Genomic DNA, 72,089 nt, shown 5'->3' on the forward strand with positions numbered 1-72,089 from the left:
GCCAAAAAATAGACTAAACATAGCTGGCAAAAGACAGAAATGGATGTTGTGATTCAGTTCTGTATTTCTTAGAAGAATCATAGAATGACTTGGATTGGTGTCCTAGTTAGAGCAGCCGGGACCAGTTCATCACTGTGTGGGTGTAACCCAAACTGTGTATTCTACACCCTCTATGTCATTTCCCAGGAACTGTTAACAACAGACCATTTGCAGCAGCTGCCCAGAGCACCCCTCAGCCTATAAGCTGGATGTTCAGAAGCCTGTGAGATAGGAGGATGTTCCTATCCTCACATCAGTGACTCAGGTGTGATAACTCCCCTCCGGGGAGTCCTTAGCACCTCCACACCCAGCCTGAGGGATCATGTCTGCTAATGGGCCACCAAGGATTCCAAAAACATCTCACGGCTCACAATCACCCATTGTGGAACTCCCTGCCCTGGGGGAGGTACTGGGCATTCCCACTTGAACCTGAGTGTATATAATCTTGGGGTCTTGGGACTTCTGGGCTCACTCGTGGGATCCAGAGGAGGACCAGAACCTCGACTGGACTGCGACCACCAGTCTCGACCAGACTGCGACAGCACTCTCACCAACAGGTTTTCCCTTTCCTTTTCCTTTGGACTCAGGGGAACCACAGGTTTTCCCTCTCCTTTTACTTTGGACTCAGGGGGACCATGTGGGGCTCAGCACGGGGGCCAACGAACACCATTCTGTTCACGCCCCAGGGTGCTGGGTTATACATCTGGGTTTTGTGGGTTAAAACCAATTGTTTGTCCATATAGTTGTATTTATTATATTATTGTTAGTAAATTGTAACTCTGATTTATAATCTCTTTTGAGCTGGGTTCATTTCTTCTGCTGGTTTACCTTTAAACCAGCACAATTGGAAAGGATCTAAAAGTTCATCTAATTCCAACTCCTCTGTCCCCACCTTCCACTGACCAGGTTGCTTAAAGCAGTATCAGCTAATGTGAAGTAGCAACCCTCTTCTGGTTTTATTCTGAGGGAACAGCAGAATATTGTTTCAGAGATTTCCTGTGTATTTTTAATGAAGAAGATCCCATTTTTGCACTTTGTGGCTCTGGGATGTGAGACAAACATAAACAGATTAACCAGAGAAGAACAAAAAAAAAGTATTTCTGTTGCCCTGGGAGGATCCAAATTAAAATAGAATTTCAGAAATCTCAGGCAAAAAAAACTGTACCTGATCCACCTGGGAATTACAGTCTGTATCAGGATTCATAGGGTTTTACATAATTCCTCCTTTTATAGTTTGGTTACCTGGGTTTTTGTGGGAAGAATAGTTTGGATTTACAACTCATAAAAAAGTTATGTGATATTTCAATTTCTTTTTTTAAGGAATGATGTAGAACAGATTGATCTTTGCTGTTTTTCCACTGGAGTGGTGGAGTTATGCCATGAGGCAAAAGGCAAAAACTTTCTTTTAACTCATTGGGACGTTAAGCTATCAAACCTTTAAGCTATCAAGTTTAAAGGAGCCTTTAAACTATCAAAAAAACCCCCTAAAATATCAAATGCCTAACATTGACAGTGAAATGTCCCAAGGGGGAGGAGTGAGGTGAAATAGAAGATCAATAAGCTCTCCTGGCCTACCTTCTCTTGAAAAAATATTAAAGAAATAATAAGGTAAATTGGCAGGAGAAATGAACCCAAGTATCTAGAAATTAAAGGGTATGTTATGAAAACTCTTCTTACTAATAGCTGTTTATTCAGTTAACTGGATTAGAATCTGAATATCAGTTTAAAGACCTAATTGCAAACCTCATAAACTTTATTGCCAATGCCTGGACCTAGGACCAGGTTCAATTTTGGAAGCCTCTTCTGTATCCAGGGACAAACAAGTGGAAGAGGGTGAAGAGCAATAGACTAGGATTTTTGGCATGACCTGAGTGCATGAAAAGTAGCAGAGGCACGTGATTCCAACTCAGAAAAACAGGCAATTGAAGTCAGCAAAAGCAGTTTCCACCAGTGCTGGCTACAGAAAGATTCAGGTCTGATCTTCATGGTCTGTATGACTGTGACTTCTTAACGTGGGTGGCGTACACGGGAGATGAAGTTAAATGCACACAAAAGGCATTGTTCAACATATAATTTATGAGGTGAAAAGCCATCCAGATGTAGCATTTTAAGGCACTCATCATTCCTGAGGGCTCTAATAATGTAATGGTAAAATGCTGTATGGAGGCAGCTGGTTGTTTCAACAAATACTTATTAATTAAGGGTAATGCTTGTTGGTGTGAGGGAGTTCCTGCTGTAGAAACATAGAGATAATGAAAAGTTTTTCAGCTGTTGCACAAAATAATGAGTCTAGGAAAGACAGGTAGCATTAATAATAGGCACAAAAATAATAACAACCCCTTGGGATAGAAAGAGGAATAAGACTAACCCTTCTTGTATTTGCATGGAATGTTAGTGGCATTCATGTCTTCCAGCCACTCTTTGTTGACAGGGTTTCCAAAGGCATATTAGCAGTATTTTGACAGTAGATAAGAAGCAGTGTTTAAGTGAAAACTTGGGGGGCGCCTCATTTTTTCCCGTTTTTTCTTTTTTGTAGACACTAGAACCAGTCACGGTATAGAAGGAAGGCTTGGCACTTTTGTTGTTCTATTTCTGTGTAAAATAAAGCCGTCACTGCATGGAGTGTGTACACAACATAACAAAACAAAGGACCTCTAGAAAAATAAAATCAAGTGATTTGTGAGTAACAGCTCAGTTTTTAAAAACTTTTCAAAATGTCTGAGTCAGCCTTGATTTTGGCTGTCAAATCACTGGCACCAGGAGATATTAACGATTATATTTATTATGCACTTGCTCTATTTTCTCCAGCCGTTTGTTTTGTCACTTCTTTGGCTTTTGTTACATTTTATTTCTTTTGTTGTTTCTTTCCAACTTTATGGCCAACTAAAGCATGAGATTATTTCTGTGGGGATCTAGCACAGATGGTTCAAATCCTGGGCTGAGCACATGGCTGGAAGGCATGTAGAGAGGGCTGACATGAGGAAGTCTCGCTCTCGGGCAACAGAGCATTTGCTGAGCCCCTCCATGGAAGCTTCTTCCTCCATCTGGCCATATGTAGTCCCAGCCCTTTTCCTCAGTCCTGGGGAGAGACTGAGGACAGGAAGCTGAGCCTCCTCCATGTGTTTTGTCCTTGGATATCCTGCCTCTGTGCTTATGCCAGTACAGCGTGCGAATCTTTCCCACCCTCCTACAAGAGGACTAGCTTGGTTCTGATGAGAAACCACCACTTAATGAAAGGAGAAGGAATGAGGACTCTATTTCTGCATGTTTGACTATCAAATGCTTGTGAATAAAGCTGGTAGGACCAACTCTCTTGCAGAGGAAGGTACCTCTGCATTTAGATACCACCTTTTCTAGCACATACAAGACAAAGTCTGTTCAAGGCTGTAGGGAGAACTGAGAACTTTGCACTGGCCACTTGTGTTTCATAAAAACATATTTTATGATGTGAATCTTAAAAGCAAAACCCTCACATACCTCAATTTAAAAATCACAAGATTCACACTGCTTTTTCTATTGGGAAGGTTGTTTATTTTGCAATGCAAGCTGCTGAAATGAAGTCCTGTTGAGGAGGGGAGGAGAAATGTTTGCTTTTTTTTGCTGCAATTTTGCCTGCTATTCTCAGTTATTATCTGCAAAGTTGTGAAATTCGGTTATATCATTTCAGTCATCTCTTGGCTGAGGGAAATATGTAACTTGGAGATAGAAAGAATTATGAATTTGTTGAAAAGTTAAGTATCAGCCGTGTGAATGTTATGTTTTTACATGATTTCTGCTGGCTTTATTGCAGCTAGAGATGCACTCAATTTTATAGGGCTCTCAGAGAGATTGATTATTATTTCTTTAAATATTAAAAATGAAAACAATGTGAGAGGGTACTGAAGAGTTTCTAAAAAAGAAAAAAAAAGGTCCAAGAAATAGTCTATGTATTTTTTTCCTCTTAGAGATGCTGAAATCTTGTTGAAGTCACTGGACAGTTTGACTTCCACAGACTCATGCAGGAAACCTACTGAACTAGGTTATGAGCAGTGACCCAAGTTTGAACTGAGGAAACACCAAAATTACACCCATTATTTTTCTTGATAAGATCTTTGAGGAAATATCTTTCCAGTTCTGAACAGTCAAGTTCTTTATTGTAGAAGGGTTTTTTGGAGGACAGGGTAGTTGTAGACTCTTCTGCTGGCTGCGTGGCTGAGCTACCTATAGTTGCAAAATGCCAATACATGGCACCATCTTTTGCCAGTAAGCTGTTTGGAAAAAAAAAATATCAGGAAATATTATCTGTCAGGAAAATAAAACAAAGCAAATTGCAGCTATGCATAACACTATAATGCTTCTGAATTTAAATAAGAGATAAAACTCCTCCCTGTTCCTGTCCTTGCATTGTTCCCATGCTATTGTTATTACAAGTGCTGGAGCACATGAAGTAAACAGCTATGAGTGTTTTTTAATATGTAAGTTATATTTGGCAGTTTTATAACTCTTTTCCTGCATGATGGGTGCTCTTTACTTCGTGTCGTTGAAGCCGTAGCAAAGTGTCCCGGGACAATCTCAATTTTAGTCTCTGTACCACCCCAGTATGTCTCTGTTCCAGTGCAGTAGTGTGCAGCCCCTCAGTTTTTGCTTCTGTTTTAAGCCAGTGGTACCCTGAGCCCCACAAATAGCTGTACCAGCACGGCTGGTGGTGTGGACTGGTAGTTAGTCAAAAACAAGCAGATGTTTTAGGCTGTTAAGCCTTTTTAGCTACCCAGCCTTTCATGGTTTGAAACAACAAGCTTAGGGAATTATCTTATAATTATGGTAATAATTAATATTATCTACAGTTGCATTTAATCCAAAATGAAGTCAATGTCATGTATAAAGTCCATTTAAAGGGCATACATAGGTGTTGAGCAACTAAAAGCCTGCTGCTGGCCTCCTATGTCTAGAGGAACTGCAGCATTGCCAGCAGTCAAAAGAGATGGTTCCCATATGGCAGTAAATCAAAAATGATTCAGCCAACAACCTTTTGAGAAAATATTATGGAGCAAAAATATACCCTTTAAGTAAATAGCATCACACAAACATCCACTATCCATAGATTACATGGATTTACCAGCTGGTACTTGGATGATTGTAGCCTAATTTAATCTGACCTGTAGACAATAGATTCTGTTCTTTGGGTTAATTGAATAATAGTATAATGGTAAAAATCTCCTGTAATGGTAAGCATACATTCAGAGTCGTACATGTAAAAAGCATTGAATATATCTGGAAAACATTAAATTGGAAGCACTCTGAAAGTATATGGTTGACAAAGAGTGAGTCTGAAATGTGAACTTCCAGAAACTTTTCCTTTAAACACTGAGAATGTTTTTCCTCTTTTGTTCTTCTTTTGGTGATTTTTTAGTGCTTCCATGAATTTCAGATGAAGTCTCCTTAAGTGGTGGACAGGTGTAACTTATCACGGCTCGAATGGGGAATAGCACAGTCATTAATCACAAAGCAGAATCCCTGGGCCTGGAGTCAAAGTGCATTGTCTGCCAAGCAGTTTTCTACAGATTACCTGATAACAATATTAAGATTGATCACAGAGTACTGATCTTTTAGGTGATATGAGTTGACCTAATTTTAAAGGGGGTTAATTTGCAATTTCACTGTAGCAAACAGAGATGTTGGCTTGCTTAATGTAATTTACTAATAGGATTCAAAACGTGCACAACCTTAACCCTATTTTGGAAAGAAAGTAAGACCAATTCACTTTGTCAATCCTCTTTTCTGCAGGGAAGAATCATTTTTGCAGTGATCAGGTTTTCAGATATTACTATTATTACACTGAAATGTAAAACATAGTGAACAAGAAAGGTGTAAAGATCTATTACATAACTAACACACTATAGAACAATGCCTGATACAACCCACTCCCCAATCTAAATAAGCAAAAAGGTGGGAAAAGGAATTGTCATCAATCCTTCTTTACAAATGAATTCTCCTGCCAAATCCTGAGTCCCTGCTATAATGCATGGTGGGTTGTAAAAATTAACTGTGGGCAAAGAAGTACTTGATGATCTCAAAGATCTTTTCCTACCTAAACAGTTCTATGATTCTATGTTCTCTTAAATGAATTATCGAAATACCTGAACAAACTTACATATGTTTTATGTTAGGAACACGACAGAAAAATTTTAGATTAATACTCAAAAAAATGTGTTACATGATCATAAGCTAGATTTTTCAGAGGGAAAGTGTTAAGGAGAAGATGCTGATGTTAATTTATAGTAGTCATAGCAACCTAGTTCTTGCTTTTGTACCAGTCTGTTCTTACTGGATTTGAGGGGAGGGAAGAGGGAATGGGTTTTGTTGTATCCCAAGCAAAGTTTGCTCAGTCGAGACTGTGTTTTGTGCAGGCTTTTCTGTAGTTATGTCACCCAGTTTCCAACTGCTCTAACATAATCACTTCATGCCAGCAGGAGTAGCTGAGGGAAGACAATAGACCTAAAAGAGCAGTCTGAAAACCGAGGGCTGAGCAATCAGTTCCCTGCTGTTATTTATGGGATCAGTTGGGGGGGGGGCGGGGGGGGGGGGGGGGGGGGGGGGAGAGCTGGCTCCTCTAAAACATTCAGCAACAGGTTTCAGATGCCTGAATTGTTGCAGGGATGTTCCGTGGGCCACGTACCTAAAGCTTAAGCACGACAATACTGATGATTTTTACAGTTAGAGTTCTTTTTTGGATCTACGCCAAAGTGACTTTGCTCCAGAGAACTGTCTTAATTAAAAGAGAAATCTCACTCTCAAGAGATGGTGGTACTTCAGAGTGTGTAAGGAATCTGTTGTTCCAAGTTGGAGCTGTGTTCAGTAGATGTCTGGAGGGCTGACCTGGCTGCCTCGAGCCCCACTGGGTCACAGCAGCCCGTCGGCTTTTACAGGCACCATCCAACCTACTCTCCATTGTCTGGTCCTCAGAGGGTCTGGATTTGTGCGAATGAACCTGAAAGCATTAAAGTCAAAAAGGCTCTGCTGTTTTATGGGGAGCTCTGCTTGTCCCTATTCATCACACAGCTCTGTGCCTGAGCCTCTGGCTGGAGCCTGGGTGGCTCGGGAAGAACGAAGCATCCTGTGCTGGAAAACCGCTCTCATGCTGCCACCTGCAGACGCGGTGGAGGCGGCACAGAGGGGACTCCAGCCTGGGCTGGACACAGGTTAAGGGTTTTCTCTCTACACATCTCTTTCTTCTGGAAATAGTTTTGAGAAGTCAGTAGAAGGAATTAAAGAAATCAATTGTAATTAATTGTCCTGGAATTAATGAAACACACAAACGCCCTCTGTCTCATTCTGTGATTCTGTGCAATCAGCTCTATTTCCCTTTTCTGTAATTTTTCTTTGTAATTATGGATAGAAAATAAAATAAAAAAATCACTCAGTTCACCTTGACAGAAATAACTGAGTTGTCCCCAGCCAGAGAAACCAGTCTGGTTTTGGTCACCACAGAAAGGCAAAACTCTAAAAAAGGCCTCTGAGAGCAAACTACTTCTGGTAGACAAGTTATTAACTGCGAATGTATTTAAAAATATAGAAGACAGACATGCCAAACTCCAGACTTGGGTTTGTGAGTTTTTTTAATACTTCTTTAAAATAAATGTAGCACTTCAGCTTCTAGGAGTACAAAAAAGTGATAAACGTATTCCCTATTCCCTGTTAGCCTTATGGTCAGAAAAGACTGGATGGAAGCACAATTTTGCTTACAAATTACTGCTTCAACAACTTTTCCCTTCTTGAAATGTTGCAGGCAGAATGCTCTGTAAGCCAATGCATACCATAGCTTTTTACCTAGTTGTCCAAATATAAACTGGAAAAAAACCCCTTGGTAAGAAATCTAATATTTTAAAAGAATATTAAGTTCTTTGGCAGTTATATTTTATATTTTAAACTCTAAAATGGGTAAATAATTTTTTTCATAATTCATAAAATAACAATATCTTGGGACTACTGTTTGTGTATTGTAATTGCCAGCGTAAAATTCATACCTTAATTAACAGAGCAATGCCTTTTATACTTTGGAATTAGTTTGGTAACTGTTACTTGGAACAATACACATAACTGTTGCTCTTGTTGTTATATGAAATGTTGGGTTTTTTTCTCCTAATTGGCACAGGGAAGTGGTGCTGTCTGGCAGCATGAAGTTGGACGTGGCTTTGGGCATGACTTAAAACTTGTAGGATGTAAGAATTTCTTATTTTTGCATTATTTATTATAAATGGCAAAGAGTACTTTTCAGGTTTATTGCCCCTTTTCTGATTCAGAGCTAAAAAGCTTTCTGTATTATGCCCAGCTGGTGGCATAAGCAAATGTTTTAGTTTGTTTTTCCAAGAAAGCCATAAAACATTTTGGACCTGGTACTCCTTGAAACTTGAAAGATCACTTTGCTATTTGCTAATGATCATTGCACATGACACAGTAATTCTTCTTGGATGGCTTTCCAGAAAGACAATGCTTTTCAAAAAGAAAAAAAGCTTTCCATTGCTGTAAACTGTGTTTTATCTGAGCACAGAAGAGATTTTGTGTAGGTAAGTGTACTGTGTGGTGGAGTTGCCCATTGCAATCAAATAAAACAGGAGAAGGCTGGGGCTGCATTTCTGCACACAGGCTGTAGTAAGTAATTCAGATTTCTTAGCAGTTCTAAGCCATTTTCGCCTGAAAAATGCTTATCTTTACACAATAGTGGTGAACAAAGTAATGTCACCACAACTATAACAGATGCTTTACTATCTTCACTACAGGAAACCTTGCCCAAGAAGAAACTAGGCACCAGTGACTTTTGTGTCACACCAGCCTCAAAATCCTGTGTGTGACTCTAACCCTGGATTCAGCCAATGTGTTCTCCTCTGTGCCAGCCTATGGGTGCCTCGTGAAGTCTGGCTTCAGCTCCTAACTCAGCTGGGTCACCAGCCCCTGTGCCCCAACACGAGCGCTCAGGGAGGCTGACTTCAAACCTCCTGTCCTTGACCTTGCCTTGCAGGAGTGTTTGAAGGCCTAGGCCTCCTCCTTCTCCTAGCCAAGTGGCTATTACCCAGGCCAAAATATTTCTGCAATGTGTCTGCTTCTGAAGATTGATAAAAACACTTGTCCGGGGGAAGGTACGGTTGTCTCTCTAAAAGAGCAGTTGGCAGGTGTGGCTTTGTGGGCTCATTGCATTACCCTTCCCTACCCTCTTTCCACCTTGTTTGCACCCACTAGCATTTCTGTGGCTAATGAAAGAAGGCTGGGACAAGATTTGAGCCTCCCTGCGAGGTGCCTGGCATGGCTGCAGCAGAGAGGCTCTCGCTGTCAGCAGAGAGTGGGCAGACACAGAGAGAAAAATGCTGACTTACAGCCCGTGAGACCCTTGCCACAGTGATGCTCTGCACACAGGCTCTATTGCTTAGTTGGGCTTTTGTGGGGTTTTTGGTTTTTCGGGTTTTTATTTATTGTTTTGTTTTGTTCTGTTTTTTACCCACACACAGCTGTCTTTGTTGGCTTCCAGTGCCATCTAGTGGGATGTCATTTTATTTCTCCAAGAGGTGATGTTCCAGTACAGACATTTCAAACCTGTGTATGTGCAGATGCTGATTCCTTTCTGTACACTGGTGTGTCCTTCAGGAGTGATACATTTACAGATATCTATCCTCATTTCTGACATTTAAGGTGCATATAAACTAGAATTTGAAACACGTTGTAGAAAGTATAGATAACTGACAAATATTTCACTCTTTATTCACAGAATCCCAGAATATGCTGAGTTGGAAGGGACCCACAAGGATCATCCAGTCCAACTCCTGGCCCTGCACAGGACCATCCACAGGAGTCACACCATGTGCCCAAGAGTATCATCCAAACACTCCTTGAACTCAGACAGGCTTGGTGCTGTGGCCGCTTCCCTGGGAAGCTTGTTCCAGTGCCCAACCACCCTCTGGGTGAAGAACCTTTTTCTAATATCCAGCCTAAACCTCTCCTGACACAACTTCACACCCTTGGGTCCTGTCACTGTTCACCACAGAGAAAAGATCAGTGCCTGCCCCTCCTCTTCCCCTCACGGCTTCTGAGAGAACGTGTAAATGTTTTAACCATTCCAAATAGTTCAGCTGCTTGTTTGCACTTGGAAGTGCTATTTCTATACTTGTGTATCTTGTTCTCTGTGTATCATTTTACGTAAGTGGTATGAAAATTGTATTCTGCCATTCATAAAACTTTATGCACTTTGAATTCATGATGTAATTATAAACTAATCCCTTCTTTTCTTTCCTTATAACTTACAATCTAACCTCCTTCTTTTCTTTTCCAGGCATTGCTTTGTTTCCTTCACTGCTGAAATGGCCTTAAAGGTACTGTAAGTAAAAAACTTCTTTTTTTGCTCTTTTAAATTCTGATTTATATTGATAAAGTACTGTGTGATACCTTGAGGTTTATGGGTAAAGTGTGGGATCTGTTATTTATGTTTTTTCAGCTGTTGGCCCAACTCCCTTGGCTTAATGCTTATAAGTATAAATCCTAACCATAGCCTCATTAGTCCTGTCTGAGAAGGTTACTTAAGGAGACTTAACCACTGGCTACTCCTACATATTGTGCTCACTTTACCTGCTCAGGAGCTGGATGATGCTTTTCAGACCCCTTGTTCTGCTGACTTGAGCTGTTCAGAGGCAGGGATAAGCCACTGGCTTTCTGCAAGTGATGCTCAGTGCCACCCCAAAAGTTTGATAGTGCCGCTAGAATGTCAGCTCTGGGACCTTTTATTCTTCTAAGCCTAAGCCTGGCACAAGTCTCATCCAGTTTAGTTTTACAGTCACTGGTAGTGGAACAACTGTGGTGCTTTCTGTATAGACTCAATCACATCACCTTCTACAGGCACAGGGAGGGGATGAGTTTTTGGCAGCACCATCCAGGCCTTTCAGTGGGAAGGAGAGCATTGCTTGGAAGGGTTCTGTGATATGGCCATGTGTCCTGATTGCTCTTTTTCTTTATATGCATACGTGCTCTCTCTTTTTGTGATGATAAAAAGGCAGTTTAGGTCAAGCTGGTTTGGTACATGCTGTGCTGCTTTGGGGTACTTTCTGCATTTGGGCCTCGGGTGGATGAGTGTTTAAGGATCTTGGTGACTTCCAGTCTGAATGGTGAGAGCCAAGAGTGTGACTGTTCATCATGTCCAGGGATTCACAGTCCTGCCTGTTGTGCCTAAACCCAGAATTTCTGATTTGCCCTGAAAGGCAGATGTTATACTCTGCCTGTGGCCCTTCCCTCTAGGGCACTGTCTCCAGGAGCATCCAAGGCTCACAGAGAGGCTCACAGAGAGGCTCTTGAATTGGCACTGTCGTGGCTGTGGTGATTGGAATGGCCTTGGAGCTGAGCCCATGAAATGCATTAAGGTTGTATCTGGTGCAATGGAGGGGGCATGCAGAGTTTTTTGGCCTTTCAAAAGCACCAGGCACTTCTTAAATGTTGCCACATGCTCCTGAGGGAACCCCTAAGAGACTTCAGTCTGAGCTGCCCTTAGGCTGGTGCTGGCAGTGCCACTGCTGGTTCAAACAACACAGTTAGAGGCATGGTGAGAAATGCTTGTCATGTTTGGAAACAAACCTTTTGGTCTTTCTTTGAAATGTATATCAAATGTGTATTTTAAAAGACCCATTTCAAAATACCCTGCCATGAAAAGGAAGCAAACTCTGAGTTAGGAGAGGCTTCATTTCGCCTACTTGTGCAAATGAGGTACGTAAACAGAAAGGGAGTACTTTCCTGCCTCAGTGTTTGCAAGTTTATTACTGATGGCAGAGTAACTGATGTTCCTGAGGACTTGTGAAAAGAAGATGATAATGCAGAGCTCCAAGCTTTAGCATTTTAGATGCATTAAGCTATCTAGACCACATGTGAAAAATGTCATTGCCTACCGAGCAGCTAATGTGCCCATCAGTTATGGCACAAATTGTTCTATCTTTTGGAAACCAGAGGAGACAAAATTCAATATCATTCAGGTGGCCTATAACTGCTTTGTTTTGCAAAATGCTACATGAAGTGACTGAGCCCCAAAGTTGGAAGTGTTGCAATAAAGATCTTACATGAGTTTGCATGCAGAGCAAAGAACACTAAGTGCCTTAAACTTAGTAGCAAGAGATTTTTTAGCATATTTCAATTTACTGGTAAAGGTTTCCCTCCCTAATAGTTAGTATGCTGCTTCCTAAGTGAAAAAAGAAAACCAACAACCAAACCAAACCATGAAAAAATTGCGTCAGTATGTGCACACTGTATACCACATATATGTATGTATGTATTTACACAGAGGTGTGCACACACACACACTCCATAGCTTGCTTTACAGGCTAAGAGCCATGTGGCAATATGCTGTGGCATCAAAAGCTACATTAAAAATGGAAATGATAGTCTGCAATGATAGGGTTCAGATTTTGGCTAAGAGCTGTGCATAATTTCAGCGTTTTCTGTTTTTTTTTCCCATCCCAGAAACTCAGCTTCTGTAGCCCTGATAATATCAACTCTCTCTGGAAAGGGAGTGAATTGATCTACTCATATTACAAATCCCAGTTGAAGACCTGCTCCACTCATCATCTTTCTGCCATGCTGGTTGTGGTTTAGGTGTGTTTGGCCATGCACAGAGCACCTGCAGTGAAGTCAGGCAGGTCCCAAGCAGTCACTTGGCTGGCTAGCACTTCAAGAGGCCATGTATTCCCCATGCTCTGTGACCCCTTCCCAGGGAAAACTCGTCAGATACAGCTTTACAGGCCATAAGATTGCTGTTTGTGATGTCTCACCACTTGGTGTGCCAGGACAATGCATTGCTCCATAAATCCATGTAGCAGCTAAAGCAGAGCTTAGGGAAAGGTGAGTTAACCTGTCTTTGTGCTTCTGAAAGTGGCTATAGGGACTGAATGATACCATGGCAGAGTCTCTGCAGGCAGCAGGCTGGCAGGAGGCACTGTCCCTTTCTGAGTCACCCCGTTCCACTGGTGCAGGGATGCTCAGTGAGTGGGCAGCGTGGGGCAGGTGGGCAGTGATGCTGAGGTGCCCCCCATGCCGTTGTTGTGCACAAACCCACCTTGAAACAGCTGCTTGGAAATACTGAGCATTTTTCTACTAAGAGCAAACAGCTAAATGCCAATGAAGATGTATTGGACCAGACTGTGTCCTCACTTGTTGGTGTGGAACTCCCAGCTTGTCAGCTCCAGGCACTCCCTCTAGGTTCCCCACAGCCTTATTAGGTCTCAGTTTTAGGGTAGAGGGGTTTCTCTGTGAACACACCTGTCACTTCTACCTGGCTGCAAGATGTTACATACAGTTGGATTTCTAGAGTAGCAACATTGCAGAGTGGCTCCCATCACCTCTGTGTAATTATCAGTGACACGCTTGCACTCGCAGTGTCCCAAAATAGTTTTCTAGTAGCGCAAAATATCTGTTGAAATCTTCATAAAATCTCAGAGTTTTTGAAAGTTCATTTTGAACAGTTTTTCTTTTCTTGTATCACCAGGCTTTAAAATGTGTTCTTTTAAATAGTTTCTCTTTTATTAAAAATCAACAACAGCAACAAAACCCACATGAGAGTAATACACCGTAATTTATGGAATGTTCTTGAGTTACCCTGTGACTTCTAGAGAACAACAAACCATTTGACAAAGACCTTGATGCAGACAACTTCCCAGCAGAAAAAATGACTGGTTCTAGTAAAATCCACTCACTCCCAATATTCCATTATCTTGAACAGGATTAAAATGTAAATAGGAACATGACTTGTCTCCTTATATTAATAAGTGTTTTTTGGTGTACGTGATCGTATTAGTTGAACAGAACCTCATACAAGTGTAAAATTCATAGTAAAGATGTCTTTATTCCAAAATAATAATAATAATAATAATAATAATAATATAATAATAATAATAATAATATGTTAGCCAGACAGCTACAAAACATCTACACAAGACTTTGGTAAGAAACGTTCATGGGAGCTTTTTCATAATTCCACAGCAAACAAAAACAACGAAGGAAATCTAAAAATGCAATTAAACAAAAGTTTGTTTAACTTGGTAGGCCACACACACAGAGTCCTACTGTACATTTGTAAAGCCCCTAACTTTTCTTTTTTGTTATGTGTAAAGCTTCTACAGTTTGTGTATTAGAAAAAAAACATACGCACAATGCTAAGATCTGATAGTCAAGGTCTACAAAACTGGAGTGACATCTGTGCTTTCAGTTCAGCAGGATTATTCAGGACATCAGAACAATAACAGTTCTTATTTTCATTGACTGATAATCAGTGGCTATTACACTACTAGAAAGTTTACAGTAACAATGCAAGACTTCTACATATTGTATATCAGAGCTTTTTTTTTTCTGAATAGAAAATCAACCTCTTATTTTTTCTTCATTTGTTTTTGTTTGTGTTTCTTTTTTTACAAAATGTAACAAGCTTAAATATTTCTCTTGTATCAAGTTAGAAGAAAGACAAGTGATTTGTAAAATGTTTCAACAGAAAAACAGTGTGAAAAACTGAATCTAAGCAGGAATGATCACACATTTTTGACCCGGTGCAATTTACCTTGTCATTTCATCTATTAACAAGGTGGGGGAAAAAATAATTTCCAATTTTCATAACTTTAATGAGCCTAAGAGAAATGACTGGAAATCACACTTCTAAGAACAGCCTTCTAAGAGGGAAAAAAAAAAAGTATATGGAGGATCAAATTAGTGAGAACTACAGAAAAAGGAATGCTAGATTGTTTTAATGGACTGTTTTGTGAGCACATTCAGAAAGATACTGTATATTTCCTATATACCTAAAGATGTATTTGGACTATGTAGCCTTTGTCAAAGGGAGTATTTAATGGACAAAACAGCTTGATGAACTGGAACAAACGTGAAAATGAAAATACAACATTGGTTTTAATTGATTATTTGCTGAAATAGGCATGGTTTTGTAAGAACAGTTTTACCAGTGATAAGGGTTGATGGGATAAAATATGGTTCATGAACTCATAACACTTTTTTTCCATTCAGGAGAAACTTTCTTCTTCTGCTCCCCCTGTCCCAGGCTCTCACAGATCCAAGCCACCAAACCCACACATTTTATGGTCAAAGATTACTTTTCTGAATGAATATTCTCAGCAGGGACAGCCTCTGTCAGCTCAGCCAGACGTAGCTCTGCTGCCCTGGCATTGGTCACTGTAGCCCTTCTCTTGCAGCTATCTCTTTCTTCACCCAAAATATGCTCAGCTGGTCACTCCTCCAGCTTCTATATCATTCCACTGTTTTTTTGTTGGGTTTTTGTTTTGGTCACAAAAGGGTGATGTGCAAGTTAAGGTCATAAAGCGTTAGAGAGGGACCGACTTGCTGCTATGCTTGTAATGGCAGTGCTACAGAGACATAAACTACAGAATTTTTGAAGAGGCCCAAGAAGGTAAACTATCTTCTGAATTAATATTATTAAGTGAACCAAGCTGTGCAAAATGTAAAATGTTTGGTTTTAGCATTAAACCTTGTTGTATCCTTTTTTTCTCCTCGTTTGGTTGACTGTGGGCTTGCACCCATTTCATTTAGCAGCAGCAGGAGAGGCTTATTACTGTGGTTGGTTCCGTTATTTTCCTGGCCCTTCCTTCATTCCAAATATGCAAAAAGCAGTACAATACCTTGAGGGGGTGGGATGCAGCAGCTGTGGAAGTACTGAGCAGCCCTTGCAGCGTTCAGTGGAGAAATGATGATGAAAAGCCCTATGATATAATGCAACCAGCCCGTCTGGGTGCACCCTGTTCAGGTACAGGGGGGTAATGAGAGGATCCCCAGGGTACTGGTAGTGAAGCTGAACATCCTCAGTGGGTTGTGGTGCACACACTTTAAGTGTGGGAACACTTAAAACCCAGGTGTCAGGTTCTCAGGGTTCTGCCCTAGTGTTAAGGAAGTGAGTAAATTACTTAAGGCTGCTTTAAAGACACCATAAAATAAATTTTGCTCCATTCATTTCTCTCAAGCTTGTTTTAAGAGTCAACATCAACAGTCTTTATTTTCAGTGCATTGTTATTACTTCTGTAGAGACATAGGTGTATGCTGCCTTTCCTGGACCAAAAGACAACAACCTCTTATCTTTAATGTTATCTTGTTAAACCTACAGGACAATATTGTATTCCAATAACAAGTGAAGCCCAAGGGTCTTGCTGATTACACATAGGGATGAGACCTAAATTCTGCAGGAGAGGATATAAAATAGCAATTAGAAAGGTGAGGAGCTACTTTCTAATCTCAGGTGGTTTGTTGATCACTCAAGTGGTCAGGGAGGGAATTTAACCTGGCTAGTATATCTACAAATGGCTAACCTTCACAAATTTAGTAATTTTTAGATTATTCTATACTCTGAGTAAAAAAACAAACATAAATGCCAGTGCTGTAAATGTATTCCCATGTCAACCTGTAATTACCTTTTTAAGAGACTGTCATTGTTTCATTTCAGAGGATCCCTTCCTTTTGTTTATTATAAGGGATACATGAGAACCTGGCTCACCTTTTCTCTACCATTTTTGTTATGTTATAAACCTATTTCCCTCTTCATCTGTGATTAACATCCTCGTGAAACTGAATCTAGTTTTTTAGTGTCTCTCATGTGGAAAACTTTATGTGACACAGCTGTTGCAACTCCCTCGACCAATTTCTATTAGTTTTGTATCTATTCTGAGAGGCAGTGGATAGATCCAAAATAGAAGTATGGAACCTAAATATGTTATGACATTCACGTGTTTTCTTTGTGTGCTGTTTTGACTTGAGTGTGTAGCGGTCAGACATCATTATTGATACAAATTATTTTCTTTTTAAGTTTTAATGAAACAAAGACCATTTTGCATGGACCACAGCATCCATGTGAAGAAAAGTATTTAGGATTATTATTATTATTATTATAACTATCAGCTTAACCCAATAGTGTAAAAAGATAAACATGCACCTTTAATATTATTGAACCAGCATTACTGAAATTACTCCTTGGCATAGTTGTGTAATTATGTAGGCACTGCTTTGGATTTTTAAAATTAGATCAAATCAAGAGAGAAATCCTCCCTCATATGAAACATGTCACTTGTGTTAATATGCATGCATCCCATGTCTTTACAAGTAGTATTTCTATATGGCTATTCCATGTCCACAGATATGTCTGTATTTTAGTTAAATAACTCATGATGACTTACTATTTTTATGCATTAAGGGTGGCTGGAGTACCAAAGATTTACTCTCGGCATAAATCTGTGAGGAAACATCTATAAAATATTTTTCTTGCACCAGCAAGACTAAAAAGCAAACCACACTGCAAAAATGAAAACTAATATACACTTTATATTTTTGCTGTTGTTGTTTTAAAAACCAAACCAAGGTTGACTTTCCATTTAGCTCAGAGTGCATCACTTGGAACCTTGTGTTTTGTTAACAAGGATGAACATTACATGCTCTTAGCTCCTTTTTGTCTTTGCAACTAGTAAAGTGAGTACTTTTGGACCTCTTCTTCACCATCATGTAGCGTTCCTGAATTCCACCTCCACAGAGCGTAGAACATTCTGTCCAAGCAGTCCATGGTTTCAGCCTACAAACTGAAAAAATAAGTGATTTGATTAATTTTTTTAATAGTAGAACCACCTGTTAAGTGTAATCAAGGTGCATTTGTCAAACACTGAAAAAAAAGAATTAAAAAAGAAATTTACTGTCTGCATTATCTACATTATAAAAGACAAACTAACAAATTGTTAAATGTCAGACAAGCATGAACCACAACTTAGCAGTAATTCCTCTCGACATAATGTAAACTACAGCCCAAGATATTATGTTTTGTTGATTTGAGGAGTCAGTACTTGATAATATTGTCCCCTACTGAAAAAGCAGCACTAACAGATATCTCAGAGGAGACTGAGTCTGCAAAGATTATCACCCAGATCTGCAGAAACTGCAGCCAGTCCTTTGCCAGGTCTAAGTTTTAGATTTTTTTCACATTCTATTCTTTTGTGTGGAGTAGATAAAATATTTTCAGTGGTGGGACATGGGCAGACGGGAGCTTTTCTCCAGCTCAGGTCACACTTTATTATTATTGCACAGGTTTTTGGTGACAGGCAAACACTGCAAGGGGCTGTGTTTTATTTTATTGCTAAAACTTTCCCTAGGCTGAAATGCTGGAGTGCACTGTAACTCCTGTTATGCAGAAAAGACAACTAGCCACGAGCATTCCAAAAATGGTTTGGCACTCACCTGGATATTGCTCACTATCTATATTCTTTTTTGCTTGTTCGCTTCTCCTTTTCTCCCGGGCCTCTTTCCAGCGCCTCTTTTCCATCCCCGGGCCTCGCAGGCATTTCCTCACTCGACATTTTGAACGCTGGACGGTTTCTGGGCACGCTGTTCCTCCAAACTGGGGCTCTATTTTAATCATCCTTGTCCTGATCATATGGCCCTTCCCACACGAGGTGTTGCATTCGGACCACTGGGACCACTCTGTTAGTTCACAGTCGATGGCTGCAAAGAACAAGAAACAGGACAAAAAATCCATGAAATCTTGACCATAAGGTCAAGAAACAAGATGTGCCTAATGAATTTTTTACACCCTAAACACGTGAACACAACTTAAGACTCTAGTCTTCTTAGCAAATGTTTTGAGGCTGCACATCAAAGTTTCCTGAGTCCATTCCTAGCAGACTTATTATTTGACACTTTCCTTGATTTCTTCTTCAAGAATGGTGCTGGCAGATCACTAAAATTACAATGAACATATAAATAATTCTCCTGCGTCTTCTTCAATTTTCCCACCCATATGCCTGTTTTGTAATGAAAAGCTGCTGAAAATTGAGTTATATTTCAAAAGAATTTGCTACCTCTGAGATCTAAGCCTTGCTTTCTGGCAGGGTTATGCAATAAGCCATATTCACTAATACCATTATATCTTTAAAAGTTTCCATCTTTCAGCACTGCTTAACGCTTACAGCCCCAGTGAATAATAATCAAAATGATATTTCACATCATTTAAGAAAAGCTGAATGAGCAATTACAGTGTAAAAGCCTTTTTAACCAACACTTTCTGTGAAAAAATTATGTAATTTGTGATAAAACCTCATAAACCAGCTGGCAACAGGATGCTAAAAGCAATCACATCTCATTCATTCAACGGCACCTTAGGCTATCACCCTTCACAAAGACTGAAAAGCAACTAGAAATTTGCACTGCCCAACAAGTGGGGGATTTTAATGGAGTAAGGTAAAAAATCATTGCAGCTGTCTCCATCCACTGGCTTATATGATATTGGAGGCTGCAAAGTGTATCGAAGTTCACAGATGTGTCAAAGACAGAGAAAGCCTCTTTTGTGCTCCTTGTGTGAGTTAAAAAGAGTCAGTCTCACAGGTGATTTTAACTCTTCTTTCCTTCCTTCCAAGCACACATTCTGCATTTGAGTAAAAATGTAGGTTTTATAATTCTGACTTATTTACTATTGGGAAGCTCACAAGCAGTTGCCTGAAGCGTGTTAAACAAGCGGAACTGTTCACCCCCTGTACTCCACTTCTGGAGTGCTGTGTCCATTTCTTGGCTCCCCAGCAGAAAAGAGATGTGGACATACCAGAGGATGACCACAAAGACAGGCAGCAGACAGGCTGAAGCATATGGCATATGAGGTAGAAAAAACTGAGGAGGATCTTATTGCTGTCTCCTAGTACAGAGGGGGAGGGTATAGGTGAAACCAAGACAGAATCTTCTCAGAGGTAAAGAGAAGGATGAGAGGCAACAGGCACAGAACATGGTAAATTTTGAATAAATGCAAGAAAAATATTTTTCGCTGTGGTGGTGGTTAGACACTGCAAGAGGCGCCCAGAGAGGCAGTGGTGTTGCTGTATCTGGAGACAATAAAACTTCACTGAGCATTTCCTTGAGCAACTCTGACTGGGTCTAATCTGAACAGGTTTTCTAGTGTGAAAATCTTAGGTGTCTTGGCAGGGCACACTGAGGTCCAGCTGAGCTTTAAGCATTCTCTGCCTCATCCTCTTCCCCTTTTCACAGGTAGAAGAGCTGCAGGCTGACCATGGGGACCAGTTTGAATATATGCAGGTCTCAGGGGTATCATCTAAAAAGTAAGGAAAGGCATTGAATGTTAAAAAGTCTTCCATTTCCTTCCCTTTACTTGGCTGATGACTGCTTTAGATTCTAATAGGATACATTCTTTCCTTCTGCATTCTACATTGATCAAGACTGATCACCAGCATAGGGTTAAGAGAAGCTGTATTTAAGACTTCATCATATCCCAGCTCTCAATTGCTGAGGGTGTATAATACAATAATAATTTTTTTAACAATGCACAGTTGATATTCCTTCCATCTAAGAAGTGATGCTTGAATAGTGATAGAGTTTTGCCCCATAGACTGTTACACTTGTAATTATTCTCCTCTTCCCAGGGGATTTCCCAGACTCACGGCATTCAGGCAACATGCACTTTTCTGCTTGTTCCAGCTCCTCGTTGCAGTCTCCAAGCTCAGCAGCGGATTTCAGCATCCTTTGCCGGGTTCTCATTCCCTTCCCACAGGTTACACTGCAGTCACTCCACTCAGACCAAGGAGAGAGTAGACAGGGGATGGTATCTGACATGAAAATAAAAAGGTAATGAATTCTTTTTATAAATAAATTACAAAGGTATAATTTTTGAAAATAATACAGGTGGAAAATGTACTATGTTTTATCTGTCATCAGCCAATTATACTTTCTTGTCACAAGCTAAATGATGTTGCTGAAGAAGCTCAGAAAACAGTATATTAAATTGAAAGGTTTGCTTGATTTTAATATCTTTTCTTTGCTATCTCTTTCTGTAGCTTATTTTTATCTGCAGAGTTCCAATGCATCTGAGGAATTAATACTTTAAGAAGCTATATTTCAGTCATAACTCCTGTAAAAAAAAACCCTGGATTGTTACAGTGGATAGAACTGAAAGTCAAATTAATTCAGTCTAAAATGTGAAACTTGCATATTTTATCTACCAAAAACATTTTTAAACTTATCTCTGTCTCTGATGAAAATCTTAATGTTTCTTAAGAAATTAAAAACAACATTAATAGGAAGGGTGAGACTGGCTGACTGTACAAAAGGAGCGCTTCGATTTCTCAATTGTCCGCAGGCTAAAAGGAGAGGGCAGGGTTTTATTTGTTTTATTTTAGCCTTATGACTAAATATGCTTCATATTCCGTAACTTCAGAGTTGTTCAGGTATGGCTTGCTGATATACACACCACTATGTGGGTCATACAGGAATAGGATACCAGCGAACATTTTTTTTTACTGATGCTCCCATCCTGGGGGTGAACGCTGTACTTAATGCACATTCCCTAAGAAGCCTAATTTTAAGGAGAATAAGAAAAAGCAACATTGCTTCTAGTTTAGCTATGTTCTTTGTGTGCTGGAACAATGTGTCAGATGATGTCTCCCTGTAGCAGAGGAGACAAACTCCCGCCCACTTACGGCATTCAGGCATCATGCACTTCTCTGCCTCTGTAGTTTCTGCCTTGCACATGGATCCATCAGCAGGAGTCATCTTGATCATTCTGTGCCGTCTCTTCATCCCTGTGCCACAGCTAGCACTGCATTCATCCCACTCACCCCATTCAGTGACGAGGCAGCTGCTGGGAGCTATTCAAAGTGGACAGAGGAAATTGTTCATAAGTAGGGCTCATATAAAAAATGGTTTGGGCAGTGCTCGCTTTATAGGCTGGATTTTGTCAAGTTAAATACTTACAGCACTCCTCATTTACAATACACTTCTCAGTCTCTTCTGTAGGCACTTTGCACATGGAGCCATCCTCAGGGAACTGTTTTACATATCTCTCCCTAGATCTGGTTCCCATTCCACAGGAAACACTACAGGGGGACCATGTAATCCAGTCAGACATCATGCAAGTGGAACCATCTAAAATACAGAGAACCATTTCAATTGCAAGTATTGACAGAATTGCTGATAAATCTGTAGCTGCCCATTTCTGTGCAGCATTCACTTAGATGCTGCCTTTCACATTGTCCTTTCCTCTATTGCTTCCTTTACTCCTTTCCTTTATACTTTTGTCATGCACTGACTCAGCTGAAATGCAGAATTGACCACAGACAGCTTCATACAGTGTTCTTTAGCAGCTGTCCCTCTGTTTGCCGTAACTGAAGCCATACTACAGCAACCAACAGCCTTTAGAAATTTAAAAGAAGAGAAAACCCTACAAGGTGTTCTTCCCCTCCACATTTCATTCCTGATTACCTTCATCACTGCAGCCTGGACCCATGCATGGCTGAAAATCTTGGGTATCTGGGCAGGGCACACTGAGGTCCAGCTGAGCTTTAAGCATTCTCTGCCTCATCCTCTTCCCCTTTTCACAGGTAGAAGAGCTGCAGGCTGACCATGGGGACCAGTTTGAATATATGCAGGTCTCAGGGGTATCATCTAAAAAGTAAGGAAAGGCACTGAATGTTAAAAATAGTCTTCCATTTTCTTCCCTTTACTTGGCTGATGATTACTTTAGATTCTAATAGGATACATTCTTTCCTTCTGCATTCTATCTTCTTCATTTTAGCCCAGAAGAAACAAGAATTACCAATTGCTAGCTTTCATTTAAAAAAAAAAATAATATCAGAATCCCAAAAGGCTTCTCTCTTTTATCATCTGTATTGTTATTGTCATCTTCTAGGTATATATGCAAAATTTCTTTGCTTTATAAGGGAAGACTAATAGTAGACAGCAGAAGAGATGAAAACCTAAATCACTGTTTGACACCAAGTGGAATTTTTGCTCCTGAGTCAGTTTTGTTCCTTATCTACAAATGATAGGGGAGAATGAAACAAAAATATAAATTAGTACTGCATGAACTAATTTAAAATGTACCTTCTTCTTTTTCCTCCGGTGCCAGATCTGCCACAATATCATCTATGTTATCAGGAACGATGTTGCATTGCTCCCCCTGCAAAAACATTGTTGTGGACATTGAATACAGGAAACTCATATATGAATGCAGAAATAGGGGCTGAACCAGTATTTTGTGAGGCACTACTGCACCTGCAGCACCTTTTTCTCTTAGAATCCCTAGGCATATTTAAAGAAAATCCCCAATTAAGCAGATGCAATAATTACCAGAAGTAGAAGTAATACCTTAAGACAGTTGTAGGTTTTTTCTGCCCTCAGCTTTGTTGTGAGTAGGGTAAGGAGTGTAGATTTGGGGGAAAGGGGGAGGAAAGGTCAATTTTCTGGTTTATGGAGTGGTTTTTTGCACTCACTTGAGAATTTTACATGTCTATTATACCTTACGTGCAATTCTCTCAATGACAACTCTGGCTACCAGCTTGATAGATCCTCCTTCTGGATCATAAAATGGACTTTGGGGATGATCTAAGCTTGTAAGTGGTCTGATCTTCTCCTGAGGCACTGTAGGTTTGTTAGGAGACTGCAATCAAAAAGAAAAAAAATGTAAAAAAAGAAATTATTAATTAGTAATACAATTAATCTGCAGAAATAAAAACTTCTCTGAGATGCTAAACTGCAAAATTCCTGTGTAAGATGAACTTGGTACATTCATACTTAATGGGAAGGGGTTTTGGTTTAGTTTTTTTGGGGGTTGGGTTTTTTTATTGTTGTTTTTTTGTTTTGCTTTGTGAGGAAGTACTTCTCTAATAGTTCAGGATTCAGGCCTGAAGCTGGGTTAACAATAAGATGAATGCCTTGTTGTCTGGTTAAATAACTACATTAATAAAAAAAACTAAATTATTCAATATTCCCCCAGAGCTGTATTATAACTGGAGAAATTCCTTAGGTTCTAAAGAGGCCGGGTCTGAAAGATAAAATCATCCACATCTTGTCATCTAACATGGGGATATGTGTCCTATTTGAGGATGTGACTAGTCAAGTCTCACTTCAGCTGTCTGTACTGTCTGCATAGACACACAGTGTAGGTACCTGTCACCTATGGACACATAACCTGTTCAATTCACTTGACATAACCCATTTGGTCAAAACCAGGACTTTATCTGAGGATGATCTGAATCTCTTCCTAGACTGAGAGAGTGATGGAGACAGAGAAAATGGATGATTTTACAGTCTCATAATGATGAGAAGTTGAGTTTCAATCCTCGCTGTAAGGAATAGTTATAGTTTTCTGGGCCAAACAGAACAGTTGGCATTGGATTGAAACAGCCCAAAGCTCAGGGGCTGGACACCTAAATGCTGAGTCCTCCATGTATTCAGTAGGTGAATACAAGCATTGAACACGAGTAAGAAATTCTTTACAGGTGGCCATGCACTGGAAAAGACTGCACAGATAGAGGTGGAGTCTCCCTCACTGGAGATATTCAAGAACCATACACAATGCTGTGCAACGTGCTCTGGGATGACCCTGCTTAAATAGGGAGGTTGGACCAGATGACTCCCAATTGTTCCTTCCAACCTTACCCATTCATGATTCTGTGGTAATAACATCCCAGATGAATGAAATGTTATCCCATTAATAATAATGCTTAAGGACTTCAGACAAAATGACCAACGGTAACTAGTTAACATCTGTTTAAATGACTTCTAATTAATTTTAAGAAAAATTTTTGCTGGAGTAGTATAAAGTCATGTAGGATCAAATAGCTTTCATTCTTCTATGCTTTAAGGTAATATATTTGAATATACTACAAATAGTCCCCATACCTCATAGGTAACGCCACTGTCCGTGCCAGCATCCCACGGGATTAAATCCTGAACGACTTTCTGGACCCAGCCACAGTCCTTGGTGCAGAGATCTTCGGCAGAGAGCCCCACATTCCAGTCGGGGCTGGGGCCGAGCATGGTGAGGAAGGACATCAGGTGCCGGTGGCGATCGACAGAGAACTCAGCAGAGGGAGCAGCTCTCCTGCAAATCCGAAGGAAGAGCATTAAAAACTGCATCCAGCTTTGCTGCTACAGGGAATTCAAACTCGGAAATACTGAACCCCAGCGTGACACTGTGTCTGGTTCATGGGGATGGAGGAGCAGGACAGGGAGAGGGCAGCTGCACAGCACTCCTGAGCCTCAGTCTCCATAAGGCTTTGGCATCATTCAAGATTTGCTGCTTAATGGGTGAAAGAGATGTAGCAGCACGGAGCTGTAGCAGTATGCTTATGTTTAGTGGTATAGTAATAAAAGATACGTCACAACACTTAAGAAAATTAGGACTAAAATATCAGAGAAATACCCTGAGGCCTTGATTGATGGGATATTTTTTACCCCTCGTAAAAGATCAGGTAAGTTCTAAAGCCAAAAGTTCTTAGAAGTGCTATTCTGTGTGTGCGTGTATGTGTGAAAAGCACTCATTAATAGAGTTTGAGTGCTCGTGTTAAGTGAGACATTAATGGCCTTTGCCAGCCCTAGAGGGTTCAGCCAAGACTTCTGCAGCTTTCCGCCAGTGGATGTGAAAACGCCTCTATTCATCCAGCTTTTGTCAGCCGTTCCCTGAGGAAGAAATCTGCTGAATCATGGAGTGCTCTGTGATGCTGATGAGCAATTGCCACATCCCTGTGCACATGGAAATAAAATCAGGCCTGACTGGAGGCTTCTGTTCACAGAAGCTGGACCCCTTTGTGGCGTTTTTCTCATGAGCAACAACAAATGCAGAATTATTTAAAATATTATTTTGGTAATTTTGCTCTGCCAAATACTGATCTAATGTCAACCCAAGTTTTCTTCAGCTACAGAACTTAAGTAAATACAGAGTCAGGTCAGGTTGGTGGGGTTTTTTTTCCCCATTTTTCTGCCAAACCCCACTGTTTTAGAGCATCTAAAGACCACATTTATTTTAAATGAAAGGGGGAGTTGCTGTGTTGTTTATCTTTCCTTTTTTGGTTAGGTACCTTATAATAATGCAAACACATGCAAAGTAGTGCACATGCACTGTTCTGCTGTAGTCATAAGGAGTTTATTCTTCCTGTAAATCCTTGTACACCTGTAAAAATGCAGTATTTTATTTGCATATTTTTTCTGGCTCAAAGGACTCTCAGCACATTAGAAAAAAGACAGAACAGCCCAAAGACAAAGATTTTAAGTAGTTCACACACAGTATCAAATGTGAGATATCTAAAAGTTATCATATATAGTTCCCCTTCAAGAGGCAAGTTTCAGAAATAGGCATTTGCTAATGAGTAAAATGGCCACTTCTGTTCCAGAGTCTTTAGAAGTTGTTTCTTACTGTGTACATTATCTTACATTAAATTAAAGACTCTGAGCAGAAGAGTTGCTAAGCATTCGATGTCATTAATCCTGCCTTTCCCAGAAAGTAATGCAAATGACTTTTTTTTTTCCCATGAGACATAGAAGTCTGGTTTCAGTGTGTCTTTGTAAAGTAATAAAATAATGAATGATGATATCAACTTCACTCTGTGAATACAGTATCCTGTATATATTTGTCAAGTACCTAGCAATGATTAGTCTTAAAAAGCCTGTTAACTGACTTCAAGTAACTAAAGGATTTACTGCATTATAAGGATTTTTTAAGAAGTCCCTATAGGAATTTTGTATTTCAAACAGCACACAGCAACAGTCTGAGCAGTACACTGTAAAAATAACACAGAGATGTGTGTTTGTATACCTGATCTTTAGATGGAAAAAGTGTCTAATATGGATATTGCAGAACAGAGATGCAGGTCAGCAAGGGCAATGCAAAGAGAGGAAGACACAATCGTACCTTTTAAAGGCAGAGGGTTGGGAATCACTTGACTGCTTTAGACACATAGTGATGGAAAACTCTTGTCACCTGTTAGTCTTGTGATAGTCATGTACAAGTAAGGCTTTGAATGCTCTGTTAGGAGAATTAACATTATTCATCATATCAAGATAAATTATTTGCATATTTAAATTATGAGAGTATTTAAATTATAACTGTATCAATATTGAAACTGTGTGAAGGAATGCTTTAGTAGGAGATACTCTTTGCCTACAAACTTATGGATGTGTTAAATGATATCAGTGAACTCGAGCCTCCCACATTTTTCCAATTTCAGAGCACATTGCAAAAAATCACGTATCTTGACAGATAGGTAGTGTTATGACCATTATACTGTATTTTATCCCATCACAGTTTAACATAGAAATGTGAAGATTAGTAAAGGACAAATGGAGGTGTGTTCTCTTCTCTTCCTTCCTCCACTCCACTGCAGACAGGTACCCAATGCACACACACTTTGGCTGCAGTGCAGCACGAAGTGTTAGGTTGGACACTGTAAAAATCTTTATATGCAGTTTAAGAATTAAGTATTTAAAATATTCTGTTTCATACATATAAATGTGTATATATATAAACATAAAATGCCGTTGTTGCACTTGCTACTTTATTCTATTAATTTATTTCTGTGTGGATACTTCTAAGCCCTATGAATATAAATTTGAACAACTGTTGTATAGCATTGCCCAACATTGAACATTCTGAGTCCTTCCTGAGTTACTGTAATTAAGGAAAAATTGGCTGACCTAAGGCACCATCCATATCTACTCCTTGGGTACAGGATAGGCACTGACTGGGCTTAGATGACAGAGAACTCTGATGGGGTTTTTTTGGGTTGTTTTTTAATAATCTGACAAATTTCAACTATTTCCAGTATCCACATGAATGATGGATTTATGAAGTTGGCGGGAATCTAAATTCTTCATGTGTACCTCAGCAACACATCTGGCCCAAGCATCCTAAAACTGCACTATGCAACTCCATGAAGGAAACCGGTGTTAAAATGTGCTCAGTATGCCCTAAACCCAACTTTTTTCATTTTAGTATTGTCAACTCACTGGACAAAATAGGAACGTGGATCATCTTCTTTCTCTCTTTAAAGGCTTGCAAATCTCAAGGAGGTGTTCTTCCATGACAGGTTAAGCGTGTTTGGTAAGGCCCACAGGAAAGCCTGAAGTTTGTAGCTGACTGATGTGAATTTGCACTGAGACACAAACAGGTCCCTTTTCCTTCCCCTGCACATATACATGCTTCAAACCAAACAGGAACTGCAAAGCAGATCCTAAACATTAGGTAAGTGCCAGATGACAACTCTGAGAACCCCACAGGACAGGGGAATCCTGCTTTCCTTGTCTGAAGCAGAAAGTACTTTTCCACTGTGAGCCTGAGCAGCCTGCTGGCAATTCCTGTCACATAGTACAGAGTGAGGCAAAGTACTAGGCAGTGTCCTACATCCTAATTATTTTCCATTCCCTTTATTTCTATTCTATTTTATTTTTCTTAGCATGATTAGGATCTCCAGCTACAAGGATGTTGTATACTGAGCAGTGTATTTTTGTGTGTGTGTGTTTTGTGGTGTTTGGGATTGTGGGTTTTTGTTTAGGTCCTTTGGGTGTTTTTTCCTTTTTTTAAGACTAAAAGAGCACAAACATGATTTTGCTTTGCAAGTTTTCTCCCTAAGTGCCAATCTAGTTGCTATCACTACTGGGGGTGGGGGTTAAAAAAGCCTTTGACAAACCAACAGAAAACTCAGCTTGCTGCAAAACATGTTTTTGAGTGTCGAATCAATATTGTTGTGTTCTGAGGTCCCTGAAAAAGGTAACAGAGCCCACACAAGGAAGGTGGTTGTGCAGAGTTACAGGATAGAAATAACAAAAATTATATTTCATAGAATGAAACTTTGTGGTTACTTCTGGTTTAATATTTGGTTAACATACAAGCAAAACAAGCACGAAAAGGCAGCCTGAGCATATACTTGTTTTTTTTCTAGGATACTAACTAGCTCAACAAATAAGACCATTTGTAGGGTTGAGCTTGTACCACTGGAATCAATGTGCATTTTGCTACAGGATGCTACGTGGACTATGTTCATATAAGCAGACGATTTGCCTCACCCATGCAAAAAGACTTTTCCAGCAACACAAAAGCTGATTATATAAGGACAAACTTGAACATGAAGAGCATCAGTATTTCCACTGCAAAGTTCCGTGTAGTGCAGAGGCTCTCTTGCTTGCTCCCCAGGCTGGCTACTGGAGATGATTTTAGGTGGGGCAGCACAAATGCAAATAATTTTTTGAAATAAAATAAGCCAATGTTTTAGATACTTGTTTTGCAGTAGCGGAGGAAAAGCCAGCAGCCCAAAACATCTTCAGAAATACTGGATATGTGCAGCGCTTCATCACCATCCAAGTTCTGACTTTGGTTATGGGAAAAAAATAATGTGATTAAGTGGGCAATTAGAGAGAACAGGGGAGTGTAAAATACTAATTTTTATGATAGCCTTCTTAAATTAAATTCTAATTCAAGTAGTCTTATATATTTTGTGCTGGGGAAAAAGAAATCTGATATATACCATGGAGTGAATAACTATATGGAGCATAAAGTAGTTTGAAATAGCTCTCCAGTTTTTTCACAGAGCTGCATTAAGGTATAATCATCCTAAACCCACTATTAGAGTCTGGATATTAGATTCATTTGTGTATACCAGGATCTGATCTTGCTTGTGCTCAGGATAAAATAGTAGCTTTTTCAGATAGGAAGAAAAAAGTGGAAACAGCAGAGAAACCAGTCTAAGACTGACAATTGTTGGAGGTGGGAGGTATTTGAAAGCCATGTGGACCCATTGCCACTGGTTTAGTATCTGTTCTAGGTGGTGCTGCTGATGGGAAAACACCACATTTTTTTTAAGTTAAGAGTTTATCTGATTACATGACCATGAAAAATGAATATTTTTGGAAATACTAAATGAATTGTCTATTCTAACCCTAGTAAGTAAAAAGCAGCATCCTTCTTTTTTAGAGGTTTACATTGCATCACATCTAAGCTTTCCAGGATGAACATTCTTATTTACCCATCTTAAGAACTTTTTGCTATTGATACAAATAACTTTATGAGCATGAAAACACACTTCACACCCTTGAACTTCCAACTCTGCACCACCTACCTACGAGCAGCACCTACACAACATCTGTTTTATTGAATAAAGTCATAACATCCTGAATAGTGAACTATCTTCAAAGAAGAGAAAGGAAGAAAATTAAGATCTAAAACTGAATGGAAAATACTCTCCTAGAAATCTGAAATTAATAGAACAAATTAGGTAGCATATTTAGATGATGTGCTATTAAGAAAACCATGTATGAAGTGATGGAAAAGAGTTAGTACCACACTACATGGACAACAAAGTTTTATGCACAGGTATCAACACCTGAAAGTAAACCCAGAACTTCAGAGTTGCATGGAAGGAAGGGGAGAATCCTTCTTAAGTCCTGCTTAAGTGCAGGGCAGGTAAGCACTTAAGCTAATGAATAATTTAAACATGTACATGTCCCAGAATAGCCAGGGGAAGGAAAGCTACAATAACATGAACATTGAATCAATGTTGCCTAAAACCAGCTAAAAGGGGTGGATATGTTATGGCATATGGAACTTGGGGATTATGTGATTGCCACTGACATTTAAACCAATCATCAGAGGAAATGTTGCTCTAAAATATCATTAATCTGAGGGTTTTTTTAAAAGCATTACAAAAGGAAGGGACTTCATGGAGCGCATCTTCCAGACATTCTCATATTGTCATCTAAGCATATCTGGGTTGCTAGTGTAGGTAATAATGATATATTATTCATTAAAATACCAGCTATTTTATTTAATCCCTTCATTTATCAGTGGGTGTTTTTATATGATTAACAAATGTGAACAGGCTATCTACACAAAAAATAAAATAAATAAATCTCAGATATCTCAAGTTAGGGTTGCAGTTTCTGAAACTGCTTATTTTTATGTGTGCTCTTTGCAGGTTGTCACAAACCACTTAGGTGTGGTTATCCCACATGGTGCTGGCAACATTTACTCCTGCTTAGAATAACTTTGTGTTGCTGCTTAGATCACTTACTGAGCATTCACAGTCAAACCATGTGTCAGGAATCACTGGACAGATTCAGGAAACCTGTCTGCTTTGCTTCCCTGGAGTTTTGGGGCTACAAATTGTCTGCCCAAAGTAATTACCAACCTATTTACACAGGAAATCCTACGGGATGATGTAAGAGCATGGTTGCTTTTTATCTATCTCCTTTTTCAACCTGGCTGATCTGCACGCCATGCACTGTTTGTCCCGAGATAGACCAGTTCTTCAACCCAGCATAAGAACCATCACAGCCTGATCCTTTCCTCTCCCATTAACAGTATCAGATAAACAGCATAGATTTATTTATGAGACTGTGTTAGCAATGAACTCTGGCTTCCTATCAGAAATTATTAGATTACCACAAATATCTCCTTTTAACAAAAAATACCATGACGCTACTCACTGGAATATCTAAAAATTGTAGATACTCTTTCAAAATCCTTTCAAAAAGTTTAACATAGTATTGTCTTGCTTTTCAAAACCGTTTAATTTGCAAATGTCGTAAAACTGGAATTGCATTTTATGTTTCCCCAGTCCCAGTGTAATCTCTGATGTCCAACACTTTTATTGATACAATGCACATTCCAGTTCTTTGAGCATCTCTATATATCTAACAGGCACATACCTTTTGGTATCTAGAGATGTGAATTAGAGAAAATGTTTAATTATCATTGCATTAATAAAAGTGCAATAGGAAATTTCAAATTTCCCAAATAGATTTCTATTCACTAGAAATTTAAATGGCAAATTGTTCCAGTTACTTGGTGAGTATTTACACAAGAATGAGGAGTCAGGATTAGTAAGTAGACATATAATTGCATGAAAATAATGCTTACTTGATTACTCAGGAAATTATAAAGGGAAATTATTTTGGCTCAAGGAAAGACAACAGATGTTTGGGAAATAATCATAAAACAGTAACTACCAATGGGAGGAACATGTACAGAACACAAAAGCAAGGACAGAATGGGATGGGTAAGTTTGATTTAACTGGATGGCCATTAACTTCCATGAACAATTAGTATAAAGTCCTTGCAGTGATTATTCTCAGTTAAATCTTTTCTGTGTTTTAATATTCAACTTTTCCCTTGCCTAGTGACATTTGAATTTTAGGTGGAAAAGTGAATGGTGACAGAAAATGGAACTGCCATATGTGCTTGCTCTGACAAAAAATGATCCATGGTTTTTTTTCTTTTCCGACAAACACATATGTTCTTGCTTAGGTGTTGGTTTTTTTGGAGATTGAATTATGAATGTCTTAACGTGGGTGTCAGACCATCTGTCAGACAATGAAGTTTCCCTGGGTCTCAATAATACACATAACACTTAAGACAATCCTTTTCTATAAGAATAATATAGTTTTGTGATTAGGGCTTTTTTTAGTCAACACTTAGTAAATGTATATAACGATAAATGGTACTCAGGTAACATGGTACTTTACAACAGCATGTGAATGCACACTAAGAGAGGTAGAAGTTTGCAGCCTTGAGCTGCTAATATGCAACTCAACAGTATTTTGTTCTGTTGTCTGTGAAAAAATAGGAGACTGTTATCTTCTCATTTAAATGGAGCTCTGTAGAGACATAAAACTAGAGTGAAATAACCATGTTGTGAGGGCAGCACATGTTAGGTTTTTCCATTCTTGTTTTGTTCCTGAAATATTAATAAATATTAATAAAATTGTAATTCATATGATTAAAGCTTTTATCTTATATTATCCAGATATGTACATGCATTTTGAGCTCAATCACACCCAATCTCAAATACAGATGAATAACAAAACCTTGTAAAAATGTCTACTATTCTATACGGATTTTTTAAAAATGTATTTTGTCTGAGATTTACTTCAAGTAGAAATTTTGTTTTGGTGAAACAAATATCTCTACTTCTTGGATAAAATTTAGAACTTATATTTAAAAAAAACCCCTAAGAAAACTAGATAAACTTTATGTTTTCAATGTGAAACAATACATTTACTAAAGTCTTACATGAACACTTCCGTCTTGAAGTCAAAGCCTTTCAACAGAAGTGTTTTGATTAGGTCTGCTGACAGATAAACTGCTCATTCAACATAAATTCCTCCTGCATCCAGCTGTCAGGAGCCTACTGACACATCTGTGAACCTTCCAAAGTCACACAGGTGAGGATCACCTGACAGATTAAGGTCCATAAGACAGGACATCAACAATGTGGAGGAATGATACAGAGCAGGAAGGAAGGCTATACCACGGGAAATTTTCTGACATAAAATACAGTTTAACCATTAGCCAAGTGAAGAGCTGGAGCCCTCAGAATTATTTCACAGCTCCAAAGAAATTTATGCATTTTTCTTCATGTTATCAGAAGTCACAGCCAACTTTTTCCCTCTGTTTTGTTTTCGTGTATTGGATTGTCCTTTATGCATTGCTATTTCTGATTAGACTGGGGGTTAGAATTCTATTTTTGACAATATTAAGCTTCACTGGATGAATCCCCGCTATCTATAAAATCATAAAAGGAGGAAATAGCTGAGCTAGACACACCATCGTGTTGCCATAGAAACAAGAGACTCCGTCTGGTCTCTTCTCATTCCTGTCATTTTGTACACAAAATCTCCAAACTTTGAAAATGTTTTCTAGTACTATGCTGTCATTTTGTGGAAGGAAACTTCATGTACATCTAGACTGACAGATATTGGATTTTTTATCCATTTTAGGATAAAAAAAAAAGTAAAGACACATGCTGTAGTGGCACTATTGAAATAAAATGTTGCCATACAAGAATCAAAATAGTTGCTTTGTAGAACACCATATTTGGGGGTGGGGGAAAACAACAGAAATCTTTGCAGGCTATCATCATTTTCCATTCCTGGGATGCATGTCACCAAACAACTTAATATAACTTTTAACTATAAGGCTAAAATAACACATCCATGCTCATAAAAGATTACACTTAAAAAGCACAGAGCTACTAGAACATTGTATTTTCATTTTTTATTGGTGTACCTCTGTGCAGTAGTAGGTACTGTAGAATGCCTAGAAAGTTCTGCAAGAATTAATTGTTACTTCCACAGCTTGTGACTAACTAGGTCTTTTGAAAGTCTAGCCCCAGAAATATTATTTATTAAAAATTACACTCCTGTTCCCCTTGTGAGCAGTTGACCATGAAACCTGAGTTTCTTACAAAGCATTTTCATCATGTTCACATAACAGTCTACAAGAAAGTATTTTTTCCACACAGCTGTGACAAGAGATCTCATCCAAAAAATTGAGTCCATAAATCTGAACAAGATATTTACTTTAATCGAAGTACTTTCCTTTCTCCTACAGATAATGTATTTTTCCTCTGAGAACTGGCTTCTTTTTGCCTCTGCTATATTTCCTGAGAACGCTTTTATTATAAGGATGTTAGTTTCTAAGAAAATCAGTTTGGATTTGAACATTTCATAGTTTTAGGACTTCAAGATAATTTTTTTACTTGTAATTAATGTAAGGAAAATAACACGTATTGCTGAACCCCTAAAGAACGAGCAATTCACATTTACATGTCGGTGTTTTATATAAATTCAGGTCCTGATTATATCTTGCAAGAGTAACACTGCCATCCATGAGTATAGCATGCAAATGCCAATTCATGTGTGCTGCTTTTCTCCACTTCTTCCTGCAGTTTCACCAAAACAGCTCACTTTTAACTATTAAAAATGGTTTTTCGTTCCAAAAAGCTTCGATCCAAAAATGTTTCCCCCACCAGTCTGATCTCTGCATTCTGATTTTGTTCTCACTGCGTTTCGCTGGCTTCCACTAAGGCTTCTGCAAAATTATTGCTCATCCATTTATGCTTTACATGGCATCTCTGATAAGGTCAGTTCCTGAAGAAATAACGAGCTACCAGATGTTACCAAGCCATCACAGGAATACTGAGATCTCTGTACATTCATTAAACTTGGTCAGATGTGGATGAGTTCTTCAACTCATTGATCGTCAAGTCATTTTTCCAAAGGATGGCAATACAAGGCCTTAATCAATAAGCAGCTATTATGACACTCTAAACATAAGTAAAACATTGTATTTTCCTCTAACTTGGCATGAAAAATTGAAATTTTCATACTCAGCATGCAGAGAAATTAAACCAGTTGAAAACAAGGTATTGTAATCAGTATCCTACAAGGTGAGCTATAAGTGATACGTAACATTTCCCACATTTTGCACTTGTTAGATAAATGAGTCCATTGGTCAAATTCACTCAGACAAGAACATGATTGAACATGCTATTTCTCTCTGTTCAGGCAATCCTGAAATCACTTTCTACTATTCTGTGCCAGCAATGAATTGCAAGGTGCAGTGACAGTGCACAGCATCCTCTTTGAGTGCAGAAGGACGAGTATCTCTGGGTGTTTTAGGTGAGATGCACTTCTGAGGTGAATTTCCCTTTGTGCTCTGGTTCATATCCCGGAGGAGCAATCTCGGAGTGCAGACCTGATTTCTTTCTGACTAATCTACCCCTGGAGCTTTTCCTCTTCTCTCCTGCTGCCAGCAGGCAGCCACATTCCATGTGACCTGAGTGGCGGCTGCCCAAAGCAACGTCCCATCCCCAAAATTTGTCACTTCCTGAGCACTGTTTCACACTCCAGAGCTGCTCCTGCTGCAGTGTATTTCTTACAGATGCAGATGGCTTAGGTAGCTGTTCATTATGGACACTGCTCAGGTTATAAATACATACACTATAGAGATTGTAATGCTTTCACCATAGAACTAAAGCAGAGGTTTAAGTTTAGACAAGACATACCTCACACAAAATCTTTTTAAAATATTCCCAGAGCTCCTATTTAAGGGAAAATGTGGGCCATACAATACAACATTACAACTTTTATTCTTATAAAAGCGTGGAGGTAATTGGAGAGAGTCACTCAGGGAATTTAAAGAATACTTTCAAGCATCTCAAAATTTAAATCAACTCATCTGTCAAGAGAAAAGCACATCATAATTCTTAAGAAAAAAAAATAGTATTTTCTTTTTGCATAGCATAAATCCAGTGAGATGTCAAATATAACCACATTTCACTCATCCCACTTCATTACAACAGCAAGTCACTGAGAATGAATTTGTAACTCAGGCAGTTCATCAGCCTATTCCTTGTTTCAATTCTTCATGCTTTAGCTGCCAGCAATTTTATATCCTTTTATTTTCAGCTGTTCATGACGACTTGTTATCAATGAGATGGGCTTGTACAAATTTAATTATTTCTTTGCTGGAAGTTTGATTTTCCTGGGTGCAGCTGCCATTGATTAGAAAAGATGTTATTGTGAGTGCAGTGTCCTTCAGGCACAGCAAAGCTGCTGTTACAGTGGCAATGACTAGTTTGGGTTTTATGGCTGGCTTCCCAACCAAGTGCTAGCCAAGGAATGGTCACACTACTGTGGTCAGAGATCTGTTGCTACTGCAAGCTATTAGCTGCAGTTAACAACACAAGCAATTTTTGCCCCCAAGAATCCCTACAATGGTCATTAAAATTTGCTTCAGGTAAATTCAGGCAGCTGGGCACTATCTTAGTATTGTAGTTACATTTAAGTTCAGTTTAAAATCAGTTATTCTTTTTGAACTGTTCATTCTGTCCACTTTTCTGTATGGAGAGAGGCTGCTGCTTTTATAGCAAGAGTTAACTCCACTCACTTTTCTTTATTAAAAGAAAATTCAAGGTAATTCAACCACAGGCAAGTCATAAGGTGTTCAAAGGGTTAAATCAGCTATGGAAGGATATATCAACCTGAAAGGTAAGAAAATGCACAAACTTTACTATTTTAAAGTACAGAGGAACTGGAAGATGGATGAATGCAGCACTCAATTAGGAGAAAATGTCTAACGAGTATGCAAGAGAAATGAGCATTATAAGGAATATAAGAAGTAGAAATAAATAATAAGCTTCCTTATTTTTATATAACCTCCTGCTGATGCTTAGTCACACAAGGAAAAAATATACATGCATGATTTATTTTTCGAATCATTAGGTGGAACAGTGTTTGTAAGCAATTTGTAGAACCAAATATTCATGATATGCAGTGCACAGATGATTAAAGGGCTATGATATGAGCTTTTCTTACCACTTTGGAGAAAACAACAAATAAAATTTATACAATGCCCATTAGAGCTGGTTAATTGCAGTTCACTCTGTATTTTGCCCTTCTGAATGCCATTTAAACCCGAACACAAGTATGTGTGCTCAAATGTGTTTGTTTGGGTTTTTTTAAGTTCTCAGGGCTTGATTAATTGAGCAAATGAATGCTTTACTCATTTATAATGTAAATTTTTATAAATTACATTCTCATACCAATATCAGCTACTTATGGGTAGCTATTTATTTATTGCATGGCAAGCCAGGAAATAATTTCAGCACTCTTAATGGCACAAGAGTTACATCAACTGAAAATGAGCATCCAATCTCAGAATTTACTCACCTAGACATCATGCAAAACTGAATGTTTGTGACTTCATAATATTTAAAAAGAAATTATGGTACAATTTCATTTCATATCAAATATTTCAAGTGGATGAATAGGAAGTGGAATGATTGAAGAAAATTAGTAGGTATTTTTCAATGAATTTTAGTTTGCAAGCTATGAGGAATTTGGTGTGGTACTTGTGAATAATTCTATCAGCCCTCAACAAAATGCTCTAGGAGGGCTAACTCACAGAATTAATGTACAGACATTGTCAGGCCTCTAGTCTTCGGAGCTCTGGGTATTTAATTATTTTTTATCTCTGTTATCAAAGCTGAAAGGTGCAGTGATTTGAATATTCACCTCTCAATGCTGATTAAAATTTAGTAGAGAACAGCATTTGGCACTGCCACTGGGATCCTGAGTGAGACACAGCAAACATCTGCGTCCAGAGGGAAACAGAAGGAGGATTTCTGTTTGGGTTTGGTGTGTTGGTGTGTTCCTACTGAGCCAGCAAGGTAACGAGACACTCCAAACGTAGGTAACACAACAAGGTACCTACCTGATTTTTAATATAGCCTATAAATATATTTTAATGTAGATCTTATTAAAAGAAAAATGCCAGCTTTAGGCATGGCTCATGTCCATGTACATTTTATCTGCATATGCAGTTTAGAAAGAAATAGATCGTTCACATAGACGAATAGGTAAATTAATTTTTCAAATCCTGCAGAAAGACAGGTATACAGATTAATTACAAAAATCCTGAAAAAAAAAAAAAAGATTACTTCTAGCAGATTTTCAGAAAATCTTAAAATGATTCTTCAAATAACATATTTATTTTTTATGGGACAACACAAAAAAAATGTCTACTTGAAACTTTAATTCTATAGAACCACTCCATTTATTATGCAAATGTTGTAATTTTGTCTTATTTCCAGCACAGAGAAGTTAAGCAAGTAATAGAAAATCAATTTCAACTAGATATAAGTAAATTGTAGGCTACTTTAAAAGTGCATCTTTGGTTGGACAGAAACTTTGGGGTTTTGAAGCTGAATTCAGTAAACAACAGTCAAAAAAAGAAGACAAATTCAAGTGTTTTCTTTTCCAAATTACCTAATTCGTTCACTCTATTTTAGGCAATGTGAAGGGTGTTCAAAGAAAAAAAAAAAAAGTTAAACACCTGGAAAGAGAACAAAATATTTTTGATCTCCAGGAACAGTCTCTCCTGCCAGGCAGGCAGGGAACTGAAAAGGCCATCGACTGTCATTTCATAAGTGCACAAAACAGGGACAGACTGATTGCTAATTAATGAGACCATGCAGCTGATTTGTACTCATTCCACACATACCCCCTTCCCGTCTTACAAAGGGGGTTGTTAACTTGCTGTTTGCCAAACATTATAGAAATTAATCTCCTTCAGAAAACTTCTGTCTTCTTAACGGGAAAATCCTAGTGATTGCTGTCTTTCTATGGCTGATAAATATTCAATTATTCATGCAAACTAGCAAAGCTTGAGCTACAAGGATGTGCTATGTGACAGTGGTGGCTGGCTCGAGTTTTACGTTCAGAGGTGGGTGTTACCAAGGGAAAGGAGAATCAAACCCAGACAGTTCAAGTCCATGGGGTGATAACCTTTATTTTGCTGCTTATATGGATGTGTGGCTGACTTAAAAAGTTATACTTGAAGATCAGGCCCTTACTGATAAAACAGGCAGGGCAACAACTAAATTATGGAAGCTGATAGGGTTTAGCTGCAGTCTGTTGCCTAACAGAGGTCCCCTCCCCCTCATGAAAATATAGTGAGCTTTGGGAACACTGAAAGTTGGTCGTATTTTTATGCATTTAGTAATGTTACTAATAGCTATTTAAGTGTGTAAACACTTCAGGAAATGATGGTTTGTGAATTAGGCGTTTACAGCAAATGGTGCTAAATGCCTTCCGATGTTCTTCTTGTAAATTAGCCTCTCTCCGAAGCTCACAAAAGTTGCAACATGGGAGGTCAACAAAGAGGTTCAGTGACAAATCATGTTTACACGGAAAACGTGTTTGTTTAGCTCTCTGCCATCTGATGGAACTGATTAGGTAACAGTATCAATAATATCAACATAGGCACAAATTGTTATTAAAGCTCTTTTAGCCACCAAAGACTTCTTTTAAGTGTGCAACCGTATACATAATCCTGGGTAGTTTTACACAGGGATATTTATCAGTGAGATCACATTAAGGCTGTGTGAGTTGTAAAGAGCAGAGCAGCAGACACAATAAATTGAGATGTTTAACAGTGAAGAATAAGATAAGGAGAAGGAGTTATTTTATCGCATTTCAGAAGACAGTGAAGAGTTCTATTTCTCACTTTGGACGTTCTCCATCTAACAGCATCTAAGTAATTGCTCACTGATCTGATGTGGTGGCCACTTTAAGGAAGAGAAGCTCTGTGGGCACAAAAATAGCAGCAAATTACAGTAAAGTGAAAAAAAAAAACCCCAAAAACAACCACCCCAAAATGCAAAAGTTAAAAATATAAGTAAAATAAAAGTAAAACAAGAAAAAAACAAACACTGAAGGCGCAGATGGGGCTTGGCTTTCAATTCCCAAATGCTGTAATGAAAACTTATTGATCGCAGCAAATTCACTGCAAGACCAAAACATATAACATACATTCTTTTGCCCAAATTGTGACAGAAGAATTCTGGAAGATTGAAAGAGCTTTCATTCAAGAATAAAGGAAGGAAAATGTAACAAAGTAGGTCAGCATTTTTCCCTCCAGCTAGTATGATCTGTCAACTCAAACTTATTTTGGATCAGAACAGTTTTGCGTTCCCCGTCACCTCTCCATAGAACACTCCATGACTGATTTCTGGAAGAGTATGCTTTGTTGCCCACTTTAGTCACATTATCTATCTCAATCCTAAAAAAAACCTTACTTGGAAATATGGGGATGTTTTCTGATATCCTCCTTGCAAGCCAGGAAAAACAGCCCTAATATCTTTCTAGTCAGAGAAAAGATATGCAAGACTTGAAATGGAAAGAAGTTGACGGGATAATTTTAGGAGATAATGAGATAACCATACCAACTTATAAACTTTGGACTAAATACTTCTATCCATCTGAATTATAAAGGAATAGGCCTCCTTTTCTGCTAAACTTCACATTCGAGTGCTTACTGGGTTTTTTTTTCAGGTAATCTCCAAATAAATGGAAAAGAGCTGCTGGGTGAGAAAAAGAGTAAAACCACAGGACCATGACTGTTCACACAAACAATACAGAGAGATGAAATGGACCACAGGAGAGACAATAAGGAAGGAAAGGATAGTTTTCCAAACTTCAAATAGTTCAGAATTACAATAAAGAAAAATGGCTTTCTCTTCAATGTACACTGGTTGTGACTAGGAATGGACTGAGGTGGTAGAAAGGTTGGAAAGCAGTAGGGTTTTTGCATTAAAACTCTTCAGAATATTTCAGAAAAACCTAAACTTTTAATGTTGAATACTCTCACCATGCCATTTACCTAGATAAAATTGAAATATTTTGTCTACAGTTTGACCCACTAAATTTAAAATTATTAAACAAAACAAAAATATTAGTAAATAAAAAAGACATTATGCACTTAGTAATAATTACAGTCATACTGCTGGGAACCCCTATCCAAACATATTTGTTCTTCTAGCTAGGACTGCAGACTGAAACTCTGGCAGGATAGAAATTGGGAATAGGCATCTTCTTTGTGCAGAGAAGTGAGGTCTTGCCATTTTTTTAGAATCTGAAAGGTTTAACAGAAAGTTAAAGCTACTTTGTTTGTTTTGTTTTTTTTTTCCAAATGAATATCACCTTTTTATGTACCAGGAAAAGACAGAATAAACAAAAAAATACTGGAAAACTCACACTATCTCTACTGGTATTTAATAATTTATAAGTTCTGAGCAGTTAATAATGGGATACATGACACACTGGAAAATGATCTCCATCTGTATCTGATCCATGTTTGTATTTATCAGTGTTATGCTATACATGCCCATGGAAGTCTGTATTCCATGGTGTGCATGGGGATGCCTTCTTCCCTGCTTTACAGGAACAACAATTAGTGATTAGACACAAGAATTGTGATTCAATACTTCTCCCTTTGTGTCACAAGAGAGATGTCTGGATTTGAAATAAAAGGAATAATGAATACAGCCAAAAATGAAAAAAACAAAAATAAAAATAATAAAAAAAGGTGAATTCAAGGAAAATTTTAAAAAGGTATTAGCTCCTGGATAATTTGATGCATACTAACTTGTCTTGCCTCCTTTATCCCAAATTCTTCTGTCATGGCTTGATTATTTTACAGGTGCCAGATATGCAGATTTGCATAGCAGTGGCATTATCTGGTTTTGATGTATTTTATCCTCCATACTGCCAAGGGCCAATGATTTGCAGCTGAGTATGAAAATAAAATTTGATTCTGCCTGAAACATGGCTGTGAGGAAGGGAGCAGTGAGGTGTGCTCTTGTTTATACAAGTGAGATAAGAAAAACTGCTTTGATTTGACAGCATGCTGTATACTGATACCAGAGTGCTCAAGGAAGAATGCATTCCCTGCGAGTACTTTAAAGTCAGAATTTCAGACACACAACTTGGTCATACAAATATAAGCAACAGCAGAATGTTTTATTACTTTGTCTGGCACTCGCCCTTCTCATGCTACCAATATTGTCCCTCAGCTGGGCGACCATAAAACTGGTTCACAAAGATCACCCAAATCTTTCTCTTCCTACATGTGAGAACTCAGGAGAGTTTTCTGCATACTGGAGCCCTGGGTAAGAAACCGAATGAAGGATAATGAAGATGAGTGATAGGAATAATAATAATAATGGAAAACAGTGACAAAGAGCACATATAGGGACTGAGGAGAGGAATGATAAAAAGCAGACAGAAATATGGCAGGATATAGTTTCCACACCAATAATCGTACTGGGGGATGACAATATGCTGAAGTGTATTAACCTTAATTGTAACTAACAGAAAGCACTTCAGAAAACTACTTACTGTCGTTGTTTCCTTCCCTGCTTAGGGTTGACAACTTGTTTTGTCCCCTACTGTAATTTCTTTTATCTTACTCATATCTGAAGCTAAAGAACTCTCCCTGGCGGGGCACTTTGTGTGCACTGGATCTGCACTTCTTCTCCATCAGCAGAAAAAAAGCTCCCAATTATATTTCTCTCCTTATCTCTGGTGTCCTGAACCAAAGACTTTTGACATGGTGAGATTTAGAAACACACACTTACACACTTCATGCCCTCCGTACAAGGGCTTGAAAATTTACTAAATGAGGCGTGACTGGCCTCAGGAGTCACAACCTTATTGATCAGCATTGACCGGGGAGAAGAAAAGCCATTTAAGTCCATGATGAATCCCCGAGAGGTGCCCAGGCAAGATCATCCTCTCTCACGTTATTATGGGTGACCAGATTGGAAACACAAGGGTTCACAGCCAACTACTCAAGATGTGGGCAAGAATTAGTGTCTTGTCTTGCTACAGCCTCTGTAAGGAGAGAAGGTGCTTCATTTCCCTGGCTGTTTTGGGAAGACGAAGAGGAGTTGGCAACCCGAGGGACAGGAGGTGCTGCATCTCCTTGGCTGTTTTGGAAAGATGGAGAGGAGCTGGCAGCCCAAGGGACAGGAGGTGCTGCATCTCCCTGGCTGTTTTGGAAAGATGGAGAGGAGTTAGCAGCCCCAGGGGGAGGCACAGTGCCCGTCCTGGCTGGCAATTCCTCTGAGCGGGCAGTGGGGCTGGTACCTGGGGCTGTGCCGAGCCTCAGGGTGTGCTTTCATCTGATTTCTCTTGAGTTTTCCCTGAGAGGATAGGCCTGACTGAGCTGCTGCCTCCGATGAGCAAATACTGAGCCCATAAGTCTGCCCTCCATTACAGTGTTTGTCACCACCTCTGTGTGTCCCTGCCCTCCAGCCCCGCTGTCTCTGGGGTGTTATTCTCCAGTACAATATTCACCAGGGAGGCAGCCTGGTGTCCATGGTGTCTCATCCTACCTTCTCCACAACAGCAGCAATTAGATTAATGCCCTTACAGCCCTCTCACAAGCTTTGGTGGCAATTGTTCCTCTTCTCCCTCTGATTTTAAGTGTAATCACCATAACTAACTTGGTAATCTAACTCGGACAGGGTTGGCAATAACATTCATTACATGGAATTGGGTGGCAAACTTTGAAGTGAGAGCAGTCTGAATCTGACAATTTTTGACGATTTGGACCTCCATAAATAAATTAGTGTTATGCATTTTATAATTGTTGTGAAATACATTCAGGAAGGTTTCTATGTTGTGCTTATTATGACACATTGTAACACCACTTTGGCACCACTATCATACCATATTATACATTAGATACATAACCAATGATTATGCAAAAGAAGAATATTCATGACTTTTAGTCAATTCTTGATTAGGAAGATGGTTGTGCTATGCATAATAATAGACCAAATGTTTATCCTGAGGAGTCATTATCCAATACTTGCACAGATCTAATCTAAATTCCAAGAAGGAGCATCCATTATGGCAAATGGGAAATTAACACCAGTTAATGGATATTGAAAGTTTTCTCTTCTTGTGTGCTTAGACCATATTTTTAAATGGAATTAAAAAGTAGGACACCATGGTAATATATGATTAAAAATTTGTATAAAAAGCCAAAAATCAAACACTACCTGTAAAGTGCAGGGTTAGAGGAACCCTTGAGGAGCATTTGAAAGTACAAATATAAAGATTTTTTGATGTTACTGAAAGGTAAGAACTGTCATATAGAAAAGGCAAGAATTGACTGGAAAAACATCTGAAGGATGTTGCAAAAGCATTTGCAGGTATGTCTGTAAAGAATATCCCTTAGAAAGTATCTGAAGTTGTTCACACAACTTTTTTGTGAAGTTTCTCAGAGCCATATTAAATTCAGCATTATGATCATAGGGGAAACATACTTTAATTAGCTTTGATTTTTGTGATGTAAGCAGGAGATCCTCTTTTCATCTCCTGTAAAAAACTACAAACCTGCTCTCCTGTCAATGTCAAATCATTCCATGCACCCACAGCAGTCAGTTCCTAGTAGTATTGCTCACTTTAATGCAGAAACATCACATATAAATGTTGCTTTATAAAAATAACTGAAATTGGAATGAAAAAATACCTGGCTTGTTTCAGTCTGAGAAGTCACCAGAGCAGAACAGAGAAGTGGACAAAAGTTTTCATTTAAAAAAAAAAAAAGTGTTAGTTTTGAGTGAATAGGAAGAAGGCAGCAAAGGAAAAAAATGCTACCCACAGTCACTACAAGGCAAACACCAGCAAATCTAAACCCTGAAAATTTCAGTGGGATAAGACCATAAAGAGAGGTTGCCATTACTGTCACCTCAACTGACCACTTGCATTACACCTGTCAAAAAAAGCCTAACCTGCGATTCCTGTGCGGAGCCTACAACTCTGTCTCAGGGTTAAAATATATTCAAGTGTTGGAAAATCCATCTCATGCTCAGGTAAGCTGCTCTGGAGGTTAGTCACAGTGGTAAAGTCTTTTCCCATACCTTTAGTTAGAATTTCCTTGTCACAAATTTCCTTAGCTTCCATGCTAGGAGGGATTTCGTACTTTGGCCTTGTTTTTTTGTTTTTTTTTCCCTAGATTAAAGAGGGATCAGCTATCAGAAATCTTTTCACTGTTTGAGCTGTGCTCACCTCCTAACCTCTTTTCTTTTTTATTTTTTTATTTTTTCCCAGAGAGGGAGGTGATAAAGTGAATAGCTTAAGCCCTAAGCTGCTTAAGAGTTTCTAAGCCCCTTAGGGTAGGGAATGTTTTCTGAAAACTGAACTCTCTTGCAGTTTTTTTCTGACTGCCCTCCAAATTTTCACATACTTTCTGAGATACAGATGACAAAGCCAGGCACAGCATTTCACTGCTTCCCTTATACTTTTTACAGAGGAAACAGGACTACCTGGTCTGTACAATCTCGCAGTAAACTAACTGACCTCCTTCTCCAAGGACTTAATTTGACTGTCAGCTAATTGGGTGACCCCTTCTACTGAGCTCTCATCTTTAGTCAATTCTTGTAAGTCTCACTCATTTGGGCTTGGATAGTATCAACTTTGGGCCAAGTACAGATAAGTTATTCAAGAAACATCACCCTGCCCTGACACCTCCCCCATCGCCCTCGAAAGGCCACCAGTAAACTCAAGAATATCCAGAAAGAAGAGTTTTGTTCTCTTTTCTGCTGAGTGACAGAGAAAGGACCCTGGGAAGTCAATTTGCTGTCTCGGTGAAACAACCAAGTGATGGTTACAGTACCATCAGGATCATGGAATGTTTCAGACAGGCAATTTTGAAGAATTAGTCCTTTAGACTGAGAGTTGGTGGATGAGGATTTGCTGTATCGATACAAAGCATTGTCAAAGTCTTTGAGGCAGGATGCTAAAAAATACTGCTCCTATGTGTACAATAGTATGACATATATTTGAGCAAGCATAGAATAAACATCACCACTTATTTGTAGAAGGCACAAATTCCACAGGATAATCCTACTGCAACAGTGAGTGAACCAAAGCATGTAAAAAACGAAGACATGCTAAAGAGGAAGGAAAGAGAGAAGCAGTTGCTGGGAAAACAAACAAACAAACAAAAAAAAACAAACTAAAAGCCAAAAACTCTCCATACCCCCCCAAAAGAAATCAAAAAACAACAACAAAAAAAACCAACCAAAAAACCCCCAAACCAACCAAACCAACAAACACACACACACCCCCATTTATCAACATATTTTTAGATTATTTCTTTACCAGTGTGAATGGTTATGTGAGACAATTAGAGCGGCCCTTTAGCCCGCACTCAACACAAGGCTACTGAGGCACACAATTCCCCACTTACTTACACATTCAGAGGTTGCCAGGCCGGCCACTGTGCTTTGGCTTTGATGACGGTTAAAACCTCATCGCTCTGTTAAAAGAGGCAAAACAAGAAAGTGATTGGGACAATTTTACAATGAGAGTGATGTGTCCTACAGCAAAAAAAAAAAAAAAAAAAAAAAAATCAAAAAACCCCCCAACAACCAAACCAAATCCCTCTTGATTCTGACTATGAGAAATATGCTTTGTCCTTTTTGTTATCTGGGCACCCTGTGTCCTCAGCTTCACAGGATCCATCAAGGAGCCTCTATGAATGCAGGAGGCAAGAGCAGCAAACAAAGGCAGTCAGACCTTGGGCACAGTTTCTTTACCTTCTGCAGGACCTGGAGTGACCTTAAAACACCAGTAGTAGTTTGCAGACAATGTTATTTTTGCATCATGAGCCAAGGGAAAGCTTTCACCAGGAATTCATCAGGTTAAAAAAAAAAAAGCAAGGACAGAAAAATTGCTTAACACATTACAGATGTACAGACGAAAGTTAGAGGCAGCTCGTCTAGGTAATCAAACCCTGTGAGCATGTATGATATATTATTTATTATTCTTATACATTTAAGGATGTAAGGAGTCCACGGTGGATGTGTGGCAAACTCCTCCATTGATAGCATTTTCTCTTTGCTCTCCATTTATGCACGTGAAAATTATAAGGTGAAATACAGCAGCCATTTCTGAAAGCTCACAGTGTGGCAAAGCACTGTACGAAGATTATTTCCTGAAGTCTCTTTGAATTCCCTCATCAGCAGTTTTAAACTTTATATTGGTGCAGTAAACCCAGGACAAAGGCAGGAGACTGTTAACAAGGCTCTGATGCCCAAAAGACATCTGTCACACTTTTTTAGAAGCATTTTCCCCATCTCCCCTAGGAATCCACCCCAGTAATTCGCCTGGAGGAACACAAAGTTCACAACTCACTCACATGATTTCTACTGTCTTTTTAAAATATTTCCCAATTAGACCAAGAAACCCACTTCATACATTACCAGTAATTGGCACTTCCAACAGAGCTGACCTTTCAGTTTAGTGATAACAGTGCCATTTCTTGCTTGATAGCAACAGCCCTGACATCCCAGACTAGTTCTAGTCCATACACACCCCTCTTCAAAGGAAACAAATTTCACTGGTTGTTTCTACCACTGTCACTATTTTCAGACTCTCTCTTTTTACCAAAGCAAGGGCATTACAGCACTGACGGGCCCTCTCTGTGACACACAAGGTTTTCAGTTTTAGGAATAAATATGTGACCTCTCCCTTAAGCTGAGTGGATGGATAAGACATTTCCTGGAAATCATTTATATATATATACAGATGCTTGGCCATAGCCTAGACCACAGGAAGTGTGCTGAGCTAAGAGAGCTGAAAGTCCAACTCTACAAAGGCAAGTGAGTATAAAAATACTTTATCAAACTCCCATACTAGTGATACAGTTGGAATAAAGAGAATTTTGTGTTGAGAGGGAGCAATCAAACAGCAGGCAGGAGGGCTGTGCCAGCAGGCAGATCCACCGGGGCAGGCAGGCAACCTACCAGCACAACCCTCTCTCCCAGCCTGCCTGCTGGGCTGGGTGGAACCAAACAGAGATGAGATCCGTGCAGGAAGGATGCATCACATACAGGTTCATCTATAGTAACCTTTACATCCATGCCTTCAAAAATAGAAGAGACAGTTTTGCGCTCAAAGTGATTTAAAAAGAAACTCATTCAATGAATGAAGTTGAAAGTCTGAAGTTAGAAGACATTACTTCTTTTTCTCTGATGATAGAATTTGCCTTAATTTTTAATTTTCCTTGTTTCAACATCCTCAAACTTTCCAGCTGGGCATATCTTCATTTACTTGCCTTGAGAACACATTTGCATTCAAAATCATTAACTGTGTATTTTACATCGCAACAAAAGTCTGTTATGAGCACAGATGATTATGTTTATTAACGTAATGCACTGCTTATCTAATAAAAGGCAGCAATTATGTCACTAGCATCCAAACCACTCATGTCTGAAAGCATTTCAACACGTGCTATTCAAATTAAAAATGCATACCAGGAGTAGATGAACAATGACTAATAGATTAGCAGTAAGTGCAGAGGGAAGGAAATAAGGAACAAAGCGTGGTGCATTCAGACATCCCTGAATTTTAAGGAAGGTGAAAATTCAGATGCAAGCACAGAATTCATGGATACTTCCTGAACAAAAATGTAAAAATGCAGAATCCAGTGTTCTGTTGAGCCTGGAATGAAAATACACTTTCTTTTGTACCTAGAGCTCCTTGACAGTTATGTAGGATTAAGATACAACTTGAATTAAATCATTGCTATTCCAGACTGATATTCTAATTATGCAGTTGTCCATATCATGCAGATTTGCAATATTTATTTTTTTTTAAATGTAACTCCTACACTGCTATCAGTGCCAGTGTATATTTACATGCACTGGCAGACAGACAGATACACGAGTACATTCTTTGTACAGTAACGAGTTTTCCTTGGACAAGTCTTTACATCAAGAAGACGAAATCCTGGAAAACAATACAGCCAATTCATCTTTGGGTCTGCAAGGCTGTTGCCATGTGAGGTCTGGCTGCCAGGCTTGGCATCAGCCTGGGGATCCCAGGTCCAACTGCCACATATGTTGTCACCAGCCTGCATCTCCCCCACCTCCAGCAGGGATCAGGCTCGGGGAGTCCCCCCAGAAAGCAGTGACCTTCCTCTGCCTCCAGACTCTCCAGCTGACTTCCACACTTCTGGGGGAACATGATAAACCTAAACAACCCAGACAAACAGATGTTATCCAACACACGAGTTCAGAGCCTCGTGAACAATCCACAGATAGAGAGCAATCCACAGCAAAGATACAGTGCTTGGATTTCTGGCCAATCTCTTTACCTGCAGTTATTGGCAGGTGGTAGAAACTGAGAGGATATGCCTGAAGAGAAACCCACAAATTAATAATATGTAACTAGTTGATGTAACCCAACTGCCTTGAATAACCCAAATGCACAGACTTTACAGTAGAGGCATAAAACACCACATACTTTTTATTAATTTTATTAACGTTTTCTTAGTGCTTGCTGTCCTACATTTAAACCTATTTTTTCTCTTCTCTTCGTATTCCCAATGTTTTGCTTTGATTTTTGAAGTAAACAAACTCTCAAATTCACGTCAAAATATGGGAAAGAGAAGGAGGAGGTTTCACTGTGGTATGTTGCAAGTTGTCTTGGAAACAATGATTTACAAGTAATGAAAGTGTTACATTTTGAAAAAGAAAACTAAGATTGTTTACTAAATGACAGAGTGTCAAAATGTCACATCACAACAAGATAAAGGGAAGGGCACCAATGCTCTTTCTTGGAGCTGATGAAAATCCTTTAGGTCAAGTCTGATACGCACCTCTTCCAACAATAAAAGTGGGGGGGAAAAGGGGAAGGAAACTGTCTGTCAGCAGCTACAGAGCCATATAGAAATAAAGTATATCTCTGGAGTCATCATGGTAGATTGACTTCAGTATAATTTGGATTTTGGCCTAAGTTAAAACATGCGAAAATATCAAACAACCATCCTTTTCTCCAGATCCACTTTCTACATTGGTGTTCAAGCTGGGGGTGGGTGGCTGATTCAATAGCTGTTCCCTATGAAAGTTCCCTATGAAAGTTCCCTATGAACTTTTAGCCAAAAAGTCCTAATAGCATGATTTTAAAAGTTTGAGAATGTAATTCTAAAAAAATGAATCATTTACTTTACATCCATTGTTTCCTGCAATGTACAAAAGAATGCTCATGCAGAATAAAGCAATTAAATGGCAATTAGTAGTGGTATAAAACCACTGCTAAGTTAGATTGTTCAACTGTGCACCTACAAAAGATTAAAAACATTTCCTCAGCTTCAAATGAAAAGTGGGACATAGCTCAAAAAGGCATCATTAAAGATAGAATTTGATTTGAAGTCTTTCTCAACCAAGGGGATTTAAAACAACAAGTTTAAAGGGTAATATCCATTAAAAAGTAATGAAAGCTTTCAGTAAAAGTTTTAAGCATCATCTGAATACTTTTAGAATGAAAGTGAGATTAGTAGGATCTGGAAAGCCATGTAAACTATTCCATGTGCTCCAGCTGCTTTTTTGGTAAATCACACGATCAGTATCTTTTCTATACCGGAAGTTATTTTTACAAGTTTTATTCCTGTTTTTATTTCATGTGTGCCAAATAACATTAGAAAATATCACTGTGCAGATCACTTAGTACCTCGTAATAATGAAGTGATTCGGTTCAGCTAAATAAATGACAGTGTTGTTATCTGACATCCAAATCACAGCCAGATCCAATGAACCACGGGAATGAAAAACACCTGGTTTGGGCCAGAGCTTAATTTCCCTCATTTCATACTGCTGCTGCTTGGCATTCATTCCATTGTTTTAGAGCAGAGAACACTTGATTCCTTCCACAACACTCCTCATACTGTCTGAATGCCTTTCTGTCCGCAGCGGACTCATTTTCACAAGTTTCTTGGAAAATAGAAAAAGCAACATTATCTTCAATTCATAGATGATGAATTGGATGTCTTCTGGAAACAAACCTACACATCTGAATTTTAAGATAGCATCTCCCCTGCAGGATCATCCTTTCCCTCAAAAATAATTTGTTATTGAAGGAGAAAAAGATAAAGTGAGAATGAAAAAGTATAATGCACAGTATGTCTTCCGTGGGGAACAAAATGCTATAAAAATTAGAATGATACAGTGCTTTGGAGGGATAGTGGGGTGCTCTTAAAATCTGATCAGTCTTCTATGATTAGTATAAATAGACCTTATTCCAACTCCACTGTGGGCAGACACACAGAAATCACTTAAGGGTGAGGAAAAAAAGTATTTTCAGTATCCCTAAGACTCCTTCAGTTCGTGAAAATAGTTTCAGGCTAACAGAAGTCTTCAAAACCTCAAATTCTGGCTCCTTGTTGCTACATATGCTGTATAGTTAGTGGTCTTACCACAGAAGGGCATCAGGAGGAAACATTTAAGAGAACACAAACACCTGTTTGCATGCTCTGAGTAGCCAGGTAGTCTACAAGGACACCTGAAGACTCAGCACCACAGACAAGAGGATGGTACAGCTGTTCCTCTTGGGCTTAGGTTCCTCACTCACTGCTAAAAGGATGTACCTGCTTGGGACTGGCCACGGGAAGGTCCCTCTTGAAAGCAGACAACTTTCTTCCAAACTAGGAATGGTGACAGTGTTTGCTATAATGCTCAAACTACTGCTTATACCTTGATATAGGTGCAATTTTCTGTCAAGAGGTTTATATTTACAGCTGTCCTAAAACTGTCCCTGCTGCTGAGCAAAGGGATATCTGAACTCTGGACTATGATTTTCATCTAATAACCACTTAATGTTAGAAAGATGTTACCAGGTAGAGATGGAAGGGACTGTAATTTTAAGTACAAGTACTTAAATTCTGCTTAAGTTATGAGTAAGCTGTACCTTCTTTAATGTCATAGGATTGTTATGATACAGTAGCACAGCTTTCAGTAGAAGCTGAGTTGCATGATATTCACTTATGAAGAAGTTCACTGCAGCAATAAATGTGTCAGAAGGTACATTATAAGACCAGATAAAAAGGCACTATTTAACTCCAGTACAAATGCACACTTTCTTTCCAGGTTAAGAGAAAAATAAAAGCCAGTCTTATCTTTAAAGTATTATCTAATACAAAATACATGGCTAAATAATGCTCAGCACATTATAGACTTCTGTGATGTGTTACTTGAAATACAACATGTTTTCTCCAGGTTGATAAAATCTGTAGACATCTTGCCCACTTTAGTTTTACAGATGTATTTGAATGAAAAAGGGACACTGATGTGGGCACATCGCTGAAATTTATAAAAACTTTGAAAGAGAAAGGGAGTAGCTGTGTTTTCTGTGATAATAAAATATTTCTCTGATAAAAGCAGTTGTAACTTTACTTGCTCTGGAGTTCAACTTCATGTAAATATACACATTTGCTTTATAGTAATTGTGAATGTTTGATTAACTCCAGTATCAGTTAACCTGCTTTGAGTCTGCCCAGGTTTCTGAGGACTTCTTGTTTATGTGGAGCATGGCATAAGCTTCCCGTAGCTATTATCATGCTCATTACCAAGACTTATTTTCAAGGCTGCTATCATGAGATGTCAATACATCTTTTTTTTCAGCAGGTGTAGCCAAGAAGGCTGCTGAAGTTGTCCTAAGACTGAGATGCAGTTCAACATTAAGAGATTTCTTAATGAAAGCAGGTGCAAAAGGTGTTTTTTCCTGGTTCATAAAAAAAGCGCATTTTTGAAAAGGTTAAGCTTTTGGTCAGAAATTGCTTCATTTGGGAGGGAAAAAAAAAAGCCCATAGTTAAAGACAAAGACTCATTTTTACTATATGACAACAACTACATTCTCTTTAAATCTATGATTGACTTAGATTTAGGCAGATTATACTAAAGCCAGTAGCTCAGATTTGGAGTTATCATAAACAACAGCAAAAATGCATTTCAGTCTGTGGAATTATACCAGGATTGTGTTTGCCCATTTTACTTTGGCTTCTCTATGTTTATGACAGCAATTTTGTGGCAGCTGAGAAAACCACCCATATTATAAGATATATAAACATGCATGAATAGAATTCATTATTTGTCCACAGTATGTACAAATTCAATATTTCCCTGTACAAATAGCCATTTCTTTAATTAAAAATTCTTATTTATTTTCTTCCAAAAATAGGTAATGACATTTCAGAGAATATAAAATCTGTGCTTTTCAGTTCATCAAACATGAAAATCTGGGGGAATTTCCAGGCTTTTAATAGTGGCCAAACAATAAGAAAACACAATTTTGGGCTTGAGATGGATAAAGAAATACTGCTGGGGTGCAACTGAATAAAAATGTAAGGAAAGCTGAGCATTTAAATTCAGTCCTGAATTGTTTCCGTCTGAAAATATCCCTGCTTAAGGAGAGCAAGTAACCCAGCACTTCAGAGAGTCCCAGCTTAACTTATGGGCTGTACAGGAAAGCTTTCCTGAATTGGACACTTAGAAATTTTGTATTCACTTCTACAAAGAAAATTCTCTCTCTTAGACAACCAGGCTGAGAATTTTTCCCAAATGTATATACTGCCCAACTTTTCCAGAAAATATGGAAATATGTGTTAAAGCTTCACCATTTCAAGATGGGGATTGCACATATTATAGCTGAAAACGCATACTTAAAAAAAAAAAAAGCTTTTAAAAGGAATCATAGGAACTCCTGGTTTTTTTAATAATTACTAGGATGGGATGTAAAAAGAAGTATGTTGATTGTTACTCTTAGTATATAACCAAAAAGCACTGATTCATTTTGCATGAATAACCTTCTGCATTACCTATCCCACGGGGTTTTCTTTCAATGAAGTGTTTGTTTCAGGAGGTGAATGTAGGCTGAAATTAATAACAGAGCTGTTGCTAATGGCAACCCTGAAAACTGTATGCGTTATTTTATTTGCATTAAGTTGCAGTTACATAATCCAGCGTGTTCCCAATAAAGCAATAATTCATTTCTGCATAGTATAAAGCTCAGCAGTGTGTGTTAATGAGCCCTAGGTATGCTCTGAGTATCTGAGCTGTCATTTTCCGTGGCCGAGCAGAATCTTTAGGAAAAGGATCTCCCTCAGGAATCCAGTTCTTGATTGCATGTTGATTTTCAACTGTGCATTTTGCTTCATTCTCCGTAGAATGCTTCGCTGTCTCTAGGATTATTGAAATATTCTGAGATACTAAATTATTTTGCCAAAAACAAGGGCAAATCTTTTTACTACATCTCAGAATGGCTACTTTTTAAAGAAGGGGATAAATCTAGATTTTGAAGCTGATCATAAGTGCTGTATCTCCCACCCTGTGCTTAATAGGTTTATCCAACACATACCCTTCTGTCCTCCTTCTGTCTTAACTTTCCCAATTCCATCGATCCTTTAGACTAAACTAGGCTTTTGACCTATGTGCTATAAAACTACTGTTAAACTCTCAAATGATTGGAAATGGTGAGCACAGCAGAAAAGACACAGGGGAAAAAAAACCCCAAACAACAATCCAATGCACCAAGGCATTCTGTGTGCAATAAAGCAGCTGTATGCAACTGAGTGGCAACCTGCAAACAGCAAGACAAAAAACTGCATTCACTGGAGATAATGATAAAAGTGTTTTTAAGCACTGGGTTCACTCATCAGATTCATATTCAGGTAACTATAGCATTTTTTGCTCAGGTTCCTTGAAAAGGGTTTCAAAACAGTCAGGGATGAAAGCATTAGACAGGCTCTTGGGCATGTTATGAATAAGTGAGTTTCAACTGCTTAAATATCAGCAGGAAACCTCAGGAGAAGGCTGGGGCTGCTCTGAGAAACAGCCCAGGGAACGGGGACAGAGAACAATTCTGTCATCTGCTGAATTCTGGCAGTGAGACCCTAGGTGTCATGAAAATTCATTCTGCTGCTTTGCTCCCACATTAGCCAAATGTGGTAGCTTGAACAGAGGAGAAATAATTATTTGGATAATAGCAAGTGATTTTAAAAAAGACCAGCAAATTAGCTCGGGAGGTGAGCTTTCCTGACCCTTGACAGTGCTTTGACAAATCACTGTAAGGGCTTTTTTTCCATTCAGTATGTACAATATAAATATTCTAAATGTGCTTTAGCTGTTTTACAGAGGCAATTACAACAGCTTAATTTTCCTTCAGCAAAGCTACTGTGTCTAAGCCACCCTTCACTGTTCCATCCAAATAAAAGCCCAAACCAACACCACCAAAAAACCCAACCAGAATTATAGCCTTTAAACAAATTAAGGAATTGAGGATCCTACCATGAATTATATTTTTCTGGAATACTCTGGAAAGGAGTATTCTTTCAGAGAAATCAGTTTCACATCCTTTCCTCCCCACACACATGTTCAGCACTGCCCTGACAAACAGGTTGCTGCCGTGGGGGCCATTCCTCTGGCACTGTGCAGTCTCACGGTTTATGCTTTGACATTCACCTGTCTCAGAGTTTAATGATCAAAACACACGCATCTCGGATTTTAATAAAGTCATCTCAGCCTCTGACAGGACTTAGGAGAGCAGGGTTTTAAGAAGAATGTCAGAGATTTCTCCAAGGGGTGGAGATGTCATTTTTCCCATCAGGGGCTGCCTTTACCACCTCCTTTCCTTGCAACTCTCTTTCCTTGGAAAAACAGCTCAGTCTGCACTGTGTGACTCAGGACCATCTACGTAGTCCTCCACAGATAGCAGCTCCAGTCTGATATCCCTGATTCTGCCTGTGTACTTTAATTTTGCCTCAGCTTTGCTTCTGCCCTCCTGTAAGTCAGGAGAGATAGACAAGGTGATGGACTGCACTGCCCATGCTGTGGGCAGGATTGGCTTTGGGGGGGGGGGTGGGGTGGATAGCTTTTGTTTTTCTCTGACAAGGAACTCTCCTGCCCTGCTTCCTAGTGAGGATTAGTATACAAGAAAGGTTTTGTTTAGGTAGATGCTATGTGGATGTGGTGGTGTCCTCCCAACCTACCACCTTCTCTGTTTAAGCAGTGGCACCAGTGTCAGAACAGCTTAAGCTGGGCACTGGGGAGACAGATAACACCACCATAGTTAAAGGTTATAAATCTTGCTCAACAGCTAGTTGAGCATATGCCAACCAAAAGAGGGCTGGTGTGCAAATGTGACTGTAAGTCCATCATCTCAGTCCATAAATGGTGGGCAGTCCAAAGCCTGTTGGGTTCTCCTTCACACCAGAATGTTGCACACCTGGATTCCCCTGTGAGCAGGAATGCCTCTCAAGGTTACTCCTCATGGTTCAGTGTATCCTGATCACATCAGATACCTGATAAGTGAATTGGGAATAAGAGCTCTGAAGCTTTGAAATCTTAGCTATGTGTTATAAGGGATTGATTGAGCACATGCAATCCTTTAGTCATAAACTGTTGACCAAGTCTGTGATTAAGTCTGGATTCAGCTGCACCTGAACTCCCCTCTGAGAAGGAGTTTAGAATGCAAGGGGGTCTCCTCTGAACCTCGTGACTCAGCGGGAGGGTCTTCCTCACAGTTTTGTCTGACCCCATCCTTTACACAGCAAATAGTCAAGTGGACCTTGCCATTGAATCTTGTTAAACCACTGTCATATGTACCATTGAACTTTTTTAACTCACTGTCTTAAAAAAATCATATATATTGTTGCTTCTCTCTTGTAAGAAGTGCATCTCCCCATCCACAATAACAGAGGCAAATCCAGAAACTGAGACTGACCCTGAGAAGTTTCCTTGCTACTTCTTAGCAATTTACAGGATCTGAGCTAAGGTAATGTTCTCATCCATCTCTGAGGGCTTGCTCTTGTGCTCCAGCAGTTAGACAGCAGGGAAATAGTTCTATGTTATTGTTTGGTGGGGGTTTTTGTTACTGGTTTTGTTTTTTTTTTTATTTGGTGTTGTTTTTGAGGGTTTTTTTGCAAGCTATCCAGCACTAACTGTTCCCTCAGATGAACTAACTGTTCTCAGGTCAGATGAAGGTTATCTCCCTGCCTGGTGCCCACAACACTTGTTGCTTAAAGAGCTTCAAGTATCTTTAGATCAGGTAATATGGCTATATTTTACATGTGCCACTGAGTAGAATTAATGTTTAGAGAGGAATTACACAATAATTACAGCTTTTAAATCAGGAGGAGCTGCTATTAGAGTGACATCTGCACTTGATATAATTAGCATGCTAGGCAAGAGCTATTAATTCCACTGTGGAAAGTACTGTGTTTCTATTTGTTTACTTAGAAAATCAAAAATAGAAGAGAAAACCAAGAATTAAAGCCTGTAGCCACAATGCTGCTTGTCATCCTGAAGGAATCAGAGATAAATAGGTGATGTTTCCTCTGTAATAAGGCCCATATCAAAAAATGTGTTTATCTTAAGGAACGTCTCTAAAGTACTTTGGAAAAGTCATAGGACATCAAATTGCTGAGTGCAGCATTCCTGTAGTTATTTTATTATCAGAATATTTCTAAATTAAAGAACATATACAGAAGCTTGCACTCTAAAGGAAGGTATTCACCATATTGCACTGTACTCACATGCCACAATATTAATTCTAAAAATAAGCAAACAGTGAGAAACAGTCACTGCAGGAATGTCAGGATAAATTTAAGTAAGATACCACTGACTGGTAGGGACCCATCTTAAGGCTGTGTACCTCAGTGTACTGCTAAAAAGGCTTGTTGTGATGTACATCCTTTGCTATTTCACACAGCTGTTTTGAAATTACATGTACACTGATCTAGTTACATGCTTATCTCTAAAGCTTATGTTCTGAAGTTAGGTTTAAATTTTAGAATTTCGCTGTTAGTCATGTTATCATAAAATGACACAGTGCATTATTATGCCATGAAACAGGCATTTTGATTATTTCATGACATGTTCGGTGCCAAAAAAGCACGTTTTTCATTCCAGTAATAAAATACATATTTCTGTTATGATAATTTCATTTATATTCCTTTAGGTCTCCAATAAACTCTCTTCTAGTAACTCTGTAATCAGGATTGTGCAGTGTTAGAATTGTCCTCAGTTCTTTTAAACCAGGGATTACCATGTACAGATATTTATTTTCCTTCATCCTTCATTTTCTCTCCCTCAAGTCCTCTCTCATACCAGGCCCCTGCTGGGGGATTTCCAGAAGAACACTGAACACAACATCATTCTCCTCTTTATTTTTACAAAAGTAGCAGGCCAGACTTGTCCCCACTGAAGTTCTAATTCCAGGTGTTAGGTCGCTTTATTAAAATACTTTGCTATTCCTTAAAATAAAATTAGGTTGTTTTCTCTTTATTAATCTCTAAAGAGATTAGAACTGCTCTGTTATTGCAGAGCAAACTTCCAAAGTGGTTAATAATTGGAGCAGCAAAGCATGGTAAATGCCACATCTCATTACCAAGAGAGTGCTTGGACTCTATTCACTGGAGTAACTTTGAAGACACTCCATCCTTTGGCTAATCAGAATGGATGTTTTTAGCATTCATGTTTCTAATGCAAAAGCAGGCAAAATTCACGGGGTTGTTCCATCCTGTCTTCTCCTGACACTGCAATTGTACACTGAAATAAACTGATGGAAATGTTCTCTTACAACAGAATTGCTGAGCTGTTGCACCACGGTAACTACTGAGAGTCTATTAAATATGCAATTACTGTGGCATTCTCTGAAGTCTGATGAGCCAATTAATAGTACTTTGTATTTTCATGGCACCTTGCCTCAATGAATTTTAAAATGCCTTTAAATAATAAAGTTCTAGAGTTCTCCTGTAAATCATTTGCACCATCATACCCAGAAATTACTGAAAAGTCAGCAGACCACTTACAGCTCAAAAAGTTTTTTTGCAAGCACCCTGACAAAGTGGTGTCTGTCTGACTGACGAGACTCCCACACTGACCTCAACATTATGATGATACAACAACATGCCTTACAAAAAGAAGCCTGACAATTTATTGTCACTGGTCTTATCTGTAACTCCAAAGAAGTGACACCAGGAGGTGAAGACACCAAGCTTTGTCTACCGTACTGAATGACTTGTTGGTCACCTTTCTGAAAAACCAAAGTAGCTACATGCAAACATGGCACCATCTACAATCTGGACTGTCAATTTGAATTTGTGGTTAAAACATTAATTAATCCAGCAAGCACAATCAAGTTCTCTGTGAAACACATTAGCTACATTATTCTGTTATAAAGTAAAAACAGATAATCTGTGGCTCAAACCACATCTGTCACAAAACCAAAACCCATGTAAAAGCAACCTAAAAGGCTGGCTACAAACCAGACCCTGAGCAGGCACACTGTCAGCTTTGAAGAGCAAATGCATCCCTTTCAATATGCACCCGGCTACAGTGGGCTTATTAATGAGAAAACTTGTCTAAGGAAGAAAGATGAAAATTTTGAACAATTCCTTTCCCCCAGTACCATCCACAAAGCTGGAGGCTTGCTATATCTCATCCTGTTCTGGAATCATTGCGTTATGATCTATGCTCCAAAAAAAAAAAAAAAGTCAACTGTGAGAGAAAATTCTTTCCAACTACAAATTCACCCTCATTCATCTCTACCTCAGTCAGAAATGACCTTTTGCCATGCCATCCAGTCTTGACAACTGAAATGTCAAAACTAAGTTTTCTGTACACGAATAGACTTTGTACTGTGCTATATGCTGTGCCAAAATCCAAGCAGAAGTCATAACATTTCACAGGAACTATGCAAATGAAAATATAATACGATCTAAAAAGAAACAACACAGTCAAGAAAACGGAAATCTAGTCTCCAGTAAGATCTATTCTGATGATTATGAAAACTTACAAAATCTTTTCAAAGCCTGGGAACTTAGATCCAGAAATCTCTGCTGATGACCTATTCCTGCTGTTTTACTTCTCCCCCCCCCCATCCAGCTGGCTAATTATTAAACATAGTCAGTGTTCAGCTTTGGAATTACTTGAAATTTTAAGCCCTATCTCTTCCTGTAAACTCTCATCCCATCAGACAAACATTTGTGAAAACTCTGGGAACAAAACCCGGTTCTACTGAGCCAAGATTTAGTGCTCTGAACCACCCAGCTTCAATTTCTCCAAAATGCTCTGCTCATTTTAGAGATGAAAGCAAACTTCTTTCTCACTCAAACATCTGAAAAGATCCCAATTGCTAACAGGCTTACACCTTATCAATTATTCATTTTCTGAGTCACAGTTGCTCTATACAACAGGCAAGAACATTTGAAAGCGCAGATATTATTCAGGAATTAGTTTAGTTCTGAAATAACTGAATTACTACTCCTTTTGAAGAAGGTGCTACTTGCTATAAGCATGGCCAGGTGAATCTGAATTTAACAGTTACTGGAGTAATGAGGGACTTTTTTCTTTCCCCCTGTTTTTCATGTTTTCCAGGTACAGGTATCTCTAAACCGCTCTGAATTCCTCTCTTCCTGTTCAGGGATACAGTTCCAATTGCATCACCCCTTCTCAAAGACTGTTCTCTTAATCACTACTTCCTACATCTCCACAGGAACTTACAAAAAGCCTTAAACCATTTACAGTTTCTTTTTTTTTCTGCTTTGAGGTCCACATTTCTCCTGATTTGTTCTGCACAATTCTTCTACAATAAATCACCCAGCATTATTGGTCCCATGTGGCTGCATGCCTTTCATTTGTGTGAACTGACATCCAACCACCTTATTGACTGCAGCTGCTTTTAAATACACTTTGGTGTCAGCAGTGATTTACTTTTTAATTATATTATTTTATTTCAGATGAGTGGTCCTATTGTTTCTTTAACAGCTACTTTAAAGGCAGTGCTCAAATAAATGAAACCTCAGCATCTGAGCAAGGAAAACAACTTAATTCACAATTCCTTAACAAAAGAATTTCCTACAATAACATTCCTGATGAAAATATCACCACACTTCCCAAGTCTTTTACATTTTAATGTGATGATAAAGGGGGTCATTTCCTTGAAGAATGCTCTAGCTGAGCATTCTCAGAAGATTCTTTCGCTAAAAAGACCAGCAGGGACAGTACAAAGATAAGATTATTTCTGTCTCTCTTCCAAAATCCTGAGAGACTGTTTTACCAGTTTTCTATTTCAGCTGCAAAGACAAGCAGTGAATCAAATGCTCACCAAAATTAAAGACTAGGGATTTGATTTTAGGAGAAGGTCCATTTTTGTCCTCTGATATGTGTATGTCATTTGTCTGCAGGAGCACATTTATGCTGTGTCTGGGGAAATATTGAGCATACAGGTAAACTGGTATTTCTCCAGGGAGAGATTATAATCAGTAAAAACAAAAACACCACAATCCATTGCAAACATGTACTCTCTGCAATGGAAGTGTGAAGCAAGAATACATTCCTGAATGTGGAAGGTACAAGTTTACCCGTGTTCTGTTGCGTTGATTTTAACCAGTATTTCTTGAAAAAATATTCTGGGAATGCACTGTATATTGTTTCTTTCACACATGCATGAAGTATCAGATATTAATAATATTTATGCAATCTTATTAAACATACAGTGCACTTTCATTACACAGAAATATTATGACCACAAGTGATAAACTTGTCCACCAGTTTCAGACCAGGTAATTGCTTTCAATTTCTACACTACTGGCCTCTATTAATGTGATTGAATAAAGAAGAAGGTATCGTGCATTTTTGTAACAGTTTTTTTTTTTTAATAGGATATGCAGAATTGAAAAGTAATCAAATAATATCTATGGCCACTATTTCTTCTGATTCTATGCACCTGCCAAAGCAACCCAGTGCAGTACAAGGATAACTCCATAGTGGGCTGTGATTTTTTTTCTATTTTTTCCAGCTACCTTAATCCTTCTGAAGGTCTTTTTCTGTTCCTCACAGCAACCATCTTCAAAAGGACAGAGAGGAAGGGAAAAAGGGAAAGAGCAGATGTTTTAGGCTAATGAGCAAACAACAACAAAGTAGTTGCCGTGAGGGTCTTGACATTACTTAGAATCTGAGCCTTGTTTATCCAGTATTAGAAAAGTGTTTGGTTGCTGAAAAATCATTTTCCAGGGAGCAGTTTTCAGCCTTTGTCCTCCTCTGCCACTGGACTCCGAAGGAAGTGCCAGGAAGAAGCCAAAGAGGTAAACCCTGCAAGGCCACCCCAAGAAAGCATTAACCCCCAGTGTCTCCATTTACCCATTAGCCAGACACAACTCCAGTTGGAACAGAGCCGTGACAGTCACTGCCTTACTCTTCCAGAGCTGTTCAAACTGCAGGTGCCCTCCCGCTCTCCCTGTAGTTCAGAACAGCAGTGGTCTGGTTTTAGGTGTTTTCTGACCATTTTCAAAGGGCAATTTACATTCTTCAGCCATGGACTGAAAGTAGAAAACGAGCCTCAGATAAATGCTAAACATGGAGTCCATTTCCTTTTGGGTCCAACCCTTCCTTTCAGATATAAATATTTACCTGCTGGAACTGAAAACTTTACAAGCATTTCTGAGGATAGAATCTAACTTTTGTTATTAAAGACAAGAGGCCAAGCATTTATTCCTACTGCAATCTCTTGCTAGCATTAGAGCAGAGAGCTCTTGAAGTATTTATTAGCTCTCCCTGGTTTGGTTTTTGCATCTGTTTGCTTACCTAGGCAAACATGGGAAGATATATTTAGGAGCTCCATCATTCTGCAGCCCACAGAAGGCTTCATGAACACACAGTGCCAGCATTTCAAAATCTACACCACCTACATACCACTTAATTCCATTATCTTTACAACAACATTGGCTCTGATGTGTCACAGAAACCTCTAGGGCCTAGAAATGACTTATGAATTAATTACATGAAGCATAATCATTAAAAGAATAAATTCAAACATCATGATTTCTCATTCTATTTCATTAACATGATAGGAAAAAAAAAAGACATTCAGCATTTCATGTGCACATACACAAATTTTTGTGCCAGAACAACACATATAAGGTGAAAAAAGATGTTTGTACATATTGCAGTGAATACAGAATTTCAGTCACATGGACTTATGCTGGGCACCATAATACATGGTTCTATGAAGTTAGACAAACCCTCCAACAAAATGTCATGGATTTTTTTTGTTAGTAATGCCACAGAGTTAAAGACAAGATCCAATTTCCAACTTTGGAAAGTTCCTGGGCTCCAAGCCTAATAAAGTAAAATAGATGTGTTCAGCATCTCAGGATGTTTGCAACTTTGGGCCTTTAGATGGTCAGATTGCACATCATAGTCACTCACATATTTCAAGTGCAAAGAACCACCTGGCTAGATGCATGAAATTGAGTTATATTTATAATCATCCTGGTTAAAATAACTATGATAGATTCTTGAGGATAGCATCCTTTTCTCCCTTTTATTATGCTATATCTGTATGTTTTGAAAAGCTTCAAAAATGATTTCACCTTAATTCATTTAGAGAGGAAAAGAAGAAAAACAAAACAAGATTCAGAGAAGTATTAAGGTTATTGCTGACATCTGTCTCAGAAAATTTAAAAAGTTTGTGAAATAGTAGATTCAGTTATCTCAAAATGATACCTGTGAAATATAATGCTAAGGATTTCCATGAGTCAAAAAGGACCATTCTAGAAAGAGATCGGAAAAAAGGAATAATGGTCTTCAGCCTCACAACTGGAGAGCCAGTTGCAGTGGGATAGGCTGCCTTTTATTAGTCTAACTTCCAGACCTCACAAAAGACAAATAAATTCTCAGAAGAGACATCTAATAGGAATCACTGCTATATCCATTTAGAAATTTATTTATGTTTGTATTTTAACATAAGGCCCTTTGGATGCACCTTTGCTCTCTTGAGAAGCAAGAGGCCTGTCATGTTTGTAGAACTTCAAATATTTATTGTGTTCTTCCAAAAACTTGGGGTTTTATTCCAGGCTGTGAAACTGAAATGCTCTACAAGGAGTTTGGCCTTGGAAAAACCTAGTTCTTCAAATCACCACAAGCTATAGCTATTAATAAGGTGTGATTAAGAAAGCTCAAGATCGTCAGTAGCTCGCAATGCTGGAAGACGGGATTTTCCGTTTTAGTAGGAGATAGCTTTTCTTAAAATAACTTAAGTGAAAATAATCAATTGCTTATTCATCTTTGAAGCATAATTTCTTCTGGAATACATTATAACTCGAGGAGTTATTGTTAAACAAAATGCCTGAAACAATTCCCCTACCACATTCATCACGCTGATTTCCATCCAGCTCAGCAGGCAGCTGATGGCTGCGGGTCTGTAGAACAATCTCTTCTCAGCACTGTCAACTGATCAATTAGTGTGAAACTGGTTAACACCTTCTCCAGTCTTATCTTCCTATCCACACATTGCTTCCTGAACATCTGCCCGAGGGGTATTTTCTCTCATGGCAAGTAAAGGGCTTATTCTCATCAATGTATGCAGGATTTGAGAGAACTAAAATTCAGTAAGAGCTAATTTATCCAAGTGGTTGACATTCCTTGGCTGTTTTGTAAGTGAAGGTCCTAGCACAATAAAGAATATAATATTGTTATTTGGTAAGAACTGTTCATTTATTCATTATACACACATATCTGTAGGCAAAGTTCTTGTCATAAAGTTGTTATTGTCTGATGAATGGAGAAGTAACTCTAGAATTACAGCTATTCTTGTGCAGACTAATTTATAATATAGTACTTCTAATACATTGCCTTGAAAAGAACCATGCTAATAGCTTGAAATTATTTTAGAAGAATCAGATCTCTGTTTATGGAAATAACAGAGTCCTAGCCATTAACAGTATTTAAAAGTTAGTATTACTGTTACAAATCTGCTATTTTATATGTCAAACATAAAATCAACTTTTCAATAACACATTTTAACTTGCAGTTAAAGTACTGTAATTTCTTACATGTATTCAGCCAATATACTATGTAGCATAAATATGCAATTTTATCACACAGCAACTACAGCATATGTGAGTGCTTTTATTGTATTGTTTGCATAAATAGGATTCTGAAACCCTCTGTTTACACATACATGGAGGTATTTTAAACTACAATAAATAGAAAATGATTGGTTTCTTTTCTAATATACTTCAAATAAGCATAGCACAAATATCTTCATTCAAGTATTTGCCTTTATTTATTGTAGTAAGTTTTTTTTACAAATTGGACTTTTATAAGCAATTCCTTCTTTTGCCACGGGAGCATGGAAAACGGAATGCATGAAAACTGAAAGACATAGTCAATGAGGGGTAGGTAAGATTTTTAAGAAATAATAAGAAGATATTAATTCAATGAACACACTGAATCAGTGAACACTGAGATGCTTCACTACTATAAAATATAAAGATGCAGCTTGTGTATATACTCTTAAAATCTGCAAGTCCTAATCTAGTTTCTAACATATCCTAAATCCACAGGTAATCCACGCTTGAAATAGAAGTGCAAAGATATATTCACAATAGGCACAAGACTGATAACTGATTCTTAAAAATAGGCTCTTATCTCTCTTGGTAGCACTTTTCTGGGATGACTTTATAAGACAGGAATGCTTGCTTCAGTGGGAAGATGCCACCAGTGATTCAACTCACTGATTGTCTTGACCCATCTATGGTTACTCAGGCTCAGACACCCCAGTGCTCCCAGTGAAGAGCAGTGCTACTGGCTGAGCTGTTAGAACATTGCAAGAAAAGGGAAGACAAAGAAGAAACATTTGTATGCAATTACACTAATTGAATAAATGAGAACCAAAAATTAAAGTCAACATTTCAGTGCTTTAAGGCAGAGCAAGAGCAGAAGTTTCCAGGGTGCAGATCTCTCTCTATTCCTAAGCAAAGACAACTGAAATAGGGATATCCAGCAGGATATCCCTGACCTGGGAGGCTTGTATAAGTGCAGTTATCAAAACAATAATTGTTAGCTGAAATGAACCTTGACAAATTACACCACCTCCCTGTGTGGAGCCTCATTTCAAGCAGTCATATTAGTAGTCCTCTCAGCTTTGTTTTATGTGCTGCAATGCAGAATAAAACGTGACTTCCTGGTTTTTGTTTCAGATGCTTTCAATAGCATTAAAAATGCTATCCCTGTTACCTTGTCTCAGCTAATTAATATCCCAAAACATGATGAAAGCACACCAGTGTCGATTCATTAGCAGGATGGTATTTGGTGGATATATAGTGACCTGTTGTATGCCTGTTGCAAGAACAAGAGAGTCTTTTGTTAATGAACACATTCACATCCTAAGCACTAAAGTCAATACTTTATCCTATAATATTGCTGTGATTAACATTAATTAACTTTCACACACGGTATGAGAGAAATAATAATGCAACTTCATCTTCCTGTTTCAGTATTATTCTTCTTGTCTACTAGTTCGTGTGCAGTTTTAACGATCTTGTTAATCCCCTTTTCTTCCCATATATTTTTAACATCCTGTTGTTTTTTGACTTGATAGCTGCCTAGGGCATGGATTATCTCTGTCTTACATGCCTATAAAAACATAACACATCTATGTCTAGAGGCACTGGTCAGGTCTTTAAGGCACTGCTGCAGTGCCTTAAATCAATAATACTTGGTATAGCAGAAATAAAAGAAGGTTATTATATGTGAAACCATTTTGGAATTAACGGTTTTGTAGGTATGGCAACAGAGTTCCTTCCTAATTCCCTTCCTTTGTCCTTGTTGATTGTCCAAGGGGATTTAAACTGAGGGACAGGTGATGGTTTCTCTCTGTAGGATAAATTAGTTTGTGCGGGTCTCTTTGCTGCCACGGGTAGCCCAGTTTAAAGCTCGTTTGGGTATTTGTGCACTAGGCTGTGATCACAGAATGATGGGGTAGACACACAGAGGTAGATTTCCCTTCTCAGAACTCAGCTCTGGGGGCTACTTAGTCCTTGACTATCTGGTTAAACTCCTGTGGTTTTGGAGTCATCTCAGGTCACTGCACGCTGCCCACAGTTGCCCAAAGCCACTACACTTTCAGAGGAAGCATCTCTATGTGCCTTACTCCTCCACATCCCTTACAGTTACATCAGTAATACCCTACTTGGTCAGAAGGATTTTCAGTCAATCTAGTCCATCAAAGCAGCTACTGTGCTGTTAAATACCAGAAACTGTGACTGGCAGGAAGGGTGAGCAACTTGCACAATAAACACAAGATTTTGCCATCTCATCTAAAGTCACAGCCGCAGGCTGCTTTCAGGAGTAGTGTGCTCTCAGCCTTCTTATCCCAGAATCATGAACACCGAGAGAAACAGGAGGAGAAAGACAGAGGAGGAAAAGAAGAGTGCATTTTGATTAAGGCAATATGTTAAGTTCATGTTAAGGCAATATGTTATATATTATCCTTTTGTTGGTGCAGCCTCTTATTCCTTGTTAAGTGGTCTTCATCGCAGAATGGGAAATCAGTTCTGAAATGGCCAAGATACTGGGTAAATCAAGGGTTAATATTACAACTGGATGACAATTTTTCAGTGAAACAATACTAATTTACTGAGGTCAAAAGACATTGAAGAAATACATATTTCTTTTCATCAATTCCTTCAAAATTTGGGCAGTTTTCTGCTGGAAGTACGCTTGGTTTCCCATCTAGCAAACTTGGGAGCCTGGGATCTCATTTAATTTGCTCACAACTGCTGCTTAAAGGTCTGACAAATCCAGGAGGAGCACACTGCATATGTTTCTAACGGGGACTCAGCTTTTCACTCAAGCCATGACTTTTAGGATTTTTTGGCTCCCTGCCATGGAGTTGAAATGAGGCCGACTCTCCCCCCTGTAGCTATGGGTTTCCAAGTTGCCTGTTGGCTGTGGCAGCTGCTCCAGTGAACTGGAGAATCGTGGGCTTCTTGCAACACTGGGAGCCTTGCCTGAATTTAAGGCTCTTCCATTACCCTGGCCAAGTTTCTGAGGGTTGAAGACAGCCATTACTGTCTGCCTTTTGGAAAACAAACATGCAAACAAAAACCCTCAACACAAAACAGCCCCACAGAACCAGAAAAAAAATATTCCAGCTCACTGGAAAATCAAATATTGTGCTACTGAACATCTATGAACAGCTGATGTAGCTGTCTTAGGCTGCATGTTTATTTTAGGCCACCCTGAGTTCAGTCACTATTCCGATTGCCCATGGATGTCAGAGTGAGTCAGACTTCTTGACTGGATGAACTAAAATACTTGAAATGCTGGAAGAGCATCTTAAAATGCTTCACACATTTTACAAAATCATGTACGAGTATTTAGGAATGCCTTTCTTAAAAAACACTACTATACCTCTATATTTCCATAGCCTATTACTGTTGATTAGGAGATTAAAATGCAGAAAAAGATCTTATTAAACAGAAAAAGTAGTTCAGTTCCATCCTAAAGCAAATTAGCATCCTAAACTGGATTTCTAAGTATACTTTAAAGAGAAACAGCTGTTATTAAGCCACTAGATATTTTGGCTTAAAAGGGACTAAAAAGTAGGGAATAGCCTCATTTAAACAGCATGCAAAAAAGATGTGGGAGGCAGGATTATTATCTACATTATGCATGACTGAAAAGTAAGCTCCAATTCTGTCTCCTTGTGCATCTAAACCCCATTCTGTGGAGAGACATTATCAGAACAACGCACAAGAACGTGTGAGAGTGGTCTCAGCTTGGATCCTCTGTGGGGTTTTTGAGAAGCATGTGGCTCTATCTTACATGAAGAGTACATTCTGCCAACAAACTCCCTAACAAAATTTCATATGTCTGTATATAAGTGATGCCAACCACATATAAATAAAATTGTTTGTATGGTCAGCTTATACGTATGCACATCGAAATCTAGCTGAAAATCTGGCCCTTAGAGTATGAACTAGTTAAATAAAAAGATGCATGTGCTCTGCAGTTGGAAAAAAAAGATTTCCTATGAGTAAAAATCTTACTGAAAACAGTATTTCACAATTTTCATATTGGAAAGGTTTGTACTGCATCCCCTGCTATGAACAAATGAAACTGTTTTACCCTGTCAGCCCAGACACCGTGGTTTATCACATTTAGATGCAAAATTATTTTGAGAGAAAAATCAGGTTGAATGTTGAATACAAAATGAGTTACATTCATAGATCCTAACAAATGTCTGCATGCTTAAAGATGTGTTTTGTTGACAGTCTTTAAATATTCAGTTCCCTCATTTGACTCAAAATCATTCTGCTCTCTGAAGAAAGATAAAAGTCATAGCTTGCAACTCTTCTAGTCTGAGAATAAACTAACTGAACTGTCCAACTTGATACTCCCTTATTCTGACCTTTTTTAAATCCACTGAAAATTCCTTTTGTCACAGCTGGTCATTCACTGAGTAGCACAATACAAACTCCTCTTTGTTCTGCCCTGTGACTTATTGGGTTGTACACTGCTCATGAAAATGAACACTGATTGTTGTTATGCACTTTCCTTGTGAACATGCTTTCACTGCTAAGCTCACTGTACCTATCATCCATGTGTATCCCAATTTGTAATGATCCCAATGAATTTAGTGAAGACGTGATGATAAACATCAATGCTGCTCGTACCTGGAGATAACCACAAATGAGACGTGTGTGCTTCAAGTGAACTGTCAATTGAAACATTTTGGATGCATTTCCCTTGGCAAGGAGCTAGACTCAGTAACATGTTTATAAACAGATTTACACAGCTCTTAAAATTCTATTTTTCCCAGATGATGCAGTAAACATTAAAATACATTAGTGATGAGCCATACATATAAACAAAATAAACCTCCCAATTACAAAAGTAGAAAACCAAACATAATAAAAAACCAATGGAGTGGAAAAAATAAACCATCAGCCATATGCTGACTTAGAATATATCAGACTTACTGGCAGCTTCTGTGACTCTCCATAGTTCATTTGACCACAGCGCAGTGGAGGGACATTTAGGCTGCCAGCCTGAACTCTGGTAGATCTGAGACTGTAAGAGTGCAAACATCCCCAAAGTCCCTTTTACCACATTTATTCTCATTTTTGTGTGAAACGCTCTTTGCCTGCACATTCAGAGCTATAACAAAACACTAAAAGAGTAATAATGTTTTGAAGCTGATTTGAATTTTTTTCAACCCAAATTAGGTTTTATGGTTGGGGGTTTTTAGGTTATTTTTGTAATTTCTTCATTTATGGGCATTTCTCTTCAGAACTGCCAGTGACCCCAGATTTCAGTTATTGCTAGGTTTAAGTGCATTAGTCACTCAAGCAGAGTGCTGATTGTTTTAGTGTTTATTATTTTGTTACATTATGTTATATTCCACTGTTATACCACAATACCTTATTCAAAAAGACCACAATGAACTAAGGCTCCTTTTCAACAATGAAAGAACCAAAGGGAGACGCTGTGCGTCAACACCTGGACTGAGACACCACTTACAGACAACACTTTGCAGAAAACTTATAAATCAAAGTGATGACAAAAATTTAATTGGCTTTGCAGAAAGCTGACTGATGGGAGAAGTTTCCCCTTCATTCTGTTCTGCAGGTGGCACCATGTTATTTGCCAAAATCCAGGGATTGCTATAGTCTCACAAGCCCCTGCATGGCTCTTTCCGTTCTAAGGATGCCAGAGCTCCTTAAACAACTTCAAGGAGTGAACAGGTTTGACATTTTTTTCCTGGAGTTATTGCTTATTTCTCAGGTCTTTGTCAGTAACAGCTTCCATTAATACACCTCAGAGACACTGAATAGATGGGGTAATTGGGCTTTGGGGATTTTGATGGCCCTTTTTTTTTTTTTCTTTTTTCAGTTATACTGACCCTTAAAGTATATTCCAGCTACAAGGAGCAGATGGGTAGAGGCTCATTTTTGCCTCATATGATAACATACCAGGGGAGCACAAAGCTTCTATGTGCTTTTCCATGCAACAGAGCCATTTGCAGGTGAAAGAACTTTTTAAAGGACATGTTCTCGAATCAGCCACCAAATATTTCTATAATGCCCATTCAAAACAAAACAAAAAAACACCCCTACAAAAAAACACACAAAACTCCCCCAAAACAAAAACCAAAACAAAAAAACCACACACAAAAACCCCCTCAAAACCAAAACCAAACCAAACCAACAAAAAACCAAACAAACTTCTCTTCTCCACAGCATTATTTTTGAAAGTGCCCTCCCTGGTTCCTTACACCAGAGGAGGACATGAGTCTGTTTGAAATAACCTCTTATAAATATAAACTGTGCTCGTGTGTGACCAGTCTCTCTGGGAAATAAGGAGGATTTTCATTTATAAACCGCAACTATGTTTGTGTTAAATGTCTTTCTCTGTGGAATGGGATATCAAGCATAATGAAATTTTTGATACTCTGCAGAGTCTGAGATGAAAGTGGTACAATTAAAAAAAAAAATTAAAAAAAACCAACCTCCAAAAGTCTCCTACAAGGAAAGCAAAGTCTCTCATCTGCTACGATTTGTCTGATAACTGATTTTGTGTGTAAATACTCGTATTTTCAACAGCTTTTGAGTTCTGAGGTGCTAACAGCCTAAGACATTATGAAAAACAGGGCAGTCAAGACCAAAATGGTGACATTTTAGCAAAGAAAGATGTAGCTGAGAGTTAATTCTGAAACTGAGCTACAGAATTCAGTGACTAAGTGACTGGAGCACCTGTCACACAAGGAGAGGCTGAGAGAGCTGGGACTGTTTAGCCTGGAGGAGAGAAGGCTCAAGGGTATGAAAGACAAAGCCAAGCTCTTCTCAGTGGTGCCCGGTGACAGGGGAAGAGGTAATGGGCACACACAGGGAACTCCATTTAAAACCATGAAAAGGTGTTGGGGGGTATTGCTTGGTTGGTTGGTTGGGTTCCCTAGGAAGGTGGTCAGACACTGGCACCACTGCCCAGAGAGGTTGTGGAGTCTCTCTCTTTGGAAACTCTCAAAAGACACATCCCTGACCAATCTGCTTTGACTGAACCTTGCCCATGCTTTGGGCAGGGAGTTCGGGCAAGATGGTTTCCAAGGTTCCTTCCAACCTCAGCAATTCTGATCCCAGTCTCTCTCACCAGAGAGTCCTCTCCGTGCTTGCACTTCACATCCTTTCAGGTGCACTGTTTCTGTACACTATGCATGTTTATGTAGACACAGGAAGAGGTAATGGAAAGCATTCCTTGGAAGTGTAGCAAAACTCATCCAGTTGCAATCAAAAGCTGGGTATGAACTGGTGCTGATAAAAAACAAAGGATACTCAAAGACTTGAAATTCACACTTCAGCAACACAATTAATTTTCTTGTCAAAGGCAAAAAAAGTGATATCAACCCAGTTGCAAGAAGGTTACAGACAGAGCTGTTGTCTTATGCTCATAATTAAATATTTAATTTCCAGTTATTATTAAATGTTAATTAGAATATTTTTCTGTCAGTCTGCTTTAAGTAAAACATTTCTGTCAAAAAAT

At 38.7% G+C, this 72,089-nt stretch overlaps 1 protein-coding gene across 1 annotated transcript; it reads right to left on the reverse strand.

The window, feature by feature from the left end:
• Positions 1 to 13,535: 13,535 nt before the first annotated feature.
• Positions 13,536 to 47,852, reverse strand: SPON1 (spondin 1). Its single transcript, XM_039384295.1, has 11 exons — positions 47,736 to 47,852; positions 46,182 to 46,246; positions 24,703 to 24,904; positions 23,318 to 23,458; positions 22,903 to 22,978; positions 22,282 to 22,464; positions 21,775 to 21,945; positions 21,501 to 21,668; positions 20,466 to 20,630; positions 18,262 to 18,525; positions 13,536 to 17,612 (listed from the first exon to the last, which is right to left on the reverse strand). The coding sequence occupies exons 1-11, from the start codon at positions 47,850 to 47,852 to the stop codon at positions 17,449 to 17,451; spliced, it is 1,716 nt and encodes a 571-aa protein (XP_039240229.1). The 3' UTR covers positions 13,536 to 17,448.
• Positions 47,853 to 72,089: the final 24,237 nt, after the last annotated feature.

This window comes from Pipra filicauda, unplaced genomic scaffold, assembly GCF_003945595.2.
Source record: "Pipra filicauda isolate LSUMZ 115617 unplaced genomic scaffold, ASM394559v2 scaffold345_size814242_pilon, whole genome shotgun sequence".
NCBI classification, from domain to species: domain Eukaryota; kingdom Metazoa; phylum Chordata; class Aves; order Passeriformes; family Pipridae; genus Pipra; species Pipra filicauda.

Excerpts from the sequence above, each read along its gene's own strand:
- SPON1 (XM_039384295.1), bottom strand. The coding sequence starts at position 47,852 with ATGGATGTAAAGGTTACTATAGATGAACCTGTATGTGATGCATCCTTC. Across the intron at positions 23,459-24,702 it reads ACAGTGGCGTTACCTATGAG|TCTCCTAACAAACCTACAGT; the intron begins GTATGGGGACTA and ends TTTTGATTGCAG. Across the intron at positions 22,979-23,317 it reads TTGAGAGAATTGCACGTAAG|GGGGAGCAATGCAACATCGT; the intron begins GTATAATAGACA and ends ATGTTTTTGCAG.